This window comes from Sphaerodactylus townsendi, linkage group LG15 (assembly GCF_021028975.2).
Source record: "Sphaerodactylus townsendi isolate TG3544 linkage group LG15, MPM_Stown_v2.3, whole genome shotgun sequence".
Lineage (NCBI taxonomy): Eukaryota > Metazoa > Chordata > Lepidosauria > Squamata > Sphaerodactylidae > Sphaerodactylus > Sphaerodactylus townsendi.
The window spans coordinates 32,937,980-32,998,927 of record NC_059439.1 but is presented as its reverse complement, the minus strand read 5'-3'; the positions used below and the strand labels follow the sequence as shown (position 1 = coordinate 32,998,927).

Genomic DNA, 60,948 nt, shown 5'->3' with positions numbered 1-60,948 from the left:
CCCACTGGGGAGGAAAGTAGGATATAAGCAGTGGAGCAGCAGTGGCGTAGGAGGTTAAGAGCTCATGTATCTAATCTGGAGGAACCGGGTTTGATTCCCAGCTCTGCCGTCTGAGCTGTGGAGGCTTATCTGGGGAATTCAGATTAGCCTGTACACTCCCACATACGCCAGCTGGGTGACCTTGGGCTAGTCACAGTTCTTCTGAGTTCTCTCAGCCCCACCTACCTCACAGGGTGTTTGTTGTGAGGGGGGAAGGGCAAGGAGATTGTAAGCCCCTTTGAGTCTCCTGCAGGAGAGAAAGGGGGGATATAAATCCAAACTCCTCCTCCTCCTCCTCCTCCTCCTCCTCCTCCTCCTCCTCCTCTTCTTCTTCTACTACTACTACTACTACTACTACTACTACTACTACTACTACTACTACTATAATCATCATCATCATCTAAGACTGTGGTGACCTGGACTTCAAACCTCTGCTCAGTTGCAAAGCTCTTTGGATCATCCTGGGCCAATCAGAACTCCCAGCCGAACTTACCTCATAGAGTTCTTACGAAGCTAAAATAGAAGGAGGCATGTTAGAGGAATGCTGTGATAGGTCCATTTGATGCCAGTATAAACTCAATTACAGCTGTTCACCTGTCTCATTGTGACTGATGGGCGCATTGTGACGGGATGGTTCATATAATGGCCTGTAATTGACAAGACTGTTCCTGACGCCTGTACATTTCCAAGGTCTGGCTCCATCCAGATCTCCTGTGCCCACACAAGGACTCAAGTGTCACAGTTTGAAGACCACTTTTAAATTAAAAGTTAGACAACCTTGAGAAGATTGGAGTGGCTCCTGTAAGACCTAATTCATGTCCAACATTGCTTTGACTATGCTTTGTCAGATCTCAGAAGCTAAGCAGGGATAGGGGTCACCATAAGTCAGATGTGACCTGAGAGAGAGAGAGGACATGAACCGTCCCAAGTCTTCTGGGAGAAGGATCTAGACAGGCTTTTCTGTGATTGAGAAGGTCAGTCATGCAAGGATAGCATCTTCTTCATCTCCATCACCTGATGAAGGAAGTCATTTCTCATCCCTCTCTGATTCACCTACCTGGGAGTCCCGCACCTCCCGCTTCCTGGGGCGTCAGATTTCCCCTCCCTGCCCAGGTAAGCAGCAGATGAAATTAGCGATCAGTAAAGGTGACTGATCCAATCTTTCAGAACCTATCTTGAATATCAGCCCATCCGATCACAAACCAAAAGCATGCAGAGTCTGAACACATGCTGGACAGGTTTTGTGCCTTGGGCTGTGAACAGATTAACTCTGGGTTTTGTGGGAGGCAATTAACAGTCTGTTTGGACTAATCAGCCGGTTTGAAAACAGAGGGTGGGGTGATGGCATCTCAGTGGAAGCAAAAAGTGGCCCACCCGCAGACCACAGATGGGAATTCCAATCCGCCTTCTTAAAAAACTGCCCCTAGCTTTAAAAGAATATATCGGAATACATTCAGCGGACTGCTTACTTCAGCCTCAGACAGAGGGAGAACTGAGACAGAAAGCAAGATTTAATAATAGAGAAAAAAAACTGGAGCCCCTTATCAGGACAGGAGACCTCAAACTATGTCAAGTTCCTCATAATATTACAGCCAAAATGTATAATTTGTGGGTGGTGGGGAGGTATTTAGAGACCGCTCTTAAAGTGAGGCTCTTAGCTAAATTTAGCATTTGCACAAATTCAGCATCATTTCCATTCCTTATTTTGTATTTTCAGTTTTAATTGAAGCAGTTTTCCAATCTAACCTCCAACGATCTGCCTGCATCCGTTAGTGGAGCATAAGGAACGCTGGTTTAAAATCTGTAGCGGGTATTTGGGAAATAACGTTTGTTCAGATCTCAGAGAGCCCCTGCCACTAAATACAGGCCTAGACACAGACATAGTGTGACACGCTGTAAGGCAGTTTCCTAGGTGTGATATCAAAAAAACTTGTGTGATGTGTAAATATTAGACTAACACACAGGTAAAGAAAGCCAGGGCAACCAGATCAGCAAGTCAACAGTTATATCTAGCTAAATATATCTATATCTAAATATATCTACCCTTTATCACCAAAATAAGTAGAATTGTAACTTCACGTGTGCCACATGCTGGACAGTCTTTGTTTTAGAATGCTCCACTTGGATATGACGCTGGCTAGTATTTGGATGGAGCCATGTGACGTAGTGGTTAAGTGCTTGCACTGCCACTCACACTTTCAGGAGTTCGAGCCTCCTGTGGGCCAGATATCCTGACAGCTGGCTCATGGTCAACTCAGCTATCCATCCATTTCTTGGACGGTAAATGAGTACCTAGCTCATAGCTAGGAGGTAAAGAACAGCCAGGGAAAGCAATGGCAAACTACCCCACAAAAGAGGCTTGCCTATAAAAACACTGCTTGCAGTGGTACTCCAGGGTCAGAGGAGAAATAGTCACAAAGAGCCTGACCAAAGCAACAGCAGAAATGACAACGTCTCTGGAAGGTTTCAGGGTGGCAATTTTAAGAGAACCGGAGCCAGGGTCATGTTTTGAAGGACAAGGAAACAGGAAAATGGTAAACAGAGGGAGGCATCTCTGAACATGAGCAGAGGGCATTTTGATTGCTACAGTATAACCTCAACCATTTCCCAGCCATCTGGAATTAGGAGTTGAACATCTAGGTTAAAAAAAGTGGCACGGAACTGACAAATGTGATACTTGGCACTTAGAGAGGGGAGAAGAAGAAATTGCTTTGTCAATAGTATTTCCCCGCCCATGGATTTTTTTCAAAACAAAATATTTATTTCCTGTACACTTATTTCCTGCCCATCACCCAAACCCCTGAATAACTGGGGTCACAATTTGAGAGAAAGCCATTGTGCGTGCTCAATAGCTTAATAAACTGCAAGGGAGAATGTGAGGAGATAAAATGTGACCAGTTTAAAAAAACAAATTAAATTAGTTTGATTATTCCCTTCCTGCCCCCACCCCCACCCCCCGATCCCTGCAAAACTCAACATTTGTTGTTTACAGCAGAGAGGGCCCTAAGTGCAGAGCCACAAATGGGCCAGCTGCCCGGACAGAAATTTGCTTTGTCTGGAGGTCATGCATGCCGGGCATGCTAAGGGACCGGCTGGGTCCTCTGGCCACTCGACTTCAGGACCAGGAAAAAGAAGCGCCGCAGCCGTCTTTGCAACCCCCCAAAGACCCGCATTCGCCCATCTGCATTGCCCGCATCAGCCACGCGCAAACGCGCTGCGGTGGAACTCCCAGTCCCGGGCAGCAGGTGTCCCGCAGGCCTCCCCGCCGCAGCCAATCAGCGCCCCAGCCTCCACGCCGCAGCCAATCAGCGCCCTCCTTTCCCGCCAGCGCCCCCCAGAGGCCGAAGCCCGAATGCGGGCGGGCGGGGCCAACGCGGTCCAAAGGCGATGACGAGCCGACCCGGCGTCTCCACGGCAACCTTTGTTACCCGCCGGGGAAGAGCCGCCGATTGGCCGGCGGGGCTTGTGACGACACGCGCTCCGAGGAGGCCGGTTAAGTCTCTCTGCCTGCTGCATTGAGCGAGAGTCTACCCGGGAGAGCGACAGAGAGACTCGAGCGCCCGCTGAAGAAACCCGGCATGGAGAACCAGCTGGAAAAGAGGTCGGGGGTCTCTTGCGGGGCGGGGGGGCTTTTCAGGCTGTTTTGCCGCCTGGCGGGGAGATCTTGGCGGCACGTGGCTGTCGGGTCAATGGCTGCAAAGGACGAGGGAGCCTGATTTGGGGGAGACCACATGTCTCTCCCCCCCCTTAGTCAATTGGTGTATTTTTGTAAAGTTTGACGTCGCTTATCACCCCTCCCTCACATTTCCCCCTCTTTTGGCTCTGCAATCTAGGGATGAGACCACCCCCCTCATCTCAACCCGCCAGAGGGGGACCAAGTGGGAAGATGGAGGGGGAAATAGGGGGTTATTTGGGCAGGGGAAAATGGGGGGGGGGGGTATTTTGGTAGCGGGAAATGGGGGATTATTCCTCTTATTTTCAGAGGAAATGACAGGTATGGGTGAGGTTAGGGGAAGTTTGTGTAAGCAGGCTGTGACTTTATGCACACACAGAGAGAAGATGCTGGAATTGGGACTGTATGGTAGTGGGGGAAGGAGGCCAGAAAGAAGCTCTGAAAGATATACAATGACATAGAGCATAGGTGTCAAACTTGCGGCCCTCCAGATGTTATGGACTACAGTTCCCATCGTCCCCTGACAGCATCATGCTGGCAGGGGATGATGGGAACTGTAGTCCGTAACATCTGGAGGGCCGCGAGTTTGACACCTGTGACATAGAGGGTGAACTACGATCTGATAGGTGACTCTTCTAAATTTTGCTTGTGCTATTAATCTGCCCAGCACACTTTTATACCATTGTTTTTCCACTGACCTCAAAGGGGTAGGGGTGTCCCTTCCCCATTTTCTACTTACAACAACTTTCTGAGGAAGGCTAAGTTGCAAGACACTGACTGGCCTCCGGTCACTGAGTAGATATCCTAGTAAAGAGGGGATTTGAACCCGAGTCCCCAACTCCCTGTCCAGTGTCTGAACTGCACTGGTTCACTCAATAAGTAGCCTGAAGCAACCTGCTCTATCTTTAGCCTCAGTTTTCCCCAACTGGGGGTGATACTGGGTCTGCTTTAAAGGCCCACTCTGCCGTAGAATCTTCAGGGTGACCTTGAGCTAGTCACACTCACCCAGCAGAGCCTACCTTGCAGGGTTGTTGTCATGAGAATAAAATGGAGGGCGGGAGAATGATGTAAGCAGCTTTGGGGAGAAATGGGAGGTCTACAAATAGGGTTAATGCCAGGTGTTATTCAGAGAGGGGCTGAAATGGGTTAAAGAGGAGGCCAGAATACAACAAGTGTATTCAGCAGGAATTTTGGGAATTAGCAAGTAGAATCTTGATCTTAATTAAGGAATCATTAATCCTCTCCCTCAGAGCCCAAAGCACTGCACTTATATTGTGTCAGTAATTCTCACAACAACCCTGGGAAGGAGTGAGGCCCGCGGATTCCAGGCCCCCTGGTTATATGAGCAGCCATGCAAAAGGATTAAGGGGGAAGGGGTCATAGCTTCACCTGTGACCATTCCGGAAAAGACATGTGGAACTGGGGAGTGGCAGCTGCTATTGTCATGGCTTTTAGCAATTAGAATGACAAAAGCATTGAGAGGGAAAAGTTTGTGGCTCCTACAGAGAGGAAATGGAGGGAGGTTTGTTTCTACAAGAGGATGCTCAGTTTTGCTTATAGCCACAGGGTTTACGAGAGAGGAATACCTGGCATTTGGAGATGACGTGGCTGAAAAATGCTGCTCCTTTTTTTATTCTTGCTCACTGTGTGTGAGTTTGACTCACAGGCTAAGAGCCAAGTTCCTACCCCTGAAGTAGGGAGACCAGGTTGTGTTGACCTGTGGTTAGGAAAAGCTCCTTGTGGTTTTTTCTCTACAGAAGTCGAGGGCTGAACTTTGCCACTGGAAAGTCCACTCTGACATGCAAGCCCTCATAAATGGCTGTTGGTTTTATTATTTATTCACATGCTTTTGTTTTATATGTTTGGGCGTGTACATGCTTTGGAGTGTTCAAAGTGCTTTACACACCCTTGGTACTTGTTTATCGCTCTTCCACCAAAGAGCTCAGGGGCCCCTTCCGCACAGGCAGAATAATACATTTTCAGTCCACTTTCACAATTGTTTCCAAGTGGATTTTGCTATTCTGCACAGCTGCAAAGTGGATTGAAAGTGCATTATTCTGCATGTGCGGAAGGGGCCAGGGTGATGGGCATTCTTCCTTTTTTTGGTCACACTCCCCCCGTAAAGTATGGCTCATTCCGCACATGCAGAATAATGCACTTTCAAACTGCTTTCCATTCTCTTTGAAGCTGTACGGAATGGCAAAATCCACGCAAACAGTTGTGAAAGTGGTTTGAAAACACATTATTTTGCGTGTGTGGAAGGGGCCTAAGAGTGTGGTTCAGATGAAGAACATCTACCTGACTCATAGAAGGTCACAGGCTGAGAAAGGGTGGATTGCTTTAAGGCTGCTTCCGAGTTCAAATTCAAACTGGGGATTTCCAAGGCTGCCATTTGTTCTCTGTGTTGCTTGGCTTCTGAAAGAGATCTGGGACTCTTGTGGAAGAAGTTCCAGGCCAGATAGGAATCAGCAGAATGGAAAGGGTGGTTTGTAGATTAGCAGATGCTATCTTCTGTTCTTCTACACCAAGAAGAGAAGAAGAAGAGTTTGGATTTATATCCCCCCTTTCTCTCCTGCAGGAGACTCAAAGGGGCTGACAATCTCCTTGCCCTTCCCCCTCACAACAAACACCCTGTGAGGTGGGTGGGGCTGAGAGAGCTCCGAGAAGCTGTGACTAGCCCAAGGTCACCCAGCTGGCGTGTGTGGGAGTGCACAGGCTAATCTGAATTCCCCAGATAAGCCTCCACAGCTCAGGTGGCAGAGCAGGGAATCAAACCCGGTTCCTCCAGATTAGATACACGAGCTCTTAACCACTACGCCACTGCTGCTCCCAAGGGAGATACTATGGGAAAAGGTTATGCTATGATTTAATGGGAAAAGATGTCTGGGTCCCAAACCTCTTGGCAATGCCAAAGGACCCACTGGAAGAGAGTGCATATGTCAGGAACTTGACTAATAATCAAGAAGTGCTAGAGTATCCAGGGGTCAAAGGCCAAGCCTTTTCATCTAGCGCGCGCGCGCGCGCACACACACACACACACACACACACACCCCGTGCGCGCATTTCCTTGAATGTGTGCTTGTTAGCTAGACAACTGTTCACACTTGGAGAAAGCTCATCTTTGGCTAGCTGGTCTACAGTAAAAGAACTAGATTGGAGTGGAAAAGCACCTGAGAGAGGACCAAGTTGAGTTCATTCATGAAATCAGAACAATGAACCCCCCCCAGATCTGATGGGGCTATGGGATTCTTATCTCACTGGGGATGCTAATTATCTGCCCCGAGGCATTTCTCCCTGGATTTAATCAAGCTGATTACAATGTACAATTGTAGCTCTGCATACCAACTGCTTTCTCTGCAACACCCTTTCCCACCTGGGGGGGGGGATGGGGGGGATAAGAAGGACAGAGAGCTTCATTCTAACTTGCATCTCAGGAAGAGAGAGCTCATACCATTACCAGGAAAGCCACGTTGGTCTCTAAGGTGCTTCTAGACTCCAATCTAGAGCTATTGAAGAGACATAGGACTGAGCAATCCTGGTTTTGATATATGACAGGTCGACATAAGAAATTAAATGGGGGTTGTGGGGGGGGGACATAAGAAATTGGGAATTTTGTGGAAGCTTCAGATGACCCATGAAGGCTCGCAGACACCATAGGAACAGTTTAGAAATTCTTGAAATGCATAAAATATGTGTATAATTTTTATTTATTTATTTTTATTTATTTATTTCTTAAATTTATATACCGCCCGATCCCCCGAAGGGCTCCGGGCGGTGAACAACATTATTTAAACATCAACAGGAGCGGTCATACAAATATAAATACATAAGCTCCATCCCATAAAATAGTTTAAAACTCATAAAAACAGCGAATAACCATAATACATACATAATGCTGTATAATAGCATATTTTATCTTTTAATTCCATAAACAAATTAAGTTGAAAGGAAAATTAAACAATCTGGACTTCTCTGGTGCGAAGGGAGGGCCGAAAATGTTTCTGAGAGTATTTCGGATCTTAGAAGTGGAGTGCATCCTAACCCTTAACATGGAAGGGATGACGCTATTGGCTCCAGATTCTCCTTTCTGTACATAATCCTAAATTCTGTTGCTAGCTCTTATGCTTCTCAGTTCATCTTTTCTGGTCTTCCCATGAAGGTGAGGATGTAGCCTGAGAAGGTGAAGGTGAGAAACACATTCTGCTAAATTACCAGGAAAATAGAAGCTCCCCCCCAACCCCCCCCCCCACAAACATTTTTCTGTTTGGGCAGAGAGGAAACGAGATGATGTTCCACCGTCCCTAGAGTAGCCTTTCACTCTGGCCTGTTCTCGTTTGCAAGGATTGCACGCAGCACAACTGGGGGAAAAAATGTTCGAGTCATGTGCAGGCCATTTAACGTGTCTCATGCCCATCATGTGTTTGATTCAAAGGATCCCGGCTAATAGGCTTTGGGAGTCATTTCTTTAGCATTTGGAATGCTCCAAAACACTCTCCCCGTAGCTGCCTTGGAATGAATCATTTTGCTTCAGCGTCCAACTTTTGGCCTGCACAGCCCTCGTTGGGGCTAAATTTGAAAGATCACAAGCACTTGCTGGCTTTAAAAAGAGACCTGCTTTCTTTCAAGTGAGCGGCTTGCTCGAAACGATAGGAACTTGGGAAGCCGTTCAAGGAAATCGTTCAGGCCTGTGTGTGCTTTTTGTGCAATTCCTGTTTTCTTGAAGAAGACTCTTGTAAGATCTGGAAGCTTGCAACACTTAAACCCCCCCCCCCCAATCAGCTAACACAATCAGAGGTTCTCATTATATACATACATACATACATACATAAAACCTTTATTAGGCATAATACCAGAGGTTCTCATTGCTGTAGAAGAAGAAGAAGAAGAAGAGTTTGGGTTTATATCCCCCCCTTTCTCTCCTGCAGGAGACTCAAAGGGGCTGACAATCTCCTTGCCCTTCCCCCTCACAACAAACACCCTGTGAGGTGGGTGTTAGGAGCTGAGAGAGCTCCAGGAAGCTGCTGAGCCAATTCTTAGCCCAAGGTCACCCAGCTGAAGCGTGTGTGGGAGTGCACAGGCTAATCCTGAATTCCCCAGATGATAAACTGCCTCACAGCTCCAGGCAGCAGAGGCTAGGAGAATCCAAACGCAGATTCCTCCAGATTGGAGGAAGTACTGACTTGGGATTTTTTCACCTGCTGGGTGCACAGATCTGAGATAGCCCAGGATAGTCCAATCCCATCAGATTTTAGAATCAGGGCAGGGTTGGCCCTCGGTTAGTATTTGGATGGGAGTTGCTATGCAGAAACCGACAGTGGCAAACCACCCGTGCTTATCTCTTGCCCTGAAAACCCTGCGTGGTGTCCATAAGTCAGATGCAAATTTGATAGCAAAACAAAGAAAAAAAGTTCCTGATAAAGGGTAAGGTCCTTTCGTTGCCCTTTTACAGAACATTGGACTTTTTCATAGCAGGGAAATGATTGATTCAGAGGATGTGGTTATATAGGCATATGTTCTGTTGACATTACCTGAGTGGGAGTTTTACTATATGTGGAAGTTTATCGTAAACACAGTTTCCTGTTCTGTCTATCATAGTTAGTAAACAAGTACTCTTTCCTCCCCCCTCAAATTTCCTGTCCTGTTGATCATAGTTAGCAAACAAGAATCCAGTCCTCTTTCCCCCCCTCCATTTTCTGGGGAATTTTAGACTCACCTGTGCTGGAGGTCAGCTCTTTATAAAAGAAAAAAATATGCCTGTTTAACATGACATGGGGCACAGTCTTGTAGCCTGGCCTGCTTTGCAGGGCCCTTGTGAAGAAAAACTAAAACATGGCAGACGCCTTATACACAGATAACAGTTCTAGAAGTCATCAATAATATTTACTGATACAGTTACTCGATATAGCCTGCTTTTCTTGCTAACGCATTCCAGTTCTTTGGGTTTGTTCTCTTTCCGGCATTTCCACAGGTGTCTGGATCCACCTGCGGTTCTGGGAGGTTCCATAGGGAATGGAGAAATGGGGCTGGGGAAAAATAACTAGTGTGTGTGTGTTGAAGCTACAGTGAAAAAACCATAGATTGGCTTATAGGTAGACCTCCTCGTTCCAGCTATTACTGTGTTTCCCCGAAAATAAGACAGTGTCTTATATTAATTTTTGCTCCCCAAGATGCGCTCTGTCTTATTTTCAGGGGATGTCTTATTTTTCTGTGTTCTGTTAAAATCCGGGCATGCTTCCAAGAGCAAAACTTTTCTACGTCTCTTACTTTCAGGGGATGCCTTGTATATTTCGCACTTCAGCAAAACCTCTACCTCACGTCTTATTTTATTTTAAGGGGATATGTCTTATATTCGGGGAAACAGGGTATCTATGGCACATTCTTCAAAACTGTGACCAGTATCTCTCCCAGTCCGACCTGGCCACTGTGATCCATGCGACGGTCACCTCGAGGCTGGATTACTGTAACTTCTCGCTCACCTTGAGCGCTTCCTTCGCGACTGATCCAGGAAGCTGGAAGCTGGCGAGGTCCAGAATGCGAAGCGGCACGGCTCTTAACAGGTAGTGGTTATTCCAAGATCCTTACTCGCACCTTTAACATGCTGTGCCGCCTTACTGGCCTCGGTGGAATTCGGATCGTTTTCAAGGTGTTAGTGGTATTAACCTTTAAAAGGCCTTCACGGCATGGCGGCCCACATATGCCCTGCGGGAGACCGCATCACCCCTATATGTCCCACATAGACCACTGCGCTCGACAACCTTGGATTTACTGGTGACCCTGGCCTTGGCGGCGATCTGGCCTGGCCTCAGCCGGGCCCAGGACAGCCTTCGGCTCTGGCCTGCCTCGAATGGAGCAGCTTTGCCTCAGCGAGTCGCGGGCCCTCGCGGGACCTTAGCGAGGTTCCTTGCCCAGGGCCTGCAAAGGCCAGACTTATCCACGGGCTTTTAGGGGAGAAACCACGGCCGTGGATCCACTGCCCCTACGGAAACCGTGGCCAGAACTGAAATTGAGACTGCCATTTCCATCTTGCTATAGCGGGGCCTGGTTTATTTGTTAGGATTCCATGCGCCAGGCCCTGCCTACTCCCCTCCCTTCTTTCCGCTTTTGCCTTTGATTGGTATAATCCTGTCGAATTAGCACTTACTATAACCGGGCTGCATTAATTTATAGATTTTATTGTGTAGAAGCTGCTGTTTAGGTTTAAATGATTTTAGTGTTTTATGCTGTTGCCTTGCTGTTTGTTTAACAGCCATGTTGTGAGCCGCCTTGAGCCCTTCGGGGATAAGGCGGCCTATAAGTTTAATAAAATAAAATAAATAAATAAAATAAAACTAGGTATGTTTAGTTTGGTGAAGAGAAGGTTGAGAAGTGACATGGTAGCCATGTTTAGATATTTGAAGGGATGTCATGTTGGTGAGGGAGCAAGCTTGTTTTCTGCAGCTCCAGAGACTAGGACCAGGAGTCACGGGTTCAAGGTGAAGGAAAAGTGATTCCACCTAAATATCCGAAAAAACTTCCTGACTGTCAGGGCTGTTCGACAGTGGAATGCACTGCCTCGGAGTGTGGTGGAGTCTCCTTCTTTGGAGGTTTTTAAAGAGAGGCTGGATGGGCATCTGACTGGAGTGCTTTGATTGTGTGTTTCCTGCATTGCAGGGGGTGGGACTTGATGGCCCTTTGGGGTCTCTTCCCACTCTATGATTCCACTCTGCATTTGTCCCTTATCTTTTGGGTCACCATTGTCATATGCCCCAGCCGGACAAACCATCTGAATGGAATTTTCCCTTGTGTGAACAAGAAGCCATACAGTGTGAGCGAGAGCTCTTATTACATCAGCCATAAATTCTGTGTAATGATGGCGTGTGTGTGGGAGGGTGGGTTAATAATCTGTATAAAATTTCCCAATGTAGGTGTGTGTCTGGGGCAAGGTTAAGGTCAGAGTCATGAGTTCTGAACACTGGGGGGAAAAGAACCAGTGGAAACTAATTCTAAATCCGCCCAAGCAGAATTTTGCATGAGATTTAGACAGGCTAATTGAATCTGAATTCATTTGCTCCTTTCTCACGGGATGCTTGGAGACAGAACGGGAAAGTCGCCCGCTACTGGAAGTCCAGTCCGTTCGATGTCCATTTGCTGGCTTGAGATGCACTTCCACAAAGCACTGCTATTACACTGGATTATCCGAGGGAGCTTTCGCTTAATGGAATCTTCTGGAGGCGTTGTGGGGTTTCCGGGCTGTATGGCCGTGTTCCAGTAGCATTTTCTCCTGAGGTTTCACCTGCATCTGTGGCTGGCATCTTCAGAGGATCCTCTGAAGCCACAGATGCAGGCGAAACCATCAGAGAAAATAAGCCTAATGCAACCCTCGAAACCTAACACTATTTCCGGTATTGTGAACCTTATCTTGAGTGGTTAGTCTTGAGGACTACGAGAAGCGTCAGAAAGGAAAGCAGAGATTGTGGGGTTTTTTTTGTTACAGATTGCTCCATGGGAAACCAAGTTCTTCGGCTTGGCACATTCCAGTTATGAAACAGTACAATGCGCACAACATACAGGCCGCGTTACTTCCTTGTTCCCTGCAACACCCACAGCACAGTTGATTTAGCAGAGACGGCTTACAAACTCGCCTGCAGTCTGGATTTCAGTTAAATTTACTGCAGCCCGCTGGGACTGGTTATTCCTGTGTTAGTTTTACGCCCGAGGTAGAGATCTTGGCAAACGCCAATACCTTGAGCAGGACTCGCTTTCCAGGGAATCGCATCCCTTCTGCCATTTTTCCCCCTGTTTCTTTGCTTGTGTTTGGGATTGCACATAGATGCCCCAGCTCCAAAGAGTTAATGTGCTGGAATATCTCCCTTCCTGACAGTGAGGGCTGTTTGACACTGGAACATGCTACGTCAGAGGGTGGTGGAATCTCCTCCTTTGGAGGTTTTTAAACAGAGGCTGGGTGGCCATCTGCCGGGAGTGCTTTGGTGGTGTCTTCCTGCGTGGCTGGGGGGTGGACTGGATGGCCTTTGCGGCTCTCCCAACGCTGTGATTTTTAAAATTCTTTTCATTGGACATTGAACCTGGGACTTTCTGCGTATGGAACAGGTGCGCTGCTATTGTTCTGCAGCTCCTCCAATTGAGCATTCAGACTCAGAACAGGTGACCAGATGCTTCTGGAACCTCACAATGGCCATCCCAGCCTTGTGGGCCGCTGACTCAGACCGCCTTTATGCAACACCCTTTCCCTGTAAACAGGCACAACGTGGCCAATTCCTGTTCTTTCCTGCTCAACTCAAAACAGCTGCGTGACCAATGCAGCCTCCTTCTCAGTCTCATATTTCTATCCTTCTTTGTCTGCAGAGATGCTCAGTTGAGGGCAACTGTAAGGAATTCCATAGAAGCAGAAATAAAAGGCTCTTTGGTGTAAAAGACCGTTTATTCAGACATCTTAGAAAGCTCAAGTACACGCAGTGGCAGGAATAAGATCTCCATAGAAACACAGGTTATAACTCTGTCCATCCCCATCCCTCAGTTCCCCGTAGGAGCGGAGGTCTCATCTCCCTACGCAGAGATAAGGTCTCCGCCGGAGAAGCTGGCCCTTTCGCCCGGGCTGTGGGGATACTCCAGAGCCAGGCGGCTGCCCTTCTCATCAACACCGTTGAATCCTTTACCTCTGCCTCCTTAAAGACCCTCCCCAGGTTTGTCTTGGAAAGCGGTGGAAAGCAGAAATAAAGAGGCGAGAGCGTCAACTATTTTAGCGGAATAAACCCATTGATTATACCAGAGGAATCCCACCCAAGAGACTAAATATTACCAGCGTTTGCGATTGAAGCGATGAGTCAGGATGGCGTCAATTTAAATGTCTTGTGGCCATCAATAATAGTCGGTGAAGTCTCTCCGGCCCGAATTAGGTACCGGAAGCATCGGAAGCGGGAGCCTCCCTTGAGTAAGAAGCTGGAATAAGAACTCCAGGATGAATGTTACTAAGAGAGTTAAACCCAAAATCCAATCGGGCAGTGACATCATTAATCACTCCGTAACGTAATCTGAAAAGGTCCCGCGAATCTTTTTTGCCCTGGATTTGGAAAGAATTTATAGCGTCTCTGAGATTTTCATGGTGAACAAATACACCCAAGCCCATGCCAGCAGAGGAAATCCGGCGGTGCTTATCGCTTGCAGCTTTAGGAGTCCCTTAGCCTGTTTATGCTAAGGCAGTGGATTGATTTCACCCTCGGCTGGGGATGAAATCCATTGTTGAAACTCTGGAGAGGGATCAATGCTTCAGCGAGGTGGATTCTGAGCAGCGATTGGGAAAGACGACCAGACACAATGAATTTCAAAGGGGTTTTTTTTGTACTGCTATGAACCGCATTGTTATAGAAGTACTCATAAGCGGAATGAGCTGCGCTTAATTGTCTTGAGTGGTAGTTGGTGTAACAAGCGTAAATACTGCTCTAGGGTTCTGTTAGTTCTCTCGACTCACGTCACTTTACTGAGCGTGGTAGGGAGGCGGCAACACGCCCGAAGTGACTGCTAACCCTAGAAACTTTCCCAGAACTTATGAAACGTGAATTGAGGTGCAGCGGTCGGGAGACCATATATATGAGGAATTAGTAGGCGGTAAATATGCTGAATGAACAGAGCCAATTTAGGGCGGAGGATGGAAGCACATGGAATGAAATAGGCTTGTTTAGAAAATAAGTCCACCACCACCCACAAGACCGTGTTGCCATGACTTTCTGGCAAATCTGTAATAAATCCATGGAGATGACTTCCCAGAGGCGAGGAGGCCACGGGAGAGAGTTTCAACGAACCATGGGGCTTTCGAACAGTCTTAGCTATCTGCACAAACAAGAGCAACCTTTAATATATGTCTCAATGTCGCCTAAGCGCGTAACGCCACAAGTGTGGCGGGCCAAATGCAGAGTTTTAGAAGCCAAAATGTCCCGGCGGCGGGCATGGTGGCGGGCCTCGAGAACCTGCTTGCAGGAATTCGGTGAATTGGTTGAGGCACATACCAGCAATCCCCATGGCGCCATTCTCCAAAGCGCAACTGGGAGTCGTTATTCCCTCCGCTTCCAGCGTGTCCCGCCTCCTCAGGATTCCCGTAGGAAAGGAGAGACCAGGCTGGGAATGGGCGGAGAAGGAGAGTGGATGTCTGAGATCGGGTGACAGCCAGCCCCAGTGGGAGGAGAGGAGCAGTCGTGGAATGTCCGTAAGCCCGGCTCCACCCCCACTCGAATTGTTGGCCGAAGGCGCATCAGCCAGTTTATTGGTTTTCGGGGAAAAAATGGACCGTGAAAGAAGCGAGAAAAAATCATTAACTTGAAGTTGTTTGCGGACATCTTGAAGGTGGAACTGGGCAACCAGAACAGTTCTTGTGATCCGACCAAACTTGAAAGGGTGTTTAGCCCCTCAGCCAGCTTAGGCCAGTTGAAGTGGAAAGGAGCTACTTTAATGGCCGCCAGTCTCTTTATCCCCACAGTCGAGTTGAGTTCAGCAACGGAGAATTTCTTTGATAAGGCTTAAGCACCTGGAACCAGCCTATCAATCTTTATTTCTCGCCACCTTAGGGCTGCCCCAAAGCTTTGTCGAGGCATCCACGTGAACCACAAGCAGGAGATCTAGGTCCAGGTGCTTTATGGATTAAAGGTGGTAAAGCAGACTTTAAGAGCTGAAAGGCTGTTTGACACTCTTCAGACCAGGAAAGGGGCCCGGGCTAGCGGACAGTGGATCTTTACCCGCAGGTGCGTAAGAGGTCTGTGAGAGGAGAGTCAGTTCAGCGAATTGGGGTATAAAAGTCACGATAGGAAATTAGCAAAACCTAGAAAGATTGGAGTTCTTTTAGGTTGAGTGGGGAACCCGACCGTGGAGGACGCATCAATCTGCCAGGATCCATTTGTAGGCCCTCGAAGACCGGTAACTTAGATAGTCAATAGAGGTTTGGTGGAAACAGCACTGTGAAAGTTTGGCAAAGAGAGTTGTTGAGCAAAGCGTTTCAATACTTCCCGAACCAATGCTTCATGCTCTTCCATGGTTTGTGAATAAAGTAAAATGCTCATCTAAGTACACCTACCCCCTTTGTACAATAAATCATGGAAAACTTAGATTGATAAGAATATAAAAGCCGGGGGGCCTTAACCGAATGGCATTATTAGAAGTATTCAAACTGTCCAAACTTTGTGTTAAATGCAGTCAAGTGTTCATAGCTAACAATTCTAGACCACTGTAATGCTAGCTTCTCTCAAGTCCAACTTAGTAAAGATCGTCCTTTGCCCAATCGTCTAACAGGTCCTTGATCAAAGGCAAAGGGTATTTATTGGACAGGGGAGACTGCATTGAGACCTACATTAATCTGTGCAGAGCGTAGGACCCATCTTTCTTTTACAAACAAAACAGGAGCAGCATGTGTGTGTTTGGTAGCCCGCCCGTATGAACCCTTGGCCGAGTTTCTTGTCTAGAAAACCGCAGTTCCTTCTCTTCGTGGGGACTCATACGGTGGAATTCTACCCGCTTGGGCGAGTTCGCCTGGCTGTATTACGATTTGCAGTCAGTGTCTCTATGGGGTGGCAACTGATGCATTCTTGCTCCTGAAATACCCTGGCTACAGATCTCGATGCGCGATTGGGATGCGGTGGAATGCGGGAGCAATGGCTGATGAAACCAGGGGGGGGGGTGTGTCAGGAGAAGTCGGTTTTCCCCCAATTCATGTGTTCCCTTGAGGAGGTCAGTGAATTCAAGATCCTTTCTTTCAAAGGAATTTTGGTTCATGTAACAACAACCATGGCATACTTAGAACTATGAGTGTTATGGCCACTGGTAGCCAGAATAAACTAATTTTTTCTCAAGCTAATTCGTGCTTGGCGAGAATCCGGTTGCGTTTTGAACTGGGCGGTTAACTTGCAGCTCGAGAGGACTACCGTCCTATTTATAGGTACAGAAGGGTATGGGCTTAGCCAGGGGATTTGGTCTAGACCTGCTCCTCCGCCACCTGGGGCGCGTAAACAATGGGAGGAGCAGCCAGAATCCACAAGGGCTGAGGCGCTATATCTGTAGTATGCTTAGGCGGGGTTGGCCAGAAAGCGGCGGATTGTAATGGGGCTGCCTTCACTCACGGCGTCTGAGTGAACCCATGTCCATTGGGGCTGAAAGAAGGCAAACTGCTCGTCCCCTCCCTCGGTGCGTATGATGACTAACTTAGATGGAAGCCCGTTGGGGAACTGTGAATTCTTGTGATGGCTTAGCAGATGGGGTCGCGGCGAGTGGTTGGCTTCTGTTTTTCGGGCAGTTGGCGGCTAGGTGACGGGACCTCCATGATAAAGACACAATCCGGCGGCCCGGCGCTTCGGAGAGTAGTCTCGGTAGAAGGCGGCTGGAAGGCTTGGCTTAGTGGGCGCAGTGGCGGCCGGTGCGGCCTCCGGCAGCGTACTCAGCGAGATGCCGCAGGATCTAATGTAATCAATCAGCAACCAGATGCGGGGACCGAATTTAAAAACACTGTTTCCGCGCGGCTTGCTGCAATAGGCAGCATCTGAAAGTAATTAGCATTTCATGCGCTCAGGCCACTCTGGAGAATTAGAGCGGCAGCCCTTGCAGAAATTCCGCGGGCAAATTCTGCAAGCGGCCGGTTGCCTTGCTGGATAGTTTTGATAGTGCGGATACTTCATTTTCCGCACCTGGATCGCAGAGCGAAACCCTCAGGCTTGGAGGAATCGCGGCGGGCACCGTCGAGAATCTTCATCTTACCCGGAGTTCAAAGAGTCACAAACCAGTGGCTGCTACCCCATCCAGGACTGAGCCGATGTCCACGTATTTTCGGCACTCGAACCCGGTATAAATCATCATAGTCATACATGTGGGCATCGAGTTGCAAGATGAAGTAGAGTTTGGAGGCGGTCCCATCGGCTTGAGGCAGGTATTGGAGGTCTGTAGTAACCCCTTTCCACTGACCCTTAAGCCCTTATGCGCAGTGATTCGCGCCAGGATTGGCGGGCTGAGGCAGCGGTGCGCGGGGCGGAATCGGTGGAAATATCAGCGCCCGGTGCAGCTGGTGTTCGGTCAGGGAGCGGTCGCGGAAGATGGCTGGACCCAGCTTAGCGTCGCCCCTCGAGCGCCGTCTGTCCGAGCAGCGTAAACTCCAGCAGGTTGCCCTGGTCGCCTTAGCTTCCTCAGTTTCCCCTCTCCAGGCAATAGCTCCTCGCTGAGTCAATGCATCCTGAATTGGCATGCAAAGCTGCTCTCTCGTTCCAATTTAGCCAGTTAGTCCCGTTGAACAGCTGCAGTAAGTTCACTTTAGTGCGCCAAGGCCTGAACACTCTCCGTTGGCGCTGTAAGTTCAGTTTGGAGTGTTCCAGGACTTTATCATGAACTGATAGATTCTGGGCATATTGCCTTTGGAAGCGCATCATGGCACTGTCAATTAGGTTGGACTTCTTTCGCTGCTGCTCCGGTCTCTGCGAATTTTTTTTTTTTATTTTCACGCTCTTGCTGCAGCTGTTCGTTCCTCTTCCCATAGCTGGCCGTTCACAGGCCCATGCTTCTTGGGCATCTGCGCCAGTCGGGCCACTTCCTCATCAGCTCTCTTTACCGATGGGAGAGGAACAGATCCGGCTGGGAGGGGCAGGCTCTCCGGACTCCTGCGTGGAGTCTGGGCCGAGCATCGATATACCGGTGGCTCCAGGGGCATCTCAGGTGCAGCAGCTGGTCGGGATCGAAGTCCGGTCCGGAGCGATGCGGATACCCTCCCAATCCTGGTATAGTCCCAGTGTCACGGTGGTCGCCGGGCGGGCCCCAGTGCTGTGCCGCGGTGGTGGTTCTTCAGGAGCATCACCAAAATCACGAGTCAGGAATGGATTCAATGGACTCCTGGGTTGGCATGAAGGTGGTCAGGCCCGTCTCCTCCGTGACAGGTTGCATCTGAGGTTTGAAATCCATCACAGCGGGTAGATATCCGATCCACAGGCTCGATCCGCCAGACGAAGCGCCCCAAGCGGCTCATGTAAAGAAGTCCCCATGTAATTAGATCTTCCGTCCCTCGTTCCAGCGAGAAGTAAAGGAAGACTTCGTGCTGATCACGAGGGGCGGGAAAGAGTCACCAGCGAGACCCGTTCTCCGCCCGGTTCCTCAGATCCAGAAGGGACAGGTGAAGACCCTCTTTGGGGCTTCTGCAGCACCTTCCCAGAAACATCCAACCTCTCTCCATGCCCGAGGCACCAGAGGTCCACTGCACTAGGAATATAGATGATTTAGGATTCCTGCCACAATGTAGGGGATTCCATAGAAGCAGAAATAAAGGCTCTTTGGTGTAAAGGCTGGATTTATTCAGACATCTTAGAAAGCTCAAGGCCTGCGCAGTGGCAGAATAAGATCTCCGCCAGAAACACAGGTTATAACTCTGTCCATCCCCATCCCCTCCCGGTTCCCATGGGAGCGGAGGTCTCTCATCTCCCTGCGCCCAGGAATAAGGTCTCCGCCCGGAGAAGCTGTGCCAGCCGGGCTGTGGAATGTACTCAAGGCCAGGCGGCTGCCCTTCTCATCAACACCGTTGAATCCTTTACAGCAACCTACAGTGGTGGCGAACCTTTGGCCCTCCAGATGTTATGGACTACAATTCCCATAAGCCCCTGCCAGCATGGTCAATTGGTCATGCTGGCAGGGGCTGATGGGAATTATGATCCATCTGGAAGGCTTAGCGTCGCCTGCAAACTTCTACGAATCCCCGTAACATGTCAGTGAGATGGTTTAGGCCAGGGGTGGACAACCTATGGCACTCCAGATGTTCATGGACTACAATTCCCTCATCCCCTACCAGCATGGCCAATTGGAGCACCATAGGTTGGGCCCCCCTGGTTTAGGCTAAGAGAATATGACCACCCCAGGGACCCCCTGTGAGCTGAGTGGCATTTGAACCCGCTCCCCCCAGTTACTGCTGTTGTAGGAAGTAGCTTGTAAGCAAGGCGAAGTGGGTAGAAGGAAGAAGATTTTGGATTTATACCCCACCTTTCTCTCCTGTCAGGAGACGCAAGGTGGCTACTAACGCTTTCCTTCCTCTCCCCACCCAACAGACACCTTGCTTGTAGGTCGGGTGGGGCTAGAGGAGATCCTGAAGAACTGCTGACCCCAAGCTCGAGGAGTCGCCCAGCAGGAATGTGGGAGTGCGCGAAACACATCTGGTTCACCAGATAAAATACCTCCGCCACCACTCAGGCCGGAGGAGTGGAGGAGTCAAACCCAGCTCTCCAGACAGGAACACCAGTGCCTAACCACTACACCACGCTGGCTCTCCTCTCTCTGTGTGTGCCTGCTGATATGGGTGATGCTCTCGTGGGAAACCCCAGATTGCATTTCCTTTCCCCCACGTATTCCGCTCGCCCTCCTCCTTTTCTATTTCTCTGCAGCAGCAGCTGCTGCAGCTCCGTTCCTGCCTGACTGGTTGCGCAGCCTTTCCCCTGGGGTGGGGGGGTGGGGTGGGGGGAGCCCAGGTGGGTGTGTTCCCCGCCTCGCACACACCTCCGGCCGAGGATCCAATCGTATTTCAGGAACGCAGACACGGCCTCTCCTGCGCCCAGAAAGGGGAGGAGGCTGCAGAGGGAGCTCAGCTGAACGCTGCAAGCCCGGAGCTGTCATTGCTGGCCGTTGCGTCACCCGTCTCCGCATTCCTGCTTCGGATGTCTGGTGCCTTTGATCACCACCCACACAGTCGCCTGTTTCCCAGCGCCTTCAAGGCTTTGCTCTATGCCAGGGCAAGGGGGTGGGGGGTGGGTGGGTGGAGGATCCTGCTCAATTATTCCTGGCTGCTCCCCAGCACATGATGGGACCTGCCTTGTTTTGTGGGCCAGATGAAACCTCCCAGATGCCTTCTCTCACGGGTGCCATCCTGGTTTTCCTAGGGAAGGGTCGGATACACCTGAAGCTCATAAATGCTTCTCCCGGTGTGTCATGGGTAGGGATGAATGGCTCATAGCTCAGCAGCGGAGCAGATGCTGTTGATGGCTGAGGAGGTTAAGAGCTCATGTATCTAATCTGGAGGAACCGGGTTTGATTCCCAGCTCTGCCGCCTGAGCTGTGGAGGCTTCTCTGGGGAATTCAGATTGGCCTCTGCCTCCCACCTGCGCCAGCTGGGTGACCTAGCCAGGCTAGTCACAGCTTCTCAGAGCTCTCTCAGCCCCACCTACCTCACAGGGTGTCTCTTGTGAGGGGGAAGGGAAAGGAGATTGTAAGCCCTTTGAGTCTCCTGCAGGAGAGAAAGGGGGGATATAAATCCAAAGTAGGTCGTCAAAATTAGTCATCCTCTTCTTCTCCTTTTCCTTCTCCTTCTCCTTCTCCTTCTCCTTCTTCTTCCTTCTTCTCCTTCTCCTCCTCCTTCTTCTTCTTCTTCTTCTTCTTCCTCCTCCTCCTTCTCCTCCTCCTCCTCCACCTCCCCTCCTCCTCCACCTCCTCCTCCTCCTCCTCCTCCTCCTCTTCTTCTTCTTCTTCTTCTTCTTCTTCTTCTTCCTTCTTCTTCTTCTTCTTCTTCTTCTTCTTCTTCTTCTTCTTCTTCTTCTTCTTCTTCTTCTTCTTCTTCTTCTTCTTCTTCTTCTTCTTCTTCTTCTTCTTCTTCTTCCAGGGAAAGATCTCAAGCAGGAATTGGGATCCAGCAGGTTCTCACCAGTTCGGAAGTGGAGTTACTAATTGTTGTGTGCCGATTGAGGGGGGTTACTAGTGGGTCCCCTTTCCATGCCTCCCGAGAGGCATCCCTTGCCTTTGGACGTGAAGGTTCCATATATAGCAATGGCGACTAATGTTATAACTCCCTGAGACTGGAGTTAATCCGCTTTCAGGTACCGCCATGATTCATGGATTCTCAGCCTTTAAGTACCTTTTTATCTCCACCAGTCTCTATCAAAAGAACCTGTAGGTTTTTTCACCATTGCACAATGTTCAGATTTGTGAGTTAGACATTTTTCTATAATGTGATGATGATTTAGAAATGAACTGAATTGCAAAAAAAATTGGGGGGAGATTAGGTGGTGGGGTGGCTGCCTTACATGGGGGGGGGGCATCCAACTCAAGGTTTGCCTAGGGCTCAGGTTTGCCTAGGTACGCCCTCTGCCCACTTTGCTGGGGGGGGAGGGGCTGGCCGAGAACCTGTTACTAAGCCACGGATCCCACCACTGATCCTCAAAGTAGTAGAGTGAACACACACAGGCACATGGAAGCTGCTTACTCTTACTGGAGATCTTTCCAGAGTCCGTTATTACATCTCTCAGTAGGTGGGATTCAAAACATTTTAGCTGGAATAACAAGGTTGTCGATGAAGGATTCAAACTGTGGCATATAGAGACCAATGGGAGCTGGGCGAGGGGGCACAACGTGGGTGTGGCCTGGCATTCGGAGAGTGGGGGCGCATTCCGCAAGGCGGGAGCTGTGGCAGGGCCTTGCCGGCTGCGCGCGCTGTCATGGGCGGGAAGCAGAATGCGCGAAAGCGCGGGGCTTGCCATGCAGCAGCAGTGCACCTCCTGCTAGAGCTGCTTCAAGTTCCTGCAGCTACCTGCTGAGGGAGGAGGAGGAGGTAACTGAGCCAAAAAAATCACGTGGCAAAATCACCAATTAGTAACCCCCCTCTCGGCACACACAAATAATTAGTAAACTACTCTCGGGAAACTGTGAGAACCTGCTGGATCCCACCTCTGTGCAGATAGGATAAGTAGCCTGCTCAGAGCACTGATTAAATCACCTTGGAGTGACGCAACGGGAATTAGCTGGCCCCATCATCCAACCAGGCAAACTTTAGGGCTGGGGGGAAAATTCAGTGTCCGACTGACTGCCTTCCCAGATTTGACACCTCTGGTCTACTCCCAACTGGTAGCGGCCTTCCAAGATCTAAGGCTGAGGTCTTTCCTACCAGTGGATCGTTTCAGCTGGAGGTGCTGGGATTTGAACCTGCGGCCAAGCAGATTCTCTTCCTCTGTGCTACGGCCCCTCCTTTTCACAGGCCGCTGCAGAGGGCTGCCGTTTGGAGCGATCTGAAATAGATTAACTGCCCCAGTACATATATATATGCGTTGGTGTGCCTCCCTGGGCCCCTTCCGCTTTATGGGAGTAATGCATTTTTCAATCCATTTTCAGTGCACTTTGAAGCTGGACTACTGTGCGGAATAGCAAAACCCACTTGCAAACAATTGTGAAAGTGGATTGAAAGTGCATTATTCTGCATGTGCGGAAGGGGCCTATGTCTGCCCGTGCATCTTGGTGGTTCATCTGAGCTGCACGTCATGAGGCTGGGTGGCCCACCTGTTATTTATGTTACTGCATTTGTAGACCGCCTTTTCTCACTGAGACCACGAGCAGATTGTACAGTGCCTTGACCCAGATGGTCCAGGCTAGCCAGAAATGGTCAGATCTCAGAAGACAAACAGGGTCAGACCTGGTTAGTACTTGGATGGGAGACCGGCAGGAAAGCCTCGGGTTGCTACGCAGAGGCAAGGAATGGCAGACTGTTCGTCTCTGGCCTTAAAACCCCTACAGGGCTGCCATAAGTCTGTCACGGCTTCACAGCACCTTCTCCCAGATCAATGCAATCGAGAGGGTGAAACTCCTAAGCAATGTAATAAAGCTAAGATAATGGAAACGTGAAAAACCATAAAGTACCGAGACGCATGTTAAAACTGGAAATTATAAAAAATGATGAATGAGCAGGACGGTGCCCAACCTGACGGGTAATTAAGAACATATGAACGAGCCTGCTGGATCAGACCAGAGTCCATCTAGTCCAGCACTCTGCTACTCGCAGTGGCCCACCAGGTGCCTTTGGGAGCTCACATGCAGGAGGTGAAAGCAAGGGCCTTCTGCTGCTGCTGCTGCTCCTGAGCACCTGGTCTGCTAAGGGCATTTGCAACCTCCAGATCAAGGAGGGGATCAAGATTGGTAGCCATAGATGGAAGCTTCTCCTCCATAAATCTGTCCAAGCCCTTTTTTAAAGCTATCCAGGTTAAGTGGCCATGAAAACCACCTCCTGTGGCAGCATAATTCCCAAAGCACCAATCTGCGTTGTGTGAAAGGGGAAGTGGCATTTCCACTTTTATTAGTCCTAATTCTTCCCCAGCATTTTCAATAAGATGCCCCTGGTTCTAGCGTATTGTGAGAAGAAAATTAATGTCTCTCTAATGAGCATTTTCTCACCATGCATAATTTCATAGACTTCAATCATGTCCCCCCCTCAGACATCTCCTCTCCTTAACAAAGGGCAGGTGTTGAAGGCAGCAACCAGCTGCAGCAACAGCAACTTGAGCCATTCGCTTTCACATCCTGCACGTGAGCTCCCAAAGGCACCTGGTGGGCCACTGTGAGCAGCAGAGTGCTGGACTAGATGGACTCTGGTCTGATCCAGCAGGCTCGTTCTTATGTAATACGTACTGTACATAGTGGCTGTTTTCCACTTGCAGAAGCGGTTGTGAGAATAGACTCTTTGCTTAACCCATCAGGACTGGATTAGGTTCATTCTGCCCACGAAGCACTTGGCTATGGTCCATCACCTGCAGGGACCTTCTCAAAGTGGGGGCAATGACCCCTTTTGACTCAAGGCAGAATGTTCAGACCAAAGACCCACGCGAATTAAGTCCAATGCGTATTATGACCAACGGCAAAGCTGCACTGACCAATCATTCATTAATCCAGGAGGGGGGTGGTGTGTGGAATCGGGGGGAAGTCACAAAGTATTACCTTCTCTGCTGTAACCTTTTTTTTTTACTTGCTGTAAATATCACTAAGTGACCTCTGGCCTATCGTTTTCTTTGAGACTAGCCTACCTCACAGGGTCGCTGTGTGGAAGAAAACGGAGGAGGGGCGGAAACCATGTAGTGCTGGGCTGTATGTTGTCAGTAGCTGTCTAGGAGTGAAGAAGGCTGTTTTGCAGCCATGTTACCTTCTGTGCTTCATCTGAGCTACGGCCCTTCCCTGTAATGGTGGTTGAAATACAGCAAGCCGTGCCAGAAAGAATAAATCATTTTGGCAACCTAATAAGGAGCCAAAGGCGTAGGCTATAAGGAAGTGCATAAATATAAGATTTCCCAGGACCGGCTAGATCAGCGCAGGCGAATTCTGCATCTTCCCCTTCTCTTTGTTTGCCCAGATCACACCTTTTTCTAGCTCTCTGCTCTTATTTATCCTCCCTAACCTTCCTGTTCCTTATTTATTCATCCTGGTGTCTCTAGGCAGCTTACAAAGGTTAAAAACAACAATAAAACCACCGTGAATAAAATAGAACAATGAAAACGACAATAAAAACCACATTAAAATAACCCCACTCCAGACCAGCAGTTGTAGAGAGGGTCTCCAGAGAACGTTTCCCTTCTCATCTTATTGCGTAGAGTGTGCTTGCGGACTGTTATTTACAAGCAGGAGTAAACTTGCAGGTTCAAAAATATTTAAACCAAAGCTTAGAAGCCGACAAAGGAATAAAATTTAATATTTTATTCACGCCGACCACCGGGCAAACAGCATCAGGGGAGCCACACAAGATGACAGCGTGTTCTTACTTGTATAGGTTACATCAGAATAGCAGTAAAAAGAATACACCCCAAAGTTCATCATCATCAATCAATCATAAAGAAAGGTGGAGATTTTCCCTTTCCCTAAAACATTTGAGTATTCTAAGACCCTTCTAAGATCCTTTGACGCAAGATGAACTAGGACCTGTTTCTTTCCTATCTCTATTGCCTTTTGTTGTCCTTCTTCCTAGGAAAAGAGCCTAAACATTTTCATGTTTCTCTCTTCTGTCTCCAGAAGAAGGGCAAATTCAAGGCATCTAAGACCTTAAAACAGTTGAATCTGCACATTCTGTATAACTCTGAACAAGGGGCATTCTGCTGGGCTATCAAGCTTGCCTAGTGACAGAAAGAGAATAGACTTTCAGGCCTGCATCTTTTCTTTGCTCAGCTGCATTATGGTTGCCAACTCCTCATTACAGAAAGAAAGTAATGGGGGACAAAAAGAAAACCTTTGCTTTTTCAGAGTATATTCTTCTTATGCCTTCTGCGCCTACATGACCTCGAGAACCCCTCTTCTGCAAGAGCCTGCTACTGTTTTACGCATCTCGCTATGGTGTGCCAGCTAGCGGCTTGTGTTTGCAGAAGGAGTGGAATGTTTTTTGCCATACAAGGGTTGGATAATCTAGAAGCAGCAGACGAAACACAAGCAGACAGATGGAGACGCCTCTCTCTTTCTTCCCCCAGATCTTGAAAATCTCCTTTCTGTTGCCGCTTCAGGCTGCAGGGTTGTTGTGTTTTTTTACCGGCCCTGGCTCTTGAGCCTTTCACGGGGGCGGTTTGATCGGGCAGATGTTGGCAGGTGCTAACCCTTATCAGCGTGATGCAGGAACGAAAAACCCTTGTAGATTTCTACTGATCAGATTTACAAGAGCCGCGTAGGCTTTTCAGTTGGCAAACCTCCTTTGAGTGATGGATTCAGAACCCTGATTCCCTGGGTGTGAGTCTGCCAGGCGTGGGGTTCAACTATCAAAAACAAATAGCCGTAAAGAGAAATAATTGTGGTTAAAGAGGAAAAAAGACTGGTTTTCCAGTTCGGGCATGGGATACGGCTTATTTATAGCTTCCTTTGGTACGAAGCAAAACAGAAAGGCCCCTTCCGCACACACAAAATAATGCATTTTCAAACCACTTTCACAACTGTTTGCCAGTGGATTTTGCTATTCCGCCCAGCTTCAAAGAGCACTGAAAGCAGTTTGAAAGTGCATTATTCTGCATGTGCGGAATGAGCCAAAGTTTGGCATTTGCAGAAGCAGAAGCAAGCCTTTATTGGCACAGACGACAGTACAGCAATAATAAAAAAAAAACGGATTAAAAAGCATATACAATACTGAAAATAAATGTTAGGTCGAAGGAAATCTACTAAAACAGAAAGTTACAAGCCGAGGATCCCACAAAGACTTTCCGGGGAGGGGAAAAGTTCATCCCAATCTCTGTTATTCCTCCCCCGCCTTTCCTCACCCAAACAGCTTTTTCTTGTAGTCTGGTCTCCCCCTTAATTCCTTTTGTCGTCATCCAAAATGCCCCCCAAGCCCCCCCCCCCCCCCGGTGATGCCTACACACGTGCAGACAGCGTCAGTGTTTTGGTTTGAGAGAGGTAGTGCTAATCCCCAGACTTTTTTAAAAAAAACTTTCTGTACATTTTTCTACTCTGTTCTTTGGGTTTGTCGAAAAGTATCCCTTAGCCCTGGGTGCCTCCTGGCATTGTGGGGTTTTTTTTGCACAGTTAGGCAACGGAGGGATGGGATTGTCGGAGATGGGCCAGGGTTTCATAATTTTCTTTCATCAGCTGACGCCAGTAATGCACATGACGTAAAGCACAAACAGGCTTCTCCGGGAAACCGTCTGTGTGTAAACATTAGCGTGGAACTTCCTTTTCCAACTCCTGGCAAAGGTAATACTTCTCTCTTTGAGTCCAGTATCGCCCTGGGTTTCTCATTTTCCCCCATAGCGGTTGCCTCGCGTGATTTGGCTTTCGGTGAGTGCGCCTCTGAGTCACCCCTGAGGAAAAACATCAGAGAGCCCCGTTGTGTGTCAAAGGCCCCTTCCGCGCATGCAAAATAATGCTCTTTCAGCCCACTTTTGCAATTGTTTGCAAGTGGATTTGGCTGTTCCGCACAGTAAAATCCAGCTGCAAAGTGGATTGAAAGTGCATCATTCTGCATGTGCGGAAGGGGCCTGTGGCATTATACCCCTTTGACATCCCTGCCCTCCTCAAACCCTGCCCTTCTCAAAACCTCCAGGTATTTCCCAACCTGGAGCGGGCAGCTTTACCTACAGACTACCTTTCAACGCAGTTCCTTTATCTATGGGGACCGATCTCTGTAGCCTGGAGATTAATTGTAATGGCGGGAAATCTTGAGGCCCCACCAAAGGTTGGCAACCTTGGGAGGAAGGCAGAGAGTGCGCTATTGTAAGCTGCTGGACCTTCATTGGATCCATAAGAAAAATATCTCCGGTATAAGTGGCGTAGGAGGTTAAGAGCTCGTGTATCTAATCTGGAGGAACCGGGTTTGATTCCCAGCTCTGCCGCCTGAGCTGTGGAGGCTTATCTGGGGAATTCAGATGAGCCTGTATACTCCCACACATGCCAGCTGGGTGACCTTGGGCTAGTCACAGCTTCTCGGAGCTCTCTCAGCCCCACCTACCTCACAGGGTGTTTGTTGTGAGGGGGGAAGGGCAAGGAGATTGTCAGCCCCTTTGAGTCTCCTGCGCAGGAGAGAAAGGGGGGATATAAATCCAAACCTCCTCCTCCCTCCTCCTCCCTCTTTCTTTCTTTCTTTCTCTTCTTCCTTCTTCTTCTTCTTCTTCTTCTTCTTCTTCTTCTTCTTCTTCTTCTTCTTCTTCTTCTTCTTCTTCTTCTTCTTCTTCTTCTTCTTCTTCTTCTTCTTCTTCTTCTTCAACGCAGTTCCTTTTATCCTAAAAGAGGGACTGATCGCTTTTAGCCTGAGGATTAATTGTAATGTATGGGGAAAATCTTTGAGACTCCCACCACAAAGGTTGGCAACCTTGGGAGAGAAGGCAGGAGAGGCCACCAGCCAGTATTCTCAGCTGTTGGACCTTCATTGGATCCATCAGAAAAATATCTCCAGTATAACCAGGTCTTTAAAACTTTATCAAATTCAGAGGGGGGGGGGCGGGGAAAAAAACCACTAAGCCAGACGGAGAGGACAAAAATTCTGGGTTGCTGCCAACCGGACCTCCCAAAAAGGTGGAATTGTTCGTAAGGCAAAATGAAATATTGCTGCTTGGAGCAAAACCAGGAGTACACATTATTCTTTGGAGGAAGAGCAGGATTAAAATTAATCTTCGGCGCAAAAACAGGTTAACTCTTTGGAGTTAAGGGGAGGATTCAAGATTATTCCTCGGGCGAACGATGAGTTTCAAATATGACTGTTCGGCCCGGATTAAACATTACTGTTTGGCAGAAGGCCAGGGTTAAACATTACTCCCCGAGGGACTGCAATTTTTAGAAATCTTAACAACAAGTAAATGTCAAGCGTTTCTTGCAAAGAGGAATTCTAAGAAAACGCGAGAAGTTGCAAGAAGAAATCTCACGGAGAGGTAAAATGTGAAACTGAAAATCGATCTGTAATTTTAAAAAACTAATTCAGTATAACTGCGATGGTCTGTCCAACTATTTAGCATGAGAGTAGAGTTGCCAACTCTAGAAGCAGCAGTGGCGTCGTGGTTAAGAGCAGGTGTACTCTAATCTGGAGGAACCAGGTTTGATTCCCCGCTCTGCCGCCTGAGCTGTGGAGACTTATCTGGGGGATTCGGATTAGCCTGTGCACTCCAAACACACGCCAGCTGGGTGACCTTGGGCTGGTCACAGCTTCTCGGAGCTCTCTCAGCCCCACCTACCTCACAGGGTGTTTGTTGTGGGTGGGGAAGGGAAAGGAGATTGTCAGACCCTCTGAGTCTCCTTATAGGAGAGAAAGGGGGGAATATAAATCCAAACTCCTCTTCTTCTTCTTCTTTGGGTGACCTTGGGCTAGTCACAGTTCTTCGGAGCTCTCTCAGCCCCACCCACCTCAAAGGGTGTTTGTTGTGGGTGGGGAAGGGAAAGGAGATTGTCAGCCCCTCTGAGTCTCCTTATATAAATCCAACTCTTCTTCTACATTGAGAGATTCCTGGAGATTTTTTTTGGGGGGGGGGTGTAGTCTGTGGAGGGCAAAGGTTGGGGAAGAACGTCAGCAGGATATAATTCCGTAAATCCAACTTCCATAGTTGCTGTTTCTCCAGGGGAAATTATTTCTGTGGGCTGGAGATCAGTTATAATTCTGGGAGATCCCAGCCTCACCTGGAAGTTGGCAACCAGCCTTACTTGGAAGTGATCATTAGCACCAGACGAAGATAAGGACCCAGTGGCTGTCCCCAAACATGTTTTCAGCCCCGACTCCTTTTTCTCAGCCTTGGTGACTCCCCGTTTTCTATTTCAGCTTGGATTATACACGGAAATTCTAGCAAAACCCTTGGCACGGTGCCGGCCAGCAGCTATTTTGAGCTCAGCGGCAGAGTTCAGCGTGTTTTCTTTTCAGTTCCGAGGGGGGAAATATGCTCTGCGCATGGTCGGGGGCGCCCTCTTCTGTGGCCATGCGTCATTTCTTCCTGGGCTTGGCCCCGCCTGATGTCAAGAGAGGGAGGCAGGCTGGAAATAAATCTCCTCTTGGCATCCCCACGCACCATTGTGAGAACCCCAGCGAAAAAAATTCCCTCTCTGGAACCTGGGTGGGAAGAGCGGCTCTCCCGCCGGCTGACCTTGTCTGGGTTTTCCATGTCTAGAAAGTGCCGGTCTGTTTGGGATCGATCGATCGATCGATCGATCGATCGATCGATCGATCGATCTATCTATCTATCTATCTATCTATCTATCTATCTATCTATCTATCTATCTATCTATCTATCTATCTATCTATCTATCTATCTATCTATCTATCTATCTATCTATCTATCTACCTATCTACCTACCTATCTACCTATCTATCTACCTACCTACCTACCTACCATCTCTCTCTCTCTCTCTCTCTCTCTCTCTCTCTATCTATCTATCTATCTATCTATCTATCTATCTATTTATTTAAATTTATAGACCGCCCCATCCCCAAGGGGCTCTGGGCGGTGCACAGCAGTGTCAACAAATATACAAATTTAACAAGGATCACAATGGTGACCACATTTGCTAAAATCCCTTAAAATCCAGTTAAAACAGCGGTCAAACAATAATAACAATAGTAACAGGCGCCCCATAACCCGGTTCATTAAAACCTCCCCAAAAAGGGAACGGCCGGACTCCTCCCTAGGGGGATATAAACAAAGATGGAATTGTAAAAGTAGAGAGCAAAAAGTAGCTCTGTCTGAACCTGCTTCTCCCTGCTCCATTTCCCACGCAAAGGTTGGGTTTGGGCATCGGAAGGAAGGGTTGGCCCGCAGGCTGGAAGAGGGCAGGATGCTTGGATTTCTTCCATCCCTGTGTGTTATATGTGCCTGCGGGAAACTGAAAGGCCACATATAAGGCCTATACATATAACTGAAAGGCGTTACTTGGGAGTAAGCTTGGTGGTAGTTGGTGGCTTTGCTTTGAAGCAACCGTGCAACTCTTCCTACGGGTGAATCACGACCCTAGGAGGGTTTACTCAGGAGCAAGCCCCATTGCCAACAACCAAGCTTTCTCCCAGGTAAAGGATCGCGCTTTAGTTCTTCGCATGAAAATCAGTGGGGTTTAACAGCGCTTAACAGGGTTACCTACACCGCTTCCCCAAAACTAGGTCTTAGGTTTAATGCTAATAATCGAGCCCAGCGGCCCAGGCCAGCCTAGATGTGTGGGGGGGGGGCACTCTCTGCGTGCCCACAGAGAGGGCTCTGAGTGCCACCTCTGGCACCCGTGCCATAGGTTCGCCAACATTGGTCTAGCAGATGAAACATTTCGCGAGAGGGACATAAACCCGCTGAATCGAAACCATTATTTGGAGCGGGCATAACCGCAACATTGTCTGTCTACTGCGTTTTTACCATACCCTTCCTCCAATTTAAGTTTCTCCCCTCTTCCACAAAACCTTTGGATACGGGATTGAGAGGATATTGCAAGGGGTGTGTGGATGTTATTTGAATCCTGTTTCTTTGAGCCTGGATGTCTGTGAGATTGGCTCCCCCTAGTGGTGGGACTTGGACCCTGTTCTGTTTGCTTGTATATTTGTCAATTGTGTGTCAACAACCCACAACTAACTGCAATATTTGTTTGCGGTGGCTTCGGCTTGGGGTTTGGAAGGTAAAGCAGGGTCAATTGTGGTCAGTACTTGGGTGGGAAACTATTGAGGAAGCTGAGGAGCAGCAGTGGCGTAGGAGGTTAAGAGCTCGTGTATCTAATAGAATAGAATAGAATAGAATAGAATCTTTATTGGCCAAGTGTGATTGGACACACAAGGAATTTGTCTCCGGTGCATATGCTCTCAGTGTACATAAAAGAAAAATACATTTGTCAAGAATCATAAGGTACAGCACTTAATGATTGTCATATAGGTCTAGTAAGCAATCAGGAAACAATCAGTAGTAATGAAAACATAAAATGTAAAATCATAAAATAAAATGAAATGTCAGCACAGGCTATAGTCATACAGTCATAAGTGGGAGGAGATAGATAATAGGAATGATGAAAAAAGTAGTGCAGCAATTATATAATAAATATATAATAAATAGTTTGACATTATCGAGGGAATTAGTTGTTTAGCAGAGTGATGGCATTCGGGAAAAAACTGTTCTTATGTCTAGTTGTCTTGGTGTGGAGGAACCGGGTTTGATTCCCAGGCCTTGCGCCTGAGCTGTGGAGGCTTATCTGGGGAATTCAGATTAGCCTGTGTACTCCCACACACGCCAGCTGGGTGACCTTGAGCTAGTCACAGCTTCTCGGAGCTCTCTCAGCCCCACCTACCTCACAGGGTGTTTGTTGTGAGGGGGGAAGGGCAAGGAGATTGTAAGCCCCTTTGAGTCTCCTGCAGGAGAGAAAGGGGGGATATAAATCCAAACTCTTCTTCTTCTTCTTCTAATGCAGAGGAAGGCAACGGCAAACCATCTCTGCTTCCCACATGTCTTAGACACCCCGTTGTCGTGGTTGCCATGAGTCCGATTATGACTTGACAGCACATTCTTCTTCTTAGCCAACCACTCCTCTCTTGCTTCCCTCAGATATACTTATGAAGATGGGAAAAAGACGGCAGATTGGCTACTGGCCAACACGAAACACCGGCCCAAGGTGGCCATCATCTGCGGCTCAGGCCTCGGCGGGCTAGCGGACCTCCTGAAGGACCAAGTGGTTTTTGAATATACCAAGATCCCCCAATTCCCTCACAGCACAGGTATATATCTCATGGCAGGCGCTTGGGGGGTGGTAGAAACAGGAGTGTAGTTGTGTAAAATAGTGCCCAGGGCTCACCCCGGACAGCGTCCCCCCCACCCCGGACAGCATCCCCCCACCCGCTCGTAGTTGTGCTCCACTCCGTGTGGAGTTCAGGGGCTGGGGGCTCGCTGACATTCAACTGCACCTCTGCCCTGAATTCCACGGAGAATTACGAGTTGGGACACCATTGCGGGAAGGCGGCCCTGCAGTGTGCCGCCCCCCCTGACCCCAGGAAGCAATATCTGGGACTCTAGCCCCCCTTCACCCCCCCTCAATACGCCACTGAGTAAAAAGTAGCTACTGGAGAAGGCGTGGCTATACTGAACGGTGGCCAATAGGGAGTGTTGGCGGGTGACGTAACCTTTTCCTCTCCTTTCTCCAGTTGCCGGCCATGCTGGGAAATTGGTGTTCGGGAACCTCTCTGGGAAACCCACCGTTGTGATGCAAGGTCGCTTCCACATGTATGAGGGTTACCCACTCTGGAAGGTGAGTTCCAATAAAGCAACAACGAAGAGGAGGATGTCTTTGATCACGTCAAGAGTCCCATCGCTTAGTCCAGCATCTCTGGGATTAGTGGGGGCAGAGAGGGAATAAAATAATCTGGGTGTTCAACATCCTTCCAGGTAGATGGGCCCCTGTATAAGATGCTGGTGGAATCTAGGATGCAGCCAATCAAAAGGCGGCCCTTCTGGCTTCTTGGAATCCACCCTGAGAAGGTCTTGAGGAGACGCTGGGCGTGGTTCCGTGCAGGAGATTTGTGGCCGTGGGTGGAATATGCTGAAATCAGCCGCTGACCTTATCCTGGATTAGGCTTATCCTAGATCAGCATTCCCCAACAGGGTGCTCATGGGCACCCACCTTACCACTGGGCACCTGTAGAGCTTTCAGAAAGTGGGTGGTGCCATTGGAAGACAGGACTTGTTATAGGCGGCCTTCAATCAAATGAAAGGGTTTCCTGTGGCTGTGATATGATTGTATATTCCTTCATGGTAGGGGATTGGACTTGATAGCCCTTGCGGTATCTTCCAACTCTGTGATTCTGTGGTAGCAGGTAGCCACAGGAGGCCTGGTAAACACCTGGGCTTTCCTTAGTCAGCGTATGATTCCTCCTTCAGGCTTTCCTTCTTCCTAAGAAATGTGAGGAGAGAGGTATTTCATTTGGCTCCGCTTCCTGTTGGCAGCCATTTTGGGCTTGGCTCCGTCTCCTACGGCAGCCATTTTGGGCTTGGCTCTGCCTCCTACGGCAGCCATTTCGAGGCGACCCTTGAAGGTTCAGGAAGGTTGTGGACTTCGTCCCAGCTGGGTGGAGCTTCCAACCTCTGTTCTCCCCACTCCATCCCCCTTCTAGGTGACCTTCCCGGTACGAGTCTTCAGTCTCCTCGGTGTTGAGACCCTTATTGTCACCAATGCAGCTGGGGGGCTCAACCCAGAGTACAAAGTTGGGGACATCATGGTGATTCGCGACCACATCAACATGCCGGGGTTTGCTGGAGTGAACCCTCTAGTGGGACCTAATGATGAAAGGTAAGCAGGACGAGGGATACTTTCCCTTTTATCCTCTGCCCCTGGGACTCCCACATCCAACCGGGAGTCAGGAGGTTAAGAGCTTGTGTATCTAATCTGGAGGAACCAGGTTTGATTCCCAGCTCTGCCGCCTGAGCTGTGGAGGCTTATCTGGGGAATTCAGATTAGCCTGTGCACTCCCACACACGCCAGCTGGGTGACCTTGGGCTAGTCACAGCTTCTCGGAGCTCTCTCAGCCCCACCTACCTCACAGGGTGTTTGTTGTGAGGGGGGAAGGGCAAGGAGATTGTCGGCCCCTTTGAGTCTCCTGCAGGAGAGAAAGAGGGGATATAAATCCAAACTCCTCCTCTTCTTCTTCTTCTTCTTCTTCATCATTATCATCATCATCATCACCCCTCTATGGTTACGAGAGGCAACAATTTGGGCCTTGCTTATTAAACAGTCTGATTGGAGGACTCAGAAGTGTGTGGACCTTTGTTCTCTTCCCAGAGACGAGATTGTTAATCTATCAGCCGGCCCCGTAAATGGTGAAAATGCTGTCAAGTTGCAGTGGGTGCAGCCAAACCTGTAGGGTTTTCTCCCATGGTTTTCAAGGCAAGAGATGGTTTGCCATTGCATGCCTCTGTGTTCAACCGCAATCTTTCTTGGAGGTCTCCCATGCAAGGGGATATATGGTGTCAAATGTCCCCTGGCTGCGCCCCCATGCCCCTCCACCTTCCCCCCCGGGTCCAAACACTGACTTCAAGACCTGATGCAAAAAAAGTTGTTTGTTTGTGGTGGGGGAGGGCAGCCATCCATACAGTGAGTGCAGGGGAGGCGCACAGAAAACTCAGATTTTGCACCAGACTACATTTTCCCCAGATACGCCTCTGCTCCCATGCAAATACTAACCAGGGCCAACCCTGCTTCTCTTCCGAGATCTGGCAAGATTGGGCTAGCCTGGGCTATTGAGATCTAACCCCTCCCCCCCCAAAAAAAAGATAAGATTATACAATTCGGAAGCCATTGGCCGTTGTTGTTTCTCCCTCCATCCCTCACTCATTTCACCAGCATCCACAACAGGTCTGTGGGAACCCTATAAAAAGGCTGTCTCGGATGCTTTTGTGTCTTTCTGGCTCTTATCTTTCTTTCTTTCTTTCTCCCTGTCCTCCAGGTTCGGGGCCCGTTTCCCAGCTATGTCGGATGCCTACGACCGGGACCTGCGGAAACTGGCGCACACGGTGGCCAGTGAGATGGGCTGTTCGGGGAGCTTGCGCGAGGGGGTTTATTGTTCGTTAGGTGGCCCCAACTACGAGACCATCGCCGAATGCCGCTTCCTGCAGCGATTGGGCGCTGATTCAGTGGGTCAGTCTGGGACAGATTGATTTGTTTTTTATTCGTTTATTTATTTTTCGATTTATAAACCGCTCTTCCCCTGCAGGGCTCAGGGCGGCGAACAACAACAATAATAAAACAGTGCAAAATACTGCGATCATAAAAACATAAAACAGCATAAAAACATTAACAGTAGATGACGAAACCCAACCGCTTATACGTCCCTGGGAGGCCACTGATAATAAGTTATTTCAGATTAGGTCCGGCTGGCCAGATGCAAAGGCCTGGTGGAACGGCTCCGTCTTACAGGCCCTGTGAAAACAGTTCTAGTCCTGCAGGGCTCTGATATCCCTGGGAAGTCTGTTCCACCAGGTAGGGGAACAGGAAGGGAGGGAGGGGAGTCTGGAAATGGGTTCTCTGATTTCTGTCGATGTGGTGTGGTCCCTCTGGGTAACCAATAGAACAGTGGTGGCGAACCGTTGGCACTCCAGATGTTATGGACTACAATTCCCATCAGCACCTGGCCATGCTGGCAGGGGCAGATGGGAATTGTAGTCCATAACATCTGGAGTGCCAAAGGTTCGCCACCATGGCAATAGAACACAGGGGTCAGACTCGCGGCCCTCCAGCTGTTATGGACTACGGTACTCATCATCCCCTGCCATCATGATCCTGGCAGGGGATGATGGGAACTGTAGTCCATAACATCTGGAGGGCCACGAGTTTGACACCACTGCAATAGAAGATGCTAAGACTGAGATGAGCAGTGGACCGAGACTGAGGCTGAAACGGAAATAGGTTTCTACACAGGGTCCACACATCTGGACTGGGCTTGGCTGAATTCCTGTTCCGGTCTCCCGTTGACGAAATGAGTTAATTTGGCCATTTTCAAATACTCTCATTTTGTCTTCCCAGTTTTTTTAAAAAATCAGAATATCACTCCCATTTCCCAACTATATGCAACCATGACTCTTGCTGCTGCTAACAAGTGCAGAAATAGTTGTTGTTCTCGGTAGGATTTTTGGAAGAATGCCTAGCAGCATAGTTTTGGGATCTTGACAGAGAGCCTTTAATATTTGACGGAATTGAGTTGTACAGTCTCCCCCCGCCCCCCACCTCGCCCCAAAGGGATTCAGTCCCGGAAGATCCAAATCATGCCCGTCTTGTGGACAGGTAACCTTCAACTCACCTGCTTTCTTCTTTTTTAAAATAAACTTTGAAATAAAATGAACCCCTCCTTCCCCTTCCCTTGCAAGCCACACCTCACTCCCTCCCCTCCCCTCACGCCCCTTCTCTTGCATACCACCCCTTCCCCTAACTTTCCTAGGGTGGGTGGGCCATGTCACAAAGGCACTTATTGAAAATCTAAGAAAGTACATCAATCAATATAACTGGGAAATTATTTTATAGAAAGGGTTTACAGACATATAGGAGTATCTCTCGAAAACAGAGGCCCTTTCCGCACACGCAAAATAATGTGTTTTCAAACCACTTTCACAACTGTTTGCAAGTGGATTTTGCCATTCCGCACAGCTTCAAAGAACACTGAAAGCAATGTATTGTCGAAGGCTTTCACGGCCGAAATCACTGGGGTGCTGTGTGGTTTCCGGGCTGTATCCTCTGAAGATGCCAGCCGCAGATGCAGGCGAAACGTCAGGAGAGAATGCTGCTAGAACACGGCCATACAGCCCGGAAACCACACAGCACCCAACACTGAAAGCAGTTTGAAAGTGCATTATTCTGCATGTGCGGAATGAGCCTAAGTAAATCTAAATTCTATCATCAATAGTCTAATTATCTAATAACCCACCCACCCCACTCTCATGTGGATCATGTAAAAGAAGAATTAAAAAAGTGATATTTAGAAGGAAAAAGAAAGAAACTCATATAGAGATCTTCAGGAGAAAAAAAAAAGAAAGAAGGAAGGGGAGAGAGAGAATAGAAGTGACCGAGGCGGAATAATTACCTCACAAGGTGTTTGTTGTGAGGGGGGAAGGGAAAGGAGATTGTGAGCCCCTTTGAGTCTCCTACAGGAGGGAAAGGGGGGGGATATAAATCCAAACTCCTTCTTTTCTATTAAATCATTTATAAGTTGAACAAAACATTACTCCGACTCACTTGCTTTCTTCTGTCCGTCTTCTAAGGCATGAGCACGGTCCCTGAGGTGATCGTGGCCCGCCATTGTGGCATGCGCGTCTTCGGCTTCTCCCTCATCACCAACAAAGCCGTCTTGGACTACGAGACGAAGGAGAAGGCCAACCACGCCGAGGTGCTGGAGACCAGCCGCCAGAGCGCCCGCGTCCTCGAGAAGCTGGTCTCCCTGATGGTGCAGCGCATCGAAAGGAATAACAACGTGGCCTAGCGACGGGGCTGTTCCGAGTGACCAGCGAGTCTCTCGCCGGCGGGCAAAGGTTTTCACACACCTGGAGGTGAAGATGCAGCTGACTCAAGTCCTTCGCCTCTTCCCCTCCAAGTCCCACATTTCCAGATTAAATCCTACTACTGAGTTTTCTGCCATATCGAATATTTCCCCAAACTTCCATTCTGCTCTCCTCTGTTTCTTTGTTCACCCTCCACCTTCCAATATAGTGTTTCTCTGTCTCTCTGTCCGTCGGTTGGATGCCCTCTCTCCCTCTCTGTTTCAGAATCTTGTTTCTGGATGTAGCTGCTGTTTCTGCTTCTCCTTTGGGGTCGCCAGTAACCTATTCCAGGGCACCTGAGGGTTTGCCCTTCCAAACAGTTGTAATCACAGGGATCTCTCGCAATTTAATTGTTTCCTGTTCTTCAGTTTTCTGAAGGTCAGATGTGTTGAAAATGTCCTCCCAAAATGCTGTTCGAAATTGTTGTCGTCACCCGGTCGGGTCTGGCCAATGAGTTCTTCTCTTGTCCCTGGTCTGTTCCCGCAGGTTGGGCCTCGGTCGCATGGATGCTATAATGTCTGCCTGTCTTTGGAGTATCCTTTGTGTATCCTTGGAGTATCCTCCCCCTAATACACCCCATCTTCTTTGCACCCCCAGTTTTTTGCTTCTGGTCTTTGAAGTCATCTCCGTTTCTCTTTCGTTGAGGTCTCCATATCGGCCCCCTCTTTCCAGTTGTCTCTCTTCTCCTGTCTGTCTTTCTGTTCCCTTTCATTTTTGGGGAGGATCGTGGACAGGAAGTGAAGGGACGGCTTTTTCTCAGAACACCACGAAGCTTGAGAGGTCTGTCCTGGTCCCACAGCACCTCTTCCTGAAGCAGTGAGTTCCTTAGATGCTGGTTTCACCTTCATGCCATCAGTCACAAAGGCCTTATTCTCACAAACAACGGTTGCAGATCGTTTCTGGACTGGGCCATTTCAGACTGCTCTTGACTGAATGCCCAAAAGCAAACAAACGAACAAAAAAACCTCCGCAAACAGGAAACTAGCACGTCAGAGATTCAACCCTGTTCTGCTAGTTTTCTAGGTTCAGGGATTTTTTTACGGAGTACTATCCAGTTCAGTCTGACTCGCAGTCTGGTGCATTCCAGATGCTTTTCATCTCTCCTGCTGTTCATATGAAGGACTAATTTTCCTGGGATCTATTGTTTGGTCCATTCCGTCAGCCTTTTCCTTAAAGAAAGGCATCTAGCAGGCCTTACATTCCGTACTTATCTCTCTGTGAACCAGAGGGGCCACCTTGAATTTTTCTCTGAAGGTCCTAGAAGGCATCTTTCCAACAAGGTGGTTCATGAAGAATTGGACAATCGTTTCCTTCCATAGCGCATGGGATAAAGCCATGGGTTTTGAATATCAGTCGGCGACGGACTTTGCGATTTGGGCCGTTGTGGCCTTCGCAAGGCATTGAGAGATGGCCCTTCTTCCATTTTTAGTCTTGGAACTTGACTAGAAGGTGGTCTCTCTCTTACACAGTTTTGATGAGGGAGTTAACCGTAGTTTCCCGTTGGCAGGAACAAATGTTCTGATGTTGACAGTTGGGAGTTCTGGCTCTTTGGCCCCTTCCGCACATGCAGATAATGCACATTCAGTCCACTTTCCCAGTTGTTTGAAAGTGGATTTTGCTGTTCTGTGCTGTAAAATCTACCATGAAAGTGGATTGAAAATGTGCGGAAGGGGCCATAGTGGAGTTCTAAGTGAGAGTCTTTGGATATATGTCCCTGGGGGGGGCAGGCTGTATGTCTCTTTTTCGTCTCTCCTTCCAGTTTCTAACGGAAGCGGAATGTCATGGCTGCTGTTACTGTTATTTCAGGGATATTGTGGTTGTTAGCCAAGAGCTTTTCCATTCCTCCTTGGTTTCCCCATACTGTAGGCCCCAACTGTTTTGAGGAAGAGGAGAGTAGAAAGCAGTAGCCGTTGCCAAGACGATGCTCATTAATTTCCAAAATCACCACAGACAATGGGGGGATTGCTCTGAGGTGGAGAAGGAAGGCTGGAAGAACAGCCACAGGAAAACAATCTTGGGTTATGTGACCTTCACCAATAAGCGAAGGTGTGGCCTTCGTCTGCCAACTGACCAGGAAAATAACCCAGCCGGCCTCCTCTTCTGCTTTTAACAGCCGCTTGATGGGCTGGAACCAGCAAGCGAAACTTTCCACTGCATGGAAAATGTAAGGGTCTCGTGTGCGCCTTGAAGCGCTGTAAACAGCTCAGCTAGTCTGAGAAGTTGGCAACCTAGCCCGGCCAGAATTGGAAACGTGCGTGGAGACTTTTGCCATCTGAACAGGGGCCAGAGAATCCAGCTTTCTGCAGCGTGCACTTACATTTAGGAATTAAAAACCAGTCCAGATATTTACGTGGAAGGAAAACTTGATTCAGGAAGACAATCCTAAAAGGGTGTTGTTTGTTCTTCAATCTGCTAGTTTCTCAAACGGGCATACCCAGGAATGGCTTCTGCCTACTTGAGCTTTCCCTAGCTTCTCTTTCCAACTCTATCTTGACTTGAACCGGAGAAAAGTCCCCCTAATCTTGCCAGGGTTGGGTCGTCGACACTGAGGCATCGGAGAGGGTTATGGGTGCGAGAGATGCCACCTGATGTCAATTGCTATGCTATGAAGTTCTCGGCGGGTTTAGACTATATAAAGAGAAGTATATATATATATATTTTTACAGGAGTGTTAGCATTCTGCACTTTTTATTTTATTTAAATAAATGGAGCCCCGGTTTTAAAAATGATAATATTAATTAATAATAATAAAACAAGATGGAACCAACAGAGTTGCCTGATTTGTTTACATTTTGGAGGGTCCCTCGGTGGAGTGGTCGGAGCTGGTGGATATTAGTCCTTCAGTCTCTCTACAGAAATTGGTTCAGCAGTTCTAACTAAGCTTTTGGATGACTTTTTCTCTGTCTCAGGGCTCATTCCACACATGCAGAATAATGCACTTTCAAACTGCTTTCAGTGCTCTTTGAAGCTGTGCAGAATGGCAAAATCTACTTGCAAACAGTTGCGAAAGTGGTTTGAAAACGCATTATTTTGCGTGTGTGGAAGGGGCCTCAGATCCAGATGAGGTTTAAATCCAAACTCTTACCATTAGTAAGTTACTGGCAATGAACAGCCCTATTCTGACAATTGAACTTGGTAGATCAAGTTAAAGTACTCCAAAAACAAAACAAAACAGAAGCATAGCTCCTCTTCAGGTTTTGGAAAGCCAAAGTTCATTGCAAGTGAAATATATACTGATAGTACACGTGTGTGTGTTTTTACCACTAAACCACAGTTGAATTATGGTGACCCTGTGGGGTTTCGAGGCCAAGAGACGTTTGGATATGGTTTACCAGTTTCCCGTCTCTGCACGGGCCAAGAGAGTTCTGAGAGAACTGGGGCTGGCCCAAGTGCTCAGATACCCCTGAGGGTCTACCCCGCTCTTTTATTAACATCACAATCCTGTTTCACAAGTCTGAGCCTGTTGAAACCAGTGGGTTTCCGACTAGAACAGCTGTGAGATTGCACTATTGTCCAGCAAAGTCTGTCAGTGGTTTCTGTGAGGGGCCTGAATGGTTCCTCGGCTTGCAAGAGAAGCGGGTCACGTCTAGGGTGAAATTCATGCATGCCCCCATGATATCCAGAATGAAGGATACAAACAGCAGTAAAGGTGGCATCATTTCACCGCATCTCAAAAAGGATATTGAGGAGATAGAAAAAGTGCAGAGAAGGGCAACAAGGATGATTGAGGGACTGGAGCACCTTCCCTATGAGGAGAGGCTGCAGCGTTTGGGGCTCTTTAGTTTGGAGAGGAGACGTCTGAGGGGGGATATGATCGAAGTCTACAAAATTATGCATGGGGTAGAAAATGTTGACAGGGAGACATTTTTCTCTCTTTCCCACAATACTAGAACCAGGGGGCATCCATTGAAAATGCTGGGGGGAAGAATTAGGACTAATAAAAGGAAACACTTCTTCACGCAACGTGTGATTGGTGTTTGGAATATGCTGCCACAGGAGGTGGTGATGGCCACTAACCTGGATAGCTTTAAAAGGGGCTTGGACAGATTGATGAAGTCGATTTATGGCTACCAATCTTGATCCTCTTTGATCTGAGATTGTAAATGCCTTAACAGTCCAGGTGCTCGGGAGCAACAGCCGCAGAAGGCCATTGCTTTCACCTCCTGCATGTGAGCTCCCAAAGGCACCTGGTGGGCCACTGTGAGTAGCAGAGAGCTGGACTAGATGGACTCTGGTCTGATCCAGCTGGCTTGTTCTTATGTTCTTATTTCAACACTGAGCAGCTGTGTACCTATTGTAAGAACACCTCACTGGTTAGATTTCAGATTCAGGTAGGTAGTTGTGTTGGTCTGAAGCAACAGAAAAAAGTCAACCAGAGTCCACCTTTAAGACCTGCAAAGTTTTATCCCAGGTATAAGATTTCACGTGCACGCACAGTACAAATTCGATTCACTTCGTTATGGTTGTGGACCAATAGTAGATGTACCAAAGCAATGCAAAAAAACCCCCCTTAAAGTGTCATTTTTAAAGTACAAAATTGCAATATTGTGAAAAGTAAAAGAAGTTTAATACGCAGCATTTAAACACATTTTAAAACCCTGTAAGGCTCTGCCGCGTTGCGCACAGTCAAAAACTGTCTTTCCCAGTTGGATTTCAGCCTGCCACACATCCATTAAAGGCTCAGGAGTCCTGCCCAAAGGAAGGGGGGCATTTAAGTGGGAAAGCACCTTTTATTTACTACTGCAGAAGGCATGTGCTGTCCTTGGAATTGAAAGGATTCTTTGAGATGCAAAGAATCCAGAGTGTCTTACGGAAATAAGTCTGGAAACGAGAGAAAGAAATAACATAGCAAAACAAAGGTTTTTCCCCCCCATAGTCAAAGGAGTATCATTTCTATACTCCAAAACAAAAACTCCAGGAAAAATTTTTTTCCTAACCTAGACAGTGATTTTATTGTGCCGCTAGATGGCGCCGATATCACCAGGACACTTGGTGATTCAACGTGGCATGTGTTTGAGTTTGGTACAGAAAGAATGTGAGGACACAGCTGAAACAGCTGGCTCGTTGGTCTAGGGGTATGATTCTCGCTTAGGGTGCGAGAGGTCCCGGGTTCAAATCCCGGACGAGCCCAACTTTTCCCCTCCCCATCTTAAAATAGATCGCCAGATCTTTCCTGTCATGCTGCTGAATCGTCTTTTTAGGGCAGCATCAAGAAGGATGCTATCAACTTCCCTTTTTGTTCTAAACTTTACCCCTGGGCACAGAACTCCAGGTGCCCTGGATTCATTATGTTTTCTTGTAATAAAATGAATATATTTTTTAAAGGAATCCTATTATATACTTTTGATCTTGCCTTAAAAACCCTCATCCCCATTCTATCCCAAAGAGGCACAGACCTCAGTCTATACTAGGTTAACATAAGCCAGAGTTTATTTGGACAGAGCACGTGGTAGGAGAAATAATAGTGAGGGGTAAGGCAATGGTGGGATCCAAAAATTTTGGTAACAGGCTCCCTCACCAGCCCCCCCTCAGCAAATTGGGCAGAGGTGTACCTAGGCACACCTGAGCCCTGGGCAAAACCTGAGTTGGATGCCCCCCCCGCATGGGTAGCCACCCCACCACGACCCCCCCAAATTTTTTTGCACCAGGTCATTTCTAAATCATCATCACATTATAGAAAATGCCCCAACTCACAAATCTGAACACAGCAATGGTGAAACACACAGGTTCTTTGATAGAGACTGGTGGGATAAAAGGTACGAAAGGCTGAGAATCAATGAATTACGGTACCTGAAAGGGATTAACCCAGTTCAGGGAGTTACATTATTAGTCGCAATTGCTATATGGAACCTTCACGTTCAAAGGCAGGATGCCTCTCGGGGAGGCGAGGGCATGGAGATGGAAAAGCGGACCCAGTTAGTAACCCCCTCTCAGCACACACAAATAATTAGTAACCCCCTCTCGGGAACTGGTGAGAACCTGCTGGATCCCACCTATGGGGTGAGGCCTGGAGCATCTGCATTAGACCGAAACGGAGAAGACCTGCGTTCACACGTACACTTGACCATGAATCTCACTGGGTGACACTGCATTTTGCTACTTATGCCTTTAAAAATGGTTTTAAGTTGCAATCTTCAGTATATTCACCTTAGGGGGGTAGACTGTGACTCAGCGGTCGAGTACATATTTTTAGAGCCAAAGTTGGTGTCATCTTATGTTTGTCGATGTTTTAAGTGGAATTTTAATGTGATTATTTTATTGTTCCGTGTTTTAATAATTGTACACCGCCCAGAGCCCTTTGGGGATGGGCTGTATATCAAATTTGAAGAAGAAGAAGAAGAAGAAGGAGGAGGAGGAGGAGGAGGAGGAGGAGGAGGAGGTTTGGATTTATATCCCCCCTTTCTCTCCTGCAGGAGACTCAAAGGGTCTTACAATCTCCTTGCCCTTCCCCCCTCACAACAAACACCCTGTGAGATAGGTGGGGCTGAGAGAGCTCAGAAGAACTGTGACTAGCCCAAGGTCACCCAGCTGGCGTGTGTGGGAGTGCACAGGTTAATCTGAATTCCCCAGATAAGCCTCCACAGCTCAGGCGGCAGAGCGGGGAATCAAACCTGGTTCCTCCAGATTAGATACACGAGCTCTTAACCTCCTACGCCACTGCTGCTCTCGATTTGAAGAATAAATAAAATTTTAAAAATAATGCTTTCCCTGCTAAACCCCAGCACTAGGAAGGGCTTCCACCTCAGAGAAAGTAACTGATTTCTTAATTCTGAAATTGATTACCTTGTCTTGTCTACCATATTTCTGCATATATCTTGCTATTTGTTGAAACAGGACACCTGCAGATGCTTCGCAGAGCACCAAAAGCTTCATAGAGCACTTCTTGAGGACCGCTGTTAGAAGACGCTCCATGGCCCCTTCCGTACATGCAGAATAATGCACTTTCAATCCACTTTGCAGCTGTGCGGAATAGCAAAATCCACTTTCAAACAATTGTGAAAGTGGATTGAAAGTGCATTATTCTGCGTGTGCAGAGGGGACTTACGGGCTAGATTTCTGGATATTAGACTATTTGTAAAAAGCAGAGCGGCAGGAGCAATGTAGCAAAGCCCGATAGTTTGGCAACTCACAAATGAAAAAGAGCCCACTAGAGAATTCCCACCAGGGCTGGTTGCATAGTTTAGGGGATTGAGGCAGAGGCCTTGTAAGCACTGGCGTAATGCCCATTGGGCGAGGTGGGCAGCTGCCCAGGGCATCACCTTGTGGGGGGCATCAAAATGCTGGGTTCGTTTTTGGGTATTTTTAGTGGTTTTCCATTTTTGGCCTGCAGGGGGCACGGTTTTTAGTTATGGACTCCCAAACGGGGTGCCCCTATCCCCCACTGTTTCCAGTGGGAGCTAATAGGAGATGAGGGCTACAGTTTTGAGGGTCCATAACTTTGGCCCCCCTGAACCAAACCTCACCAAACGTGGGGGGTAGCATAAGGACAGTCTCCTGATGATACGCTGGAATTTTAGTGCTGATATGTCTAAAAATGCCCCCCCTGCATGCACCAATGTCCTGGTGCAAAACAAATTTGGTCGGGGTGGAGTGGCCGACCGGGGGGGGGGGGGGCATCCAACTCAGGTTTTGCCCAGGGCTACAGTTTGCCTCGTTACGCCCCTGCTTGTAAGTCAAGGGCCAAGTTCTCAAACCCCCCTCGGTGTTCTTTTAACATGCCAATAAAGGCTTCTGTTCCTCAAACCCCCATGGACTCTGTGCCATTTTGAACGTCTGTTGTTTTGCTGTGCCAGGTTTCCCTGGCAGAGTTCCCTCCGCTTGGCCCGTTGCCCAGCAGCTGAAACAATACGGCTTGCTTCTCAGCCCTGCCATTAGTCCAATTAGATCTCTCACAGGGACAGCTGGCTGAGGATTTTCCCACAATGCCTCCTGCTTGAGCCAAAGTCACCACCGAGTGATGGGTAATTGCTGGGCCAAGGTTGATATTCTTGGCCTGCCCCTCCCCTGGGTTTCAAAGCGGATGTTTGAGAGTGCAGGTACCATATGAAGTTTTACTGTTTTCGTCTTTCACCCGCCAGGTTAAGCGACTCTCAAGGGGCATTCGATGAACTCCTTAAGCTAATTTGTGTGTTAATGAGGGAACGGCTGAAGAGCCTTTTCTCTGTCTGTGGGCTTCGATGAATTGTCCTGTGTGTGTGTGTGTGTGTGTGTGTGTGGAAGAGAGGGGGAGGGAGTTTATTTGCACTTTATTGAACAAACTTTCAAATGCACCAAATCCTCCCATGATTGTGCCCCTTGTACATGAGAGAAAGCTGAACCCAGAGAATGTTAATACTGAACAAACACTTAGAACTGGGGCTGCCAACTTCCAGCTGGGGCCCGGAGATCTCCCGGAATTACAACTGATCTTACAGAGATCTATTACAGAGAATCGGGTAACCTCAAAGGGTGGGTTCTATGGCATTACATATTCCTTCCCGGTTCCATCCCCAGATCTCTAGGAATTTTTCCTCAGACCTTAGCAACCCTGCAAATTAAAATTTGCAATATTTATTGTGTTATAGTATTATACATGCTGTTTTTTTTCTGTTGCAAACTGCTCTGAGCCTGCAAGGGGTGGGGGATATAGAAATGTAATAAAGTAAAATAACAAAACAAAACAAAACAAACCTTTGGGCTAGGCCAGGGGTAGGGAACCTTTAACACTCAAAGAGCCATTTGGACCCATTTTCCATGGGAAAAGAAAACACTTGGACCCCCAAATAATTTTTGACATTTAAAATAAAGATAACACTGTATATATTGGGGTTTTTTACCTTTTACTCTGCTCATTCTGAGAAGCGCATGGATGTGTCCGCCCTGCTGCCTGCAGGGCGGGCAAGGATGGGGCCAGCGGCCTCGCCGATCACCGGGAAAGCTCCCGCCCCGCTCCAATGGGACAGGCGAGAGGGGAAGCCCGCAGTGCAGCCCAGCCGGCTGCGGGCATTTGGTGCGCCCACCCTGCTGCCTGCAGGGCAGGCAAGGATGAAGCCGGCGGCTCGGCTCATGGAGCCGCAGTGTAAGGGCAGAAGAGCCGCATGCGGCTCTCGAGCCGCAGGTTCCCTACCCCTGGGCTAGGCTGAGGGGAAGTACCATTGCAGATTTTTTTAAAAAATCAGGTTTGATCTCTAATGTTACACCTCTGCTGTTGCCTCCCCGGTGACGTCTGGTACCACAGTAGCAAATAAGGGCATGGTTTGCAAAGCAGCTGGAACCTATAAATAACCATCCTCGTTCTCCAGGGAACCGTGGGAGCTGCAGTTGTACGAGGGAGGCGAGAGATCGCTCTTACGATTCTCATTCTTCTCGGGAGGGCATGCTAGTTGAACTGCAATAAAAAGCATTTTTTCTCTCCTCCCCCTTCCTCCAATGTTCAAGGCATCGTACATGGTTTCCCCTTTTTTCCGTTGTATCCTCCCAACAGCCCTCCGAGGTAGGCGAGGCTCAGTTTATAGGAGAAACCTGAGGTGGCTTTCGCAACAAAGTGGAGTGTCGAATGTAGGCCTCCCAAATTGTAGCCCAATACATCAAACGGGCCGGTTTGCAAATGACTTGTGGCCATAAAATCACTGAGAGCTGCAGAGAGCTGGTGAAAAATAGACCACCTGGTAGATTTTATTGTATTGTTTTATGCTGGAAACTGCTCTCTGTAAAGGGAAGGGTGACCGACGGAAGGATAGAAGATAGCAGGGAAGCAAGGAAGCAAGGAAGCAAGGAAGCAAGGAAGCAAGGAAGGAAAGAAGGAAAGAAGGAAGGAAGGTTTAGTCTGAAACCTTTTCATACATGACATCAGAGGTGGGATCCAGCAGGTTCTCACAGGTTCCCGAGAGTAGGTTACTAATTATTTGTGTGTGCCGAGAGGGGGTTACTAACTGGTGATTTTGCCACATGATTTTTGCCTTAGTTATGCCCCTCCTCTCAGCAGTAGCGTGCAGAACTTGAAGCAGTCTAGCAGGAGGTGCACCGGCGTGCGTGGCAGCCTGCGCCTGCGTGCATTCGTTTCCCACCGAAGGACCGGCGCAGTGGCTGCGTCCTTGCTACAGCCCCGCCCAGGAATGCCCCGCCCCCGGAATGCCTGGCCCCGCCCCCAGAATGCCCCGCCCAGCCCCATTGGCGCTACGCCACAGTTTGAATCCCACTACCATGGGAACCTGTTACTAAAATTTTTGGATCCCACCACTGGGTATACATTTAAAATAAAGTAAAAATAAAAAGCCAGGGGAAATTTCTCACGCTAATTCTGAAATTGTTACTAGACTTTTTTTTTTCTAAACAAAGTCAGACGTGAGGTAAAGGAACTGTGAGGAACACCCTCCGGTCAAATTAAGCAAGACCTCGAGGGGCACAATTAAAGTCACTTCTAAAAATGTCCCCCTTCCTCCCAAATCCAGGTCTGACCGTCTGGACCCCCATAAATCTAAATGTCACAGGAATGTATCACTATATCTAGCACTGTAGATTCCTCAGTTCTCATCTGCTGTTTTCATGAGTGCTTGTTCAGAAGGCCCTCCCTGAGGGACGTAGCTGATCAGAGCGTGAGAAAAATCCCCGCTCCGTTCGCGCACGCGCATCCACCCCCCAAAAACATCCCCAACGTAACAAAGTTTCTGAACAAAGTTTAGACAGAAATAATGAGGTCTCTGGCTGGGCTCAGAGCACCTGCGTAGCGGAGGGACAATAATTGGCAAGGAGGTATCCCTGCGAGGATTCAAAGTCTGCTGTTAATCTAAACAGCATTTATTTCTGCTTGGCTCGATTGCACCAGGGGTCTTATTAAAGTCGTGTTGCTTGTTTGCTGCCATTGGGGATCCGGGGAGCCGCCAAGAAGCACTGGGGAGATAGTTATTTACACAACTGCCGTCCCCTTGGGTGTGAGTCTGGCAGAACTGCTAAAAGAAACAGAAGGGAAAAAAATCAACTCAACTTCAAGGCCGGGCGAGAACATGATCTGGTCACAGGAAAGTGGATCACGTTGACTCGTGGTGTTGGTCTACCTAGCCCTGGTTCCTTTTGACCGATGTGCGCTCGGTGGCTATTCCCAGTGCTGTTACGGGAGATCCTTAAACCTGGAAATATCTGGGGGTCTTCTGTATGTGCTTTGTACCCTACCTCTCACCATTTCATAGCAGCAAACAGGAGCAGTTATATGGTGCTTTTTGGTGATTCTGTAGGGGTTTCAAGGTCACACACAAACAGAGGTGGTTTGCTGTTGCCTGACTTTAGGTAGCCATCCTGGACTACCCTGGTTGTCTCCTGTAACCAGGGCCAGCAACCATGATATGAGAGGATCGGGGCTAGCTTATGCCATCCAGATCGAGGTGATACTCTTGGGCTCCTTCCGCACATGCAGAATAATGCACTTTCAAACTGCTTTCAGTGCTCTTTGAAGCTGTGCGGAATGGCAAAATCCACTTGCAAGCAGTTGTGAAAGTGGTTTGAAAACGCATTATTTTGCGTGTGCGGAAGGGGCCTTGGAAAACATTCCTGTTCTCAGTTTTCACCACTGCCTGCAAGGCTGCCTCCCTCATTTTGAAGGCAGGCTTTTCTCTGCCTGCTACCTCTGTATTGAGGTACCCTGCAATGGTTTGTTTTGAATGGGCTTCTGAAGCAAGAAACGTCACTAAATTGCTCTATCTTAAATACATCCAGATCTATTGTGAGATTCAGCCCCCTTCCGCACATGCAGAATAATACATTTTCAATCCACTTCGAAGCTGGATCTTACTGTGCGGAATAGCAAAATCCACTTGCAAACAGTTGTGAAAGTAGATTGAAAGTGCACTATTCTGCATGTGCGGAAGAGGCCTGAAGGTTAGACAAACCGCAATTCAAACACAATTAATAGGTTTCATTGGCAGCAGAATGACATGTTCTGATCACAGCTGTCATGGAATGATGCTATCGCTACAGTAAAGGGAAGTCACATATGACTGTGAAAAGCATCTTTGCCTTTTGATCTTTTGGAGGGAGGACAGGAAACTATGCAGAGGTGCTAGGAGGCAACGTCAAAGGCCCAAGTTACCTCGTGGCCTGAACAGAGTTTTCCTGAGAAGGGGAAAACAAAAGGTTTTGGAATTCCATCTTGAGATGTGGTCAGAGAAGCATCTCTGGGCCATGGGTTCCCGGAATGGGGACAAAGAACCAAAAGGAATGTAACCAGTTGAACAATCTCTTACTGCATTTATGTTTTATTTCTTTGATTTCTGTTAATGTAACCAGTTGAGCAATCTCTTACTGCATTTATGTTTTATTTCTTTGATTTCTGTTAATGTAACCAGTTGAGCAATCCCTTACTGCATTTATGTTTTATTTCTTTGATTTCTGTTAATGTAACCTGTTGAGCAATCTCTTACTGCATTTATGTTTTATTTCTTTGATTTCTGTTAATGTAACCAGTTGAGCAATCTCTTACTGCATTTATGTTTTATTTCTTTGATTTCTGTTAATGTAACCAGTGGAGCAATCTCTTACTGCATTTATGTTTTATTTCTTTGATTTCTGTTTTTCAATAAAAATCGTTGAGACCTCACCTGGTTGATTGGAGAAAAGAACCCAGGTTTTACTGAAACAAGCGTGGCTCTCCCAGGCTTGCTTTCATGATAATGGCCATGCATGTACAAGATCGACATGGATCTAGGATGGTTGCCAAGTACTGAGGCTCATGAGATTGGTCCTGATGAGGCAATGGGTAGGGTTTAGTAATGTCATAAAGCGGGACCTAATGGTGTCACACTGAATAGTAGTATTAATGGTCGTAGTTCTGCACACTGCTGGATATGGTATTATGTGGTATTTGTGTGAATGCATGTGGTCATAGGGATTTGAACGTTCACGCCATTGCGCACGGGTGCCAAATGCAAAATGTAGTGGTTCAGTAGCAAATCTCTGGCTCCTTCCGCACATGCAGAATAAGGCACTTTCAATCCACTTTCACAATTGTTTGTGTAACCCCCATGCTCAGAATGGGTTGACCCAGTAAGGGGTGGAGACTCAAAGCAGCAAGAGGCTGCAGACCTCATGTAGTTTGGAGGAGACAAGGCTACCAGACTTGGACCTTGATTTGTATTTCTTTTTATGTTTGTAATGGGTGAGAGTTCTCCTGGAAACCTTCATCATGTTGAATCCTGTTCATCAAGCCCTTGGAGTCTTCAGGAGCCAACCCACTTGCAAAGAAGAATTGGACTTGGCAGTATCAGCAGACTGTAAATAGAAGGACTTGAAAATGCTACCTGAACAGGACCTTGAAGTGTGATGTTAAATGTTGATGTTATATGTTATATGTTAAGAAAGTAAACCATTTTGTTTTTAAAAATTGTTGTTGCAAACTCATTCCAAGTTCTGCTCCACAGAGCCCACAGATAGAGGTTACATTTGCAAGTGGATTTTGCTGTTCTGCACAGTAAAATCCAGCTGCAAAGTGCATCAAAAGTGGATTGGAAGTGCATTATTCTGCATGTGCGGAAGGGGCCCTCATCTCCCATTTCTACTCCACATCAGCAGTCCCCACCACCAACTGGTCTCCAGTTTGCAGGGAAAATAACATCATAGAATCCACCCTCCAAAGTTACCGGTTTCCCCAGGGAAACTGGTCTGGTTTGTTTGAAGATCAGTGGTAATTTCAGGAGATCACAGGCTGGCAAACCCTAGAGAAGGCAGCAAATTAGTTGCAGAAAACAAATCTCTGCAAATCAGTTGCAGAAAACAAATCTCTGCAAATTAGTTGCAGAAAACACCTTATGCTGCCACGTTCTTGGGGGAATCTCTTCTCAATCCCTGCTGTGTATACTAAAGGGACTTCTCATGTTCCAGACACTTGATATAGGCTCCAGGACTGAACGCCAATACCAGAATTCTCATGGAAGGTGGGAAGCTATCTTGGGAACCTCTGGACTCCTCTCCTATTAGCGGGGCTACTCCGGGAATTGCAATGGAGCAGACCCAGGGATTGGGACGGTGTTATCTGGGGAATGACCTTCAAATCCACACGTTTCTTCTATCAACATTTGGCAAACGCAGGAGGTTTTTTTTGTTGTTGTTGGTTTTGCTGAGAAGTAAATATATAGGATTGCAGTCTTGGATAAAAACGGACAGATGGGTTTTTGCTCTCTTTCACCCTGGAACCTGAGAAGACGCCTCTTAGAGGGCTATCTAGTCTGGCATTCCGTTTCCCACAGTGCCCCGCCAACTTCACAAGCATCTCAAAAAGGCCAAAGTCTTCCTCTTTGTATTGTCCCCCCGCACAGCTAGTACTCAGAGGTACACTGCCTCTAACTATGGAGGGGCCATTTAACCTTTGATGGCCCTTTCCTACATGGATTTTGTTGAAGCCTTTTTTAAAGTCAACTAAACCGGTCACCGCCATCTTCTGACAATGAATTACATAAATCTGTTATTTGTGGTGTGAAAAAGGATCACTTGGTCGTAGTCCTGTGTTTATTTACTTTTGAGGCAAACCCGTGCCATTCAATGAACTTACTGCCATTCAAAAGACAAAATCAGAGCAGCATTTTTGTTAGAGATTCTTGGCAGAAAATAGAAATGGTCTTTGACTCTACAGGCAGGAATCTGTTTAGTTGGTCTATTGTAGATTTAGTGTGGCGCTGTTTATCCGTCACGAGTTCAAATTTTCCTAAAGTACGGCTTTAATATTAAAATTCTCCTTTTTAATGTACCGTAGATACCTCTATAACAGGGGTCCCCAAACTACGGCCCGGGGGCCAAATGTGGTCCCCTGAAGGCATTTATCCGGCCCGCCAGGCATGGCGGCGATGGCTCCATTCATGTGCAGTGGGGGCTGAAGGGAGAGGAGGAACCGGCCCCAACGGCTGTTGATTGCAGTTACATGATGGCACCCCCAAATCTCCATGAATATTCTGACCCAGAGTTGGAAACCTTACACGTGGCAACTCCTGCTCCGCCCTTCCCTCTCGGCTACTCCATGTGTTGCTCTCAGGCTTTCTGTTCCGCCTCACTCCCATTGGCATCAGCCAGGCTGGCGAATCGCTCGCTGGCTGCTAGGGAGGAAAGAACCCAGGAAGATACCTGATCCTGGGTTAGTTGGAATGCTTCATTGGGAAAGTTCTGCTTTTTTTTTTTTTACAGGGGAAGGTATTCCACAGCCTCCCCAACAATATTTGGAGCCCACCCTGTACTTGACATACCTTTGGTCACTGTTCTAAAAATAGACCATGACAGAAAGGCTGAAAGGTGAAATCAAACATTTTACAATCATTTGTGCATAGGAATTTGTTCATAGTTTTTTTTAGTCCGGCCCTCCAACAGTCTGAGGGACAGTGAACTGGCCCCCTGTTTAAAAAGTTTGGGGACCCCTGGTCTATAATGTGGCGTTGGAGTTTCATATTCTCCAAATGTTGGTAAACTTCATAAACAAATGGTTACATTATTATGGCAAAGCTACTATTCAACGATAGCCAATAAGGTCATTTTAAATAATACTGGTGGACAGCACAGGACATTCAAATGTTGGCTTTGTCTCCGTGCTTCCATAACTCCAAATTCTTGCCAGTAGATGGCGCTGAGGTGCAAACCCCACATAATTACACAGAACAAAACTAGTTTTCCGTCATCTGTAAGTACTGACTGGCAAACACATCTGAACAGCTGGCTCGTTGGTCTAGGGGTATGATTCTCGCTTTGGGTGCGAGAGGTCCCGGGTTCAAATCCCGGACGAGCCCAACTTTTGCAAATTCGCTTTAAATTCTTTAGAATGACATGGGCCAGACGTGGATTTAATCTATGCCGACACCCAGTACGGACAGCAGAGTCTTTCAGGGAATTTCCCACTGGAGCGATGGGAGAGCTGAACTTCCAGGAGAGCTGAGCCAAGCTTTTATAAAAATAGATCTGAACAGAGATAGGAAAATAGATCTGAACAGAGACGTAGCAAAGATTTATTTTATAAAAAGAAGGTAACATGGAAAAGACGAGAAAGTTTATCAAACTCATTAGGAGACTTGCAAGGATTCTTTATTGTGACTGTTATGTAATTGTTATTTGGTGTGACTGTTATTTAACTTGAGAATTTTTGCTAGATTTATGGACAAGACTTTCTTTGTAAAACAGGCTCCATAGCTCAGGGGTTAGAGCACTGGTCATGTAAACCAGGGGTTGTGAGTTCAAGTCTCGCTGGGGCCTTTATTAGCAGATTTGGACTAATTTCCAAGCATGATGATTATAGCTGTTTTTGTCTATGGCAATTGCTTTTTTCCTGTAATTTTAAGTGGCACAAGTTATACCCAATCTACAGGATCCTAGCCCACATTACTGATACCTACTAGTGCTAAAAGTCCCACATACTGTTTACGTGCATCGATATCCTCTGCCTCTTTTTGTCCTGCTTCCAAAATGGGATTTTGCATTTGCTTTTTTTAATGGACCAGAACTATTCAGTCCTGTGTTATTTTTTAAAAAAATTACTTTTCATTCTTTGCAGGAATCACATTTTTAAAAGGAACGGTATGGAATCTCTTTTGTCCTCGCTGGGATCCCTTAATAGGGAAGGGGGGGCATTCCGTGCATGCTCAGAGGAACTCTTTCCGTTTCTGATACACCTTTCCAGGAGCTGAAATACTCGAAGGCTGGACTCTGGATTTTTTTAGATTTCATCCAAAAACGATTGAGAACTTTATTGCCAGGAAAATGTAGCGAGGGATCGTCTTGGTGTGTTTGTGGGTGAGTTTAAGTTCCCTTTTTGGAATAAGGACACATTTAAGGAGGCATTTAATCTCAGGCCATTAAGATAAACCTGGATTTCTCCATCTGCATCTCTCTGTCTTTGGAAAAAGGAGGAGGTTGCGTGATTCTCTGTTCTCCATTGATTCCACCACTTGGCTGATTTCTCAAGATAAATTTGAACCAAGGAAAAACAATGCCAGGATTCCGCCACTAGGTGGCAGTAGGGCACTGAATCTCACCTGTCGCTTTTTAAAAGCAATTGGGGTCCGATTCTCCCTTCACACGGCAAAGGTCTTGGGGTCAAATCCAAAACAGACCCTTTAGGGTCTGCAACACAGGTGAGTCACGCTGTCACCAATCCGCCCTTGTTGTCAAGCTTGTGTGCATGTGTGTGTTTGTCCAAAAGTCAGGGCTGCCTTATCCATTAGGCACTTTAAGCATGTTAAGAAATTTTAGGGCATGCAAAAACAGGAGCAGCAGTGGCGTAGGAGGTTAAGAGCTCATGTACATAATCTGGAGGAACTGGGTTTGATTCCCAGCTCTGCCGCCTGAGCTGTGGAGCCTTATCTGGGGAATTCAGATTAGCCTGTGCACTCCCACACACGCCAGCTGGGTGACCTTGGGCTAGTCACAGCTTCTCGGAGCTCTCTCAGCCCCACCTACCTCACAGGGTGTTTGTTGTGAGGGGGAAGGGCAAGGAGATTGTAAGACCCTTTGAGTCTCCTGCAGGAGAGAAAGGGGGGATATAAATCCAAACTCTTCTTCTTCTTCTATAAATGGAGGGAAATTACAGGAATTGGGAAGAAAAAACAACAATTCAAAATGAAGATGTTTTGTATGTTCATCCACAAACAAAGCTGACTTCCAGTTTTTAACGGCTATGCACATTTTGAGGTCCGTAGAGGCCAACAGGACATTTTTTGGAACAATGACGACCTGTCCCCAGTGGTTTGTTGAAGCAAGTCAGGGAGTTGAATACAAGAGTGTTTAGGGCCTACGAAAATCCTAATGTGGGCCAGTCAACAGCAGTGGTAGGACTCAAATAATTTAACAACCAATTCTGGTGCTGGGATTCAAATAATTTAACAACTGGTTGTTTACAAGCACCATTTTAACAACCGGTTCTGCCGAAGTGGTGCGAACCGGCTGAATCCCACCACTGCAACAGTACATATTTCTCATCTGGGAAACATAAGAACAAGCCAGCTGGATCAGACCAGAGTCCATCTAGTCCAGCTCTCTGCTACTCGCAGTGGCCCACCAGGTGCCATTGGGAGCTGGATGTGAAAGCAATGACCTTCTGCTGCTGCTACTGCTGCTCCAGAGCACCTGGTCTGCTAAGGCATTTGCAATCTCAGATCAAAGAGGATCAAGATTGGTAGCCATAAATCGACTTCTCCTCCAAAAATCTATCCAAGCCCCTTTTAAAGCTATCCAGGTGAGTGGCCATCACCACCTCCTGTGGCAGCATATTCCAAACACCAATCACACGTTGCGTGAAGAAGTGTTTCCTTTTATGAGTCCTAATTCTTCCCCCCAGCATTTTCAATGAATGCCCCCTGGTTCTAGTATTGTGAGAAAGAGAGAAAAATTTCTCTCTGTCAACATTTTCTACCCCATGCATAATTTTATAGACTTCAATCCTATCCCCCCTCGGACGTCTCCTCTCCAAACTAAAGAGTCCCAAACACAGTTACCCCTCCTCCTCCTTCTAGTTACAGGTACAGAACCAACACAAAGATATTTTATTTTATTTTTAATTTGAGGTCATTCGATTTTACACGTTGCAAAACTTCCCAGAACCCCTAGCCCCACCCCTGAAGACAGGCAACCCGGGTACAATGCGGATTGTTTTATTTGCAAGAGACGTCACCAGCTTGGCCTTCTTCATAACCATGAATGGGGCAAAGAGTGAGATGGTGGAGCACCCAGCAAGCTCCCCGGTCTAGTTCTGGACTTCTGTCTCCAGGTGCACCGGGAAGCCGTCCTCGCAAGCGATGACGATCCTCTCCACGTTCCTGGTGACCTCGTATTTGCAATCGGGGGCCCAAGAACCCCTCTGCAGCTTGCACAGCGTGAGGGGGAAGACGTCGGCACTTTCCCGGAGGTCACCCGTGGTGGGCGCCCCTCCGTCCCCACAGACCTCGATGATGCGGGGGGTGTCGGCGTGCACAAAGGTGTTGAGGTGCTTGCAGTGGTGCGGCGTGGCCATGTGGCGCCTCTTCATGAGGAGGTCGCAGTAGCGGTCGGGGTTGGGGACCTCGGAGGGGGGGAAGTCGAAGTGCTCGCGCAGGAACTTCTGGTAGCTCTCTGCGGAAGCTGCGGCCAGCCAGGCCGCCAGCAGGAGGAACGAGGCAGCCCCCCTGAGGCGGAGTCCCCTGGACGCCATTACTGTGTCTCGCTGTCTGAAGAGAAGGTCTGAAGAGAAGGAAAGATGAGTGGACCTGAAACAGGAGGGAAGGAAATCAGCCCAGTGTGTCCTGGAAACACAACTGATCTCCAAGCTGCAGAGATCCGTTCTCCCAGAGAAAATGGCCGCTTTAGAATACAGCTCCCCAACACAGTGCCCACCACACCCGCTAACACCTTTCCTGGTCTTTTTAGAAGGTGGGTGGAGTGACGTAGGGCTTTTGCCAGCCATCTTTCTAATTGGCCATGAGAGATTTGGTTGGCTGTGCAGATATTTTAAAATATTGCTTGGGCGGTAGTTGCCACTACATCACAAGGCTCTTCAAGTGTTAGCTTTGAAGAAGACAAGAAGAAGACAAGAAGAAGAAGAAGAAGAAGAAGAAGAAGAAGAAGAAGAAGAGGAGTAGTAGTAGTAGTAGTTTAGATTTATATCCCCCCTTTCTCTCCTGTAAGAAGACTCAAAAGGGCTTACAATCTCCTTGCCCTTCCCCCCTCACAACAAACACCCTGTGAGGTGGCTGGGGCTGAGAGAGCTCCGAGAAGCTGTGACTAGCCCAAGGTCACCCAGCTGGCGTGTGTGGGAGCGCACAGGCTAATCTGAATTCCCCAGATAAGCCTCCACAGCTCAGGCGGCAGAGCTGGGAATCAAACCCGGTTCCTCCAGATTAGATACACGAGCTCTCAACCTCCTACGCCACTGCTGCTCTTCAAGTGTAAGCTTTGAAGAAGACTAGAAGAAGACTTTGGATTTTAACCCCCCCCCCTTTCTCTCCTGTAAGGAGACTCAAAGGGGTTTACAATCTCCTTCCCCGTCTCTCTGTAAGGTCCCCATTGAGGAGAAAAGCATGGTATAAATGAAGTCAAATAAAATAACATACTGGTTATTGCGATGAATAAAACAAAGAAGAGAATGATCGAAGCTGCTTTAAGAAAAGCAGAGTATGAATGTAGTGAAAAGAAATGTAGCAAAAACAGAATACCAGTTCAGGCACGTCAAAATGGGTGGTCACAAGGTGAGTGTGTGGCTAAAGAGATAGCACACAGCACTGGCTACTAGTGTGGCAAGAACGGAAACCAAACCAAACCCCCTTCGCCCGTGAAGCTGAAGTCCTTCCCCTCCGTGCCAACCATGGAACGTTCCAGTCTGTTCCTTGTTCTATTAGTCCACAGGTGTCAAACTCGCGGCCCTCCAGATGTTATGGACTACAGTTCCCATCATCCCCTGCCAGCATCATGCTGGCAGGGGATGATGGGAACTGTAGTCCATAACATCTGGAGGGCCGCGAGTTTGACACATATGTAATTAGTCCAATCACCTGACCGTTTTAAAACTGTGAAAATAATTTTACCGAGGATTATGCGTGGGGCGTGGATGAGAATGAATGCAGCCGTATCCTTCCATCTCGAAAATGGGGGACACATTCTGTCCTTTGCTGGGGTTACCAGCCTGCTCCCCCAGTGTGAGAAACCAAGCCCAATTACCCACTGTACCCCACTTCTGCCCTGCTCTGGTGCAAAAAGTTGCCCCAGAAGTACTCTCGCTTTCCCCGCGGAAAGCAAGAAGCACTCACGGGGCAAGAGGGAGCACATTGGAACAAGATTTCTTGCTCCGGTGCGCTTCCGGTCCTGCCGTGCGCCCCAGCACCGGTGGCAATCGGCCCCCATCACAAATATACAACGTAACCCATTTTGGTTCCCCAAACCTACCTCTAAGATGCTCCGGTCTCTTCTGACACCATCCCTGGCTACGAAAACAAAGGAAATAACAATCCAGAGGGAGGGAAGCACATAGTTATTAGGGACAGGTAATCAGGAAGGCTGGAGGACAGGAAATTCCAGAGATCTTCCCAAACCACAGAGTGTCACTAAATGCCAGAGCTCTCTCACATTTTGCTGAGCTGTCCCATCATTAGAAGGACTAGAGGTTTTTTTTATCAAGTGGGAACACCGCCGGATCCCCCAGAAACCATGGCAAATATGGGCAAGAAGTTAGCCTGAACACGCCCAGAGTGGTTCAGATGTTTCCGCCATTAAAGGTGTTTTCCCAACGTATTTCTGAAACGGCTGCAGTTCACAGCTGTTTACAAGAATGGTTTCTCTTACTCTCAAGATCACACGGCTTCCTCTAGCTAGTGAGGCTGGCTGCCGGTTGAGTCACCCTGTTGAGAAATGCGGTGATTCATTCACTCGAGTTTTAGAGACACAACCACACAACACGTTAGTCAACGGGTTTGTATGCAGCAGTCCCTATTTACCCTGCAGCTGAGAAGCGGTCGATTCCCTAGCTACGTATTGTTGAAGGCTTTCACGGCAGGAATCACTAGGATGTTGTGGGTTTTCCCGGTTGTATGGCCGTCTTCCGGCAGTATTTTCTCCTGACGACACCATTCTTTGTCCCCTGACAAGTTTTTGTTTACGCAGATTAGCCTTCTGTGAAGTGTCCCGCCATTTTCCCTGCTCACCTGCTTCCTTGTTTTCATGCAACCTTCATTTGGGGAGGTTGCCCGCCATCTTTCATCAAGTATTGTCGCTAAGTCATTGTCGCCTTTGGTTCTAGGGTAGAATTTGAGTAATTTTAGATGTTCATGGATTGCTACCTTGTTTTCCGCCAGCACGGCCAATTGGTTCATAGGTGCCATAGGTTCACCACCAATTGGCCGTGCTGGCAGGGGTTGATGGGAATTGTAGTCCATGAACATCTGGAGTGCCATAGGTTCGCCACCACGGGTCTAGGGTTACTTTGCTAGGCTGGCCATGTCATTTTCAGTAAGTTTCATGGTAGAGAGCGCATTCGAACTTGGATACCCTCAGTTCTAACCAATACACTTTTTTTGTGGTTTCTCTGGCATATACATCACTGAGGCCCCTTCCGCACGTGCAGAATAATGCACTTTCAATCCACTTTCAATGCACTTACTTTGCAGCTCTGCGGAATAGCTAAATCCGCTTGCAAACAGTTGTGAAACTGGATTGAAAATGCATTATTCTGCATGTGCGGAAGGGTTCCTAGTTATGTTTTAAACTCTGAAAACCACCCTGAGCCCAACCCTGGTTGGAGAGGGTGGGATACAAATTTAATGTACTACTACTACTACTACTACTACTACTACTACTACTACTACTACTAGTAGTAGTAGTAGTAGTAGTAGTAGTAGTAGTAGTAGTAGTAAGACTAGATTAATATACCCTCTATTGATTTGCAAATTGATTCGAAAGTACGTGAGCAATAAACTTATGCTCACAGAATCCATGCCCTTCGAGGAGAGACTTAGGGAGCTGGGGATGTTTGGTTTGGTGAAGAGAAGGTTAAGAGGTGACATGATAGCCCTGTTTAGATATCTGAAGGGATGTCACGTTGGGGAGGGAGCAAGCTTGTTTTCTGCTGCTCCAGAGACTAGGACAGTGATGGCGAACCTATGGCACGGGTGCCAGAGGTGGCACTCGGAGCCCTCTCTGTGGGCACACACACATAGAGTTCGTCATATGGGGGGCAGAAAATCACACACACACCCCCACACACACACATCTAGGCTGGCCTGGGCTACTGAGCACGACATGCGCGCACCGCGGTGAGCAGAGAGGACTCGGCTGGCGGGCCTGGTGCCTGTGCTCCGGGTGGCTGCTGCCCGGGAGTGGGGGGGGGCGCAGAGGAGGTAGAGATGCTAGAGAGTCACAGAACGGTGAACACAGGACTTGCTGGAGGCTAGAGCAGGCTGGCCCCTGCTCAAGCAGGTGGGGTGGAGGAGGAGGAGGAGGAGGAGTTTGGATTTATATCCCCCCTTTCTCTCCTGCAGGAGACTCAAAGGGGCTTACAATCTCCTTGCCCTTCCCCCCTCACAACAAACACCCTGTGAGGTAGGTGGGGCTGAGAGAGCTCTGAGAAGCTGTGACTAGCCCAAGGTCACCCAGCTGGCGTGTGTGGGAGTGCACAGGCTA

At 48.0% G+C, this 60,948-nt stretch overlaps 2 protein-coding genes and 3 non-coding genes across 5 annotated transcripts; 4 read left to right on the top strand and 1 right to left on the bottom strand.

The window, feature by feature from the left end:
• Nucleotides 1-3,517: 3,517 nt before the first annotated feature.
• LOC125445123 (purine nucleoside phosphorylase) lies at nt 3,518-40,630 on the top strand. Its single transcript, XM_048517982.1, has 6 exons — nt 3,518-3,640; nt 32,401-32,570; nt 32,994-33,097; nt 33,960-34,135; nt 35,289-35,479; nt 37,594-40,630. Exons 1-6 carry the CDS (start codon nt 3,618-3,620, stop codon nt 37,809-37,811), a joined length of 882 nt encoding a protein of 293 aa, XP_048373939.1. The 5' UTR covers nt 3,518-3,617; the 3' UTR covers nt 37,812-40,630.
• Nucleotides 40,631-42,927: 2,297 nt separating this feature from the next.
• On the top strand, nt 42,928-42,999 carry TRNAP-AGG. Its single transcript has one exon. It is a non-coding gene; the product is annotated as a tRNA-Pro (tRNA).
• Nucleotides 43,000-53,531: 10,532 nt separating this feature from the next.
• TRNAP-UGG lies at nt 53,532-53,603 on the top strand. Its single transcript has one exon. It is a non-coding gene; the product is annotated as a tRNA-Pro (tRNA).
• A 387-nt stretch (nt 53,604-53,990) lies between these two features.
• On the top strand, nt 53,991-54,063 carry TRNAT-UGU. Its single transcript has one exon. It is a non-coding gene; the product is annotated as a tRNA-Thr (tRNA).
• Nucleotides 54,064-56,441: 2,378 nt separating this feature from the next.
• Nucleotides 56,442-58,946, bottom strand: LOC125445130 (ribonuclease-like). The gene is made up of 2 exons (XM_048517994.1): nt 58,720-58,946; nt 56,442-57,047 (listed from the first exon to the last, which is right to left on the bottom strand). Exon 2 carries the CDS (start codon nt 56,990-56,992, stop codon nt 56,549-56,551), a length of 444 nt encoding a protein of 147 aa, XP_048373951.1. The 5' UTR covers nt 56,993-57,047; nt 58,720-58,946; the 3' UTR covers nt 56,442-56,548.
• Nucleotides 58,947-60,948: the final 2,002 nt, after the last annotated feature.

Excerpts from the sequence above, each read along its gene's own strand:
- LOC125445130 (XM_048517994.1), bottom strand. The coding sequence starts at position 56,992 with ATGGCGTCCAGGGGACTCCGCCTCAGGGGGGCTGCCTCGTTCCTCCTG.
- LOC125445123 (XM_048517982.1), top strand. The coding sequence starts at position 3,618 with ATGGAGAACCAGCTGGAAAAGAG. Across the intron at positions 32,571-32,993 it reads CCAATTCCCTCACAGCACAG|TTGCCGGCCATGCTGGGAAA; the intron begins GTATATATCTCA and ends TCCTTTCTCCAG. Across the intron at positions 35,480-37,593 it reads ATTGGGCGCTGATTCAGTGG|GCATGAGCACGGTCCCTGAG; the intron begins GTCAGTCTGGGA and ends CCGTCTTCTAAG.